This window comes from Chiloscyllium plagiosum, unplaced genomic scaffold, assembly GCF_004010195.1.
Source record: "Chiloscyllium plagiosum isolate BGI_BamShark_2017 unplaced genomic scaffold, ASM401019v2 scaf_4287, whole genome shotgun sequence".
NCBI lineage: Eukaryota > Metazoa > Chordata > Chondrichthyes > Orectolobiformes > Hemiscylliidae > Chiloscyllium > Chiloscyllium plagiosum.
The window spans coordinates 1-56355 of NW_025214961.1; the positions used below are offsets into that span (position 1 = coordinate 1).

At 39.8% G+C, this 56355-nt stretch overlaps 1 protein-coding gene across 2 annotated transcripts; it reads left to right on the forward strand.

Annotated features, from left to right (window-relative positions):
• The first annotated feature begins 7317 nt into the window (after positions 1-7317).
• On the forward strand, positions 7318-49956 carry zc3h14 (zinc finger CCCH-type containing 14). Of its 2 annotated transcripts, XM_043686657.1 has the most exons (12): positions 7337-7499; positions 25977-26019; positions 28619-28733; positions 28917-28957; positions 29130-29331; positions 30453-30918; positions 32769-32920; positions 40643-40743; positions 41658-41813; positions 43282-43432; positions 47855-48048; positions 49817-49956. In XM_043686657.1, the coding sequence occupies exons 1-12, from the start codon at positions 7464-7466 to the stop codon at positions 49939-49941; spliced, it is 1782 nt and encodes a 593-aa protein (XP_043542592.1). In that variant the 5' UTR covers positions 7337-7463; the 3' UTR covers positions 49942-49956. The 2 variants fall into 2 exon arrangements, with proteins under 2 accessions (XP_043542593.1, XP_043542592.1); XM_043686658.1 differs by lacking the exons at positions 47855-48048; positions 49817-49956 and adding an exon at positions 43515-44555 and having other exon boundaries at positions 7318-7499.
• The last annotated feature ends 6399 nt before the right edge of the window (positions 49957-56355 follow it).

Below are 56355 nucleotides of genomic sequence, written 5' to 3' on the forward strand. Positions count from 1 at the left end.
ACGTTGGTGAGAATGAGGTCAAGTAATTTTCTTTTGCTCTTTTTGGTTCTCCTGCAACCATAACAAATTCAGTCTGGCAACTAATTACTTCAGGACCTCACTTGGGGTAGTGTGCTAGAAATCAATTAATCCGAAAAGTTAAAAATTTTATCCACGTGTGCAGAATTCCCCAATTACCTAATTACAACTATTTGTTACAAATAAATAGATTCTAGCTACAGGTAAACAACTGTGAACCATTCCCATATAACTCCGCTAATTAAACCTCTAACACCCTTAAAACATCCCCAACATACACAGACAAAAAAATTTGGGGTGGAGAGAAAAACAGTGAGGGCTGTTGAATAGTCTCTCTCTGCAGTGTTCTTTGATAGGATCATTTTGGCTTGCCAGGACTTGCTCCTCCTCAGTCTCTCTTCTCCAGGTATTTCCATTTGCTTGCAGGAGGTATCCACAATATGATAGATATTGTGGATACAACTGATAAAAGATAAAACTAGCCATGGAAGCATGTATAAATACGTGAAGAGTAAAAGATTAGGAAAGACAAATGTTGTCCCTTATAGTCAGAAGCTGGGGAAATTATAATAGGGAAACAAAGAAATGGCAGGAGAGTTCCAAACTTCCACACAAAAGATGGCACAAATAATTTCGCAGAAATATTATGAAACCAAATGAGAGGGTAGAATTGAAGGAAAGCAGTGTTCATACAAAAATAGTGCTGGAGAAATTAATGGGATTGAAGTCTGACCTGATAATCTACATCCTAGAATTCTACAGGAAATAGCCATAGAAATATTGGATGCCTTGGTGGTTATCTTCCAAAATTCTATCAACTCTGAAGTAGTTCCTACAGAGTGGTGGGTGGCAAAAGTTACCCCAATATTTAAAAAGGGAGGAAGCAAAACAATTAAAATACCTAACATCTGAGGTGGGGAAAAGTTACAGTATTATAAAAGGTGTGATAATAAAACATTTGAAAAGCATTAATAGGATTTGACAAAGCCAGCATGGGTTTATGAAAGGCAAATCACGCTTAACAAATCTACTGTATCTTTTTGAGAATACAACTAGTAGAACAGATAAGGGAGAACCAGTGGATGTGCTGTATTTGGATTTTCAGAAGGCTTTGATAAAGACACATTAGAGGTGGTGGGAAAAGTTAAAACACCTGTGTTAGTGGGTAATATATTGGCATAGATTTAGAATTAGTTGACAGACAGGAACCAGATTGAGAGTAAGTAGGCCATTTTCTGAGTGCAGACAGTAAGCAATAGGAGGGTCAGTGGTTACAGCTCCAGCTATTCACCATATTATACATATAAATAAATGACCTGGTTGATGATACAAAACTGGGTGGGGTTGTAAGGAGCCTTGAAGGTGATTTAGACAAATTCAGGAAACAAACGCTTGACAGATGCAGTATAATGTAGCTGAATGTGGCTACACCTTGGTGTGAAAAACTGAAAAGTAGAGTATTATATAAATGGTAATATGGGGAAAAGTGGATGTACAAAGAGATCAGGATGCCATTAGAGGTCTACAGCACAAAAAAGGCCCAATGAGTCTGCACCATCAAAAACAACTACATATTCCATATTCCAGCACTTGGCTCATGCATTTGTATCACAAGGTGCACATCTAAATATTTCTTAAATTCTGTACGATTTCTGTCTCTACACCCTTACAGGCAGTGAGTCCCAGATTGCATAACTCTCTGGGTGAAAAGAATTCCTTGCATCTCTCCTAAACGTTCTGTCCCTTAAATCTATTGCCCTTGGTGTTTCTTGTCATTTACCCTGTCTTTGGCCCTCATCATTTTATACATCTCAATCGTGTCCCCACTTCAGTGTCCTCTGTTTCATGGAAAACACTGAGTCTAACCAGTCTTTCTCTGGAACTAAAACTGTCCAGCCTAGGCAATTTCCTGGTAAATTTCCTCTGCAGTGCATTCACATCCCTCCTAGAATGTAGATTCCAGTTTTGCACACATTACTCTACCTGAGGCCTAACCAATATTTTATACAGTTCCATCATCACCTCCCTGCTCTTAAACTCTATGCCTTGGCTAATAAAAGCAAGAATCCCATATGCCACTTTAACCACTTTGTCTACCTGTCCCACTATCTTAAGGGACCAGTGGACATGCACATAAAGGTCCCGCTGATCCTCAGTTCTTCTGAGGGTCCTGCTGTTCACCATATATTCCATTGCTTTGTTTGTTCTGCCCAAATACATCCCCGCACACTTATCTATATGGAATTCCATTTGCCATTCAACAGTCTGTCTATATCCTCCTGTAGTCGAAGGATTATTATTTACCACTCCTCCAATGTTTGTATCAGGTTGAACCTGCTGATCAACCCTTCCAAGTCTCATATATACCACAAACAGCAAGGACCCTAACTCTGATCTCTGCAGAACTCCACTGGACACAGACTTCTAGTCACAAAAAAACCCCATTACTCTCTGCTTCCTGCCACTCAGCCAAATCTGTATCCAATATTCCTTGGATCCCATGAGCTCTTATCTTTGCTATCAGTCTCCCATGCAAGACCTTATCAAAAGTCTGGTCAAAGTAGACATTGAAGGCATTGCTCTCATCAACAAACCTGGTTATCCATTTGAAAAATTCAGTTACGTAGGTGAGACATGACCCTTCCTTAACAAAACCATGCTGACTATTCTTAATTAATCCCTACTTCTCCAAGAGCAGATTAATTCTGTTCCTCAGAATTGCTTCTAATAGTTTTCCCAGCACTGAGGTTCGACCAACTGACCTGTAGTTTCCTGGTTATCTTTTGCTCCCTTTTCAAATAATGACATCACACTGCTGTCCTCCAGTCCTCTAGCAATCTCTCCTATGGCCAGGGACAAATTGAGATTTATTGCAAATGCCCCTGTGATTTCCACCTTTGCCTCACTAAACAACATAGGTTAGATTTCATTTGGCTCTGGAGAAGGATGAGAGGAGATCTGATTGAAACGTATAAAATTCTAACAGGAGTGGACAGCCTTGATGCAGGGAAGATGTCCTCCCTTGTTGTGAATTCTAGAACCAGTGGTCACAGTCTCAGGATATGGGGTAGGCATTTTAGGACTGCAATAAGAAAAAATATCTTCACTTGACGGCTCTTGAACCTGTTGAATTTTCTACCACAGAAGACTATGGAGGCCACGTCACTGAATACATTCATGAAAAGACGGAGAAATATTTAAATTTTGGAGGCACTGAGGGTTTTTTTAATTGATTCTGGGATGTGGTATTGCTTGAGCTGCTGCAGCTCACCTACTGTGGGTTGACCCACAATGCTATGAGGGAGGGAATTTCAGGATCTTGATCCAGCGACAGAGAACATAGAACAATACATAGAACATAGAACAATACAGCACAGAACAGGCCCTTCGGCCCACGATGTTGTGCCGAACTTCTAACCTAGATTAAGTACCCATCCATGTACCTACCCAAATTCCAATTGTCCAAATATCTGAATCCCTCCCTCCTACACCAGAAGGAACAGCGATATTATCCAAATCAGGACGGTGAGTGGCTTAGAGGGGAACCTGAAGGTGGTGGTGTTCCCATGTATCTGCTGCACTTGACCTCCTAGATCGAAGTGGTAATGAATTAAAAAGGCACTGATTGAGGATCTTTGGTGAATTTCTGCAGTACATCTTGGAGATAGCAGTACGCTGCTACCCAGTTTGATGCTTGTGCTTGTAGCGTCAATCAGTGGGCTGCTTTGTCCCGGATGGTGCCAGCTTCTTGAGTGTTGTTGCAAATGTGCTCATCTAGGCAAGTGGGTGACTCCTGACTTGTGCCTTGTACATGGTGGGCAGGCTTTAGGGAGTCACAAGGTGAGTTACTCACTGCAGTATTCCTGGCCTTTGACCTGCTTTTCTAGCCACTGTGTTTACGCGATGAGTACAGTTGAGTTTCTGGTCAATGATAACCTCCAGAATGTTGATAGTGGGGGGCACAGTGATGGTAACACAGTTGAATACCAAGGAGTAGTGGTTAGATTGTCTCTTATTGGTGATGGTCATAGCTTGGTACTTGTGTGGTGTGAACATTACTTGCCACTTGTCAGCCCAAGCCTGGATATTGTCCAGATCTTGATGCATTTGAATATAGACTGCTTTAGTATCTGAGGAGTTGCGAATGGTGCTGAATGTTCTGCAGTCATTGGTGAAAATCCCCACTTCTGACCATATGAAGGGGGAGGAAGGGCATTGATGAAGTAGCTGAAGATGATTGGGCCTAGGACAGTATCCTATAGATGACTGACCAACAACCACCATCATCTTCCTATGTGCCAGGTATGATTCCAACCAGTGAATAGTTTGCCTCTGATGTCCATTGATTCCAATTTTGCCAGGGCTCCTTGATGCCACACTCAGTCAAATGCAGCCTTGATGACAAGGGCTGTCACCCTCAACTCACCTTTCAAATTCAGCTGTTTTGTCCATGTTGGAACTAAGATTGTAATGACGCCAGGAGCTCATTGGTCCTGGTGGAACCCAAACTGGGCATTGCTGAGCAGGTGCTACTTGATGACACCTTCCTGATGATCACTTTACTGATGATCAAGATAGACTGTTGAGGTGGTAATTGGCTGGGTTGGATTTGTCCAGCTTTTTATGTACAGGACAAACCTGGGCAATTATCCATATTATTAGGTTGATGACAGTGTTGTAACTGTATTGGAACAGCTTGGCTAGGGTAGCGGTAAATTCTGGACTGTACTATTGCTGGAACTTTGTCAGCATCCTTAGCTTTTGCAGTATCCAGTGTCTGCAACCGTTTCTTGATATCATGGTATGAATCAATTACTGTATCTGTAATGCTGGGGATGACTGGAGGAGGCTGAGATGGATCATCCACTTGGCACTTATGGTTAAAGATTACTGTGAAAGCTTCAGCTTTATCTTTTACAATGAGCTGCTGGGCTCTTTCATCATTGAGGATGGGAATATTTGTGGACCCTCCTTCTCCAGTGAGTTGTTTAATTGTCCACCACCCTTCATGACTGGATATGGCAGGACTGCAGAGCTGAGGTCTGATCCATTGGTCGTGGGATTGCTTAGATCACTATCACTTGCTGCTTATTTTGTTTGGAATTCAAGTAGTCCTGTTTGTGGCCTCACCAGGTTGATACCTTATCTTCAGGTGTGCCTGGTACTGCTGGCATGCCCTCCTACACTCTTCATCGAACCGGAATTGATCCCTTGGCTTGATGGTAATGGTCGAATGGGGGATATGCTGGACCATGAGGTTACAGATTGTGGCTGGTGTATGTTCTACTCTGGCCGACAGTTTCTCATGGATGCCCAGTCTTGAGTTGGTAGATCAGTTTGAAGTCTATCCCATTTAGCATGGTGATAGTGCCACATAACATAATGGAGGTCATTCTTAATGTGAAGGCAGGACTTTATCTCCACAAGGACTGTGCAGTGATCACTCTTACCAATACTGTCATAGATAGATGCATCTGCAACTGGCAGACTGGTAAGGATGAGGTCAAGTATGTTTTTCCTTCTTTTTGGTTCCCTCACCACCTGCCGCAGCCCCAGTCTAGCAACTGTGTCTTTTAGGACCCAGCTAGCTCAATCAGTAGTACTGTTGCCACGCAACTCTTGTTGGTGAACATTGAAATCCTCCATCCAGTGTACATTTTGTGTCCTTGCCTACTTGAGTGCTTCCTCTATGTATTGTTCAACATTGAGAAGTACCAATTCATCAGCTAGAGGATGGTACGTGGTAATCAGCAGGAGGTTTCCTTGTCTATTTTCAACCTGAAGTCACGTGACTTCATGACATCCAGAATAAACGTTGAGGACTCCTACAGCAACTCCTTCCAGATTGAAAACCTCTGTGCTAGCCAGCTCTGCCAGTGGAATAGACATATCCAGGGATGGCGATGGTGGTGTCTGAAATATAGTCATACTCATGGAATCATACCTGACATATAATGTCAGGCTGTTGCTTGACTAGTCTTTAAGACAACTCTCCCAATTTTTGCAATGGCCCCCAGATGTTAGAAAGAAGGATTTTGCAGGGTTGACCAGGAATATTTTTGATGTTATCTTTTTCCAGTGCCTAGGTCCATGCCAGTTTGTCTGGTTTCATTTCTTTGAGACTTTGTAGTGGTTGGTACAACTGAAGGCTTGCTAGGCCATTTCAGGGGGCAATTAAAAGTCAACCGCATTGCCATGGATCTGGACTCTCATGTAGGTCATATCAGGTGAGGATGAAAGATTTCCTTCCCAGAAGGACATTAGTGAACCAGATGGGTTTTTCTGATGATGGACAATGATTTAACGGTCATCCGTAGATTCTTAAATCTAGACTTTTTTTTGGGTATGGGGCGTCGGCCAAAACATGGTATTCAGATAGTGGATCAAGGAGATTCAGTCGGGAGGTGGAATGATGATCAGCTATATAGCAATGCAGGCTTTGAAGTAGGTTCAGTCCTACCATTTCTGAATTTCAAACCAGTTTAGTTGTATCCCTCCAAAAGCTTCTGACTTTTATCTCAAAGTTAGAGACTTTGTCACATGTTTCTGGTTAGCATGGTAACTGCCCATTAGAAGTTTAAGCCAAGTGCCCTGGAAGTTTATACTCAATGTGCCAGGAATTCCAAAAGGACCTGACATAGACCTTTTAGTGCATAACCCACCCCTCCACCTCCTGCCTGTTAAGAGTGGATACCAAAATCCATGACACTGTCCTGAGAAAGCAAAAGTTATCCCTGACCTCTCAATAGACATACCTCTCGTCTACTTTAAGAACCAGCTAATCTGTTGTCATAACACTGCTGTTGGTGGTCTGTCCACAAATTGGGTGCCGTGGTTCCATGTCATGGGCTTCAACTTGGTTGAAACATCCAGTGTGTGAAAATGATGTTATATAATTGGAATTTATGTTGGGGTGGCACAGTGGCTTGAACTGCTGCCTCACAGCGCCAAGGACCATGGTTTAATTCCTGCCTCGGGTGACTGTGTGGAGTTTGCACATTCCCTGTGTCTGTGTGGGTTTGCTCTGGTTTCCTCCCACAATCACAAAGACGTGCAGGTAGGGTGAATTGGCTATGCTAAATTGTACATAGTATCTGGTGCTTTAGTCAGGGGTAAATATACGGTAGGGGAAATGGGTCTGGGTGGGTTACTCTTCGGAGGGTCGGTGTGGACTTAGTGGGCCGAAGGGCCTGTTTCCCTACTGTGGGGAATCTAACCTAATTAACTTTCGTTCAGCATTACTCCACTTACAGTAAGCTGGATCTGTTGGCTGATCAGCCCCGCGTTTCGAAACGCGATGTGAGCGCGGTTTTGGATTGCGCGCGGGGGTGGAGGAGAAGATTGGCGCGACTGACAGCCCGTAGTTTCCCCGGCTGCTGCGCCGTTGCCGAGACACCGACACGGAGAAGGAGGTCGGGTCCGGGCCGAGGAGCCATACTACAGCGATGGAAATAGGAACTGAAATCAGCCGCAAGATCAGAGTGAGTGTTGACCCTGGCCCTGTCCTCGATTCCCCCAAACCGTGAAGCGGAGGGCCCCAGGCCCCGGGCCCTCGCCCCCGGGTCTGGGCTGTTGTCCGGCCTGCGGCCTGGGTGGGAGGGGAGAAGCTCTCATGTTTGTTTTTGGTTTCCAGCTCGGAGCTCAGGCGGGGAAACCGGCGGAGCGGCCTCCATCCGGTCATTGCTTTGGGGGGAAAAAACCCCAAGTGGGTTTGCTGGAGGCGGCCCCGAGTGTCTCACTGTTCATGTCTAACAATAGTTTGGTTCGGTGGGTCTCTGCCAAACTAAAGGATGTACAATCGTTAGCCGCTCGGATTCCCGAGTTTGAAACCGTGGTTTTTGTTTCTCCCATTATCTTTGAATGTTTCCGGTTTATATTTTGAAATCTCCAAACCTGTCGCTTCCTCGGGTCTCTGTGATAAACGGGGACGGTGGGGAAACGTGCGACCAGCAAGTGGTGTACGGCAGAGATGGCCCCCCCTTGGCCCAGGAATTTGGTGTGCGGATGCCTGCGGTACAAATAAAAGTTTTAAAACAAACCTATTTGCTCGCCTCCTGTCCACTGTCAGCAAAGGTCGCGAGGTGTTTCTTCAAAGAAGAAAAAAACTTATAGAGCTTTTATTCATGGAGTAAGGGTGGCGTTGGCGACGAGCGTGAATTGTAAATTGCCCTTTACAATGTGGAGTTGCACTGAAGCTTGAACAACTTAATGGCTTGTTAGATTATTTCAAGGAGCAGTTAAGAGTCAGTCACGTTGCTGACTTAACTCAGTTAAAAATCACACCAGGTTATAGTCCAACAGTTTGATTTAGTGCCTCCAAATACTGTAAACCTATTGGACTATAACCTGGTGTTGTGTGATTTTTAATTCTGTATACCCCAGTCCAACACCACCTCCAAATCTAAGTTAATTATGTAGACCAGACCAGGTAAGGTTGACAGATTCCTTCCTTAAAGGACATTGAACCAGATTTGTTCTTGTGACAATCTGACAGGAGCATAGTCGCTATATAGTTCTTTTAGAATTGTGCATCAAACAATTTTTCTTCACTCAATTCAGATTCCGTGACTGTCATGAGATTTGAGTTCATTCATCCAAATTGTTCATACATGTTATGTGAATAATTATTACTTCAGTCATGTCACTGCTCTAGTACTGTCCTGAATATTGCAATATTTATTTCTGAGCTTGGCTAGATTTCTAATTTGAATGTAGAAATTCTACTGGTAGCTACTAATTATCACATTGTGATGGTTTGGTGAGTTTTAAGATTTGTTGCTCAGGTTGAGGTTCTGGTGTAGGTTTGCTTGCTGAGCTGGAAGGTTTGTTTTCAGATGTTTCGTCACCATACTAGATAACATCTTCAGTGAGCCTTCAGATGAAGCATTGGTAGTGTAGCCTGCTTTCTATTTATATGTTTGGGTTTTTTTCAGTTGGCAATGTCATTTCCTATGGTGATGTCATTTCCTGTTCTTTTTCTGGAGGGGTGGTAAATGAGATCCAAGTCAGTGTTTGTTGATAGAGTTCCAGAGTGACTTGGATCCCGTTTACCACCCTGTGCAAAAAAGAAAAGGAAATGACATCACCAACCCAAGGAAACTCAAACATATAATTAGAAAGCGCTTCATCCGAAGGCTCACTGAAGATGTTACCTAGTATAGTGATGAAACATCTGAAAATGAACCTTCCAGCTCAGCAAACAAACCTACATCCAGATGCTGATGCTTTCTTTCTGAGTTCAGAACATGACTATTCTAACTTGAAACATATTGTGACTTTAAATGTAAAACATTTTGAGCTGTTTGAGTTTGCAACAAAGTTTGAGTGTACAACATTCTGACAAGGCAAGTCCCAATCTAAGACTTGAACACAAAACTCTGGGCTGATGTTGCAGTGCAGTACTGAGGAAGAACAACATTGGTGATGCCATCCTTCAGATCATATGCTAAATTTGGGTCCTACTTATGTTACTACTTTATAAGCTGCATGTGGTAATCAGTCCAGGGCCAGGATGACATCACATGGTCAGCCATGAAGACTCGGCAAGCAGCAGCATGCAAGACCATGGGTGTTTACATAAGTTGTTCTGTAACTGCAGGTTCTCACTTTGTCTAACAAGTCTGTTTTGAGATTTCAATCCATACTATCTGCTAGTCCAGTTAGAACTGTAATCCTTTGTTAAGGAACAACACACAAAAAAAAGTAATCAGTTGTGATTTTTGTATGAACAAAAAGACAGTGATGCAAACAAATAGAGGCTTGAAGCAGTGCAAAAGTTACATTTACCTTGGAACACAGAAAAATACATCAGTATCCAAATAATACTGGCTAAACAGTAAATACTTGATGTGTGAGATGATCAGATGAGTGGTATCTGTGAACAGCAAGTTGTTTCCAAACAGCTGTAGAAGCTACAGGGTCACCAAGACAACCTCAGGTGTAATTCCCATCCAAAAAGATCAAGCGCACAAAACATTTGAGCTGAAGACCAAACTAGCACAGGGATGAATTAAGAAAAACAGCAGTTGCATTGTGGAATCTCTGCACATGTCAGGGTCATTTACTATAAATCCTCTACATGTTGATAATTTTTGTAAAACAGGGAAACATCAGGAAGCTGACTACTAAATTTCCTAGCATGAATTGACAAGCCATAGATATTGTATCTGAGTGTAGGTTTTACAAAGAAATTATGGAGCAGTGCTTTTTTGAAAATCAACATAAGCAAGTGGTGAAAACAAAAGAGCCATTCAAAACAAGGAGCTACATAGGCTAATCGGAAAAGGATCAATGAGATCCTATTAAACATTGGGAAGTGATGGAAGATAATTTTTTGTAAAAGTGAATTTCAGAATTCATCATTTAGGGCTGATGTTTTAGAGGCAATGCCACAAGAATTGGTTGATTGGTATGTCAGTAGATACGGAGATAAGTGCAAGGACAGTAATTGCTCAGAAGCTGAGCTATATGAGTGGATAATAGAGCTGCTTAGAGAAATTTAGCTGTAGGCTGTGCCATTATGATAGATCTCCTATCCCAATACCATATTCACACTTTCTCCCCACGCCCCCTGATACCTTTAAAATCTAAACATTCATCTATCTATCTCTTGAATATATTCAGTGACTTGGTCTCCACAGCCTTCTGTGGCAGAGAATTCAACAGGTATGTTAGCTTTTCATTGCAGAAATCTTTCCTAATCTCAATCCTAAATTACCTACCCTGTACCCTGAAATTGTGTCCCCTGCTAAGGAAAAGATCCTCCCTGCATCTAATTAGTCCAACTCTGCACAGATTCTGTATGTTTCAATCAAGTGCCCTCTTATCTGTCCAAACTCTCTATTGAATATAAGCCCAGTTAAATCAATCTCTCCTCAGAACACAGTCCCACCATCCCCAGTATCCGCCTAGCGACTTGCTGCATTCACTCTTGGCAATTGTATCATTTCTTAGGTAGGGAGACCAAAACTCCTCCAGTTACTCAGCTGTGGTCTTACCAAGGCCTTAAATAACTACAGTAAGACATAGTTATTTCTGAATTCAAATAGTTTTCAAATATTTCCAAAAAGACCTGTTGAAGAAAAAGAGGTCATGACAGTGACACTGCTAATTAAGATGGCAGAAAATATGAAGCCATTGTAACCGGACAGCAACGTCTTGGTAAGTATTAGGCAGGCACATTTAACAGAATTGGACCAACACTCAGACGTTTACAACACAGAATGGTGCCAATCAACTTGTTGTCTACATTTAGTTAACAGATTTAACTACATTAATCTCATTTTCCAACTCTTGGCCTATTGCCTTAGAGATCATGACAACATGAGTGAATATCTAAATAATGCGTAAATGAGAGTTTTTTACTCTGCCACCCTTTTAGGGAGTGAGTTCCAGACTCCCACTTTTCTCTGGATGAAAACATTTCTTCTTGACTCTGCTCTTGGCCTTCTACCTCTTAATTTAAACCTGAGTCCCCTGATTATTGACCTCTACTAGTAGGAACAACTGTCTAACCATCTTATCTATACTCCTCAATCATTAGATACCTCTATTAGGTCTCCTCTCAATCTTCACTACCCCAAGGAAAAGAACTCCAGCCTGTCCAATCTTGCTTCATAGCTCTGACCCTCCAATCAAGGCAGCATTCTGATAAATCACATCTGCACCTTTTCTTGTGCCATCACATTGTTCCTATAATCTAATGACCATAATCTCTCACATTAGTCTAGTTGTGACGTTTTTATACAGATCCAGTATAACCTCACTCCTCCTGTATTCTATTGTTCAGTTGATAATGACAATTAATCCATCTTCTTAACTATCTATTTACCTGCTCTGCTATGTTCAGGAATCAGTGGATATGCATAACAAGGTCATGCTGATCTTCAGTACTTCACAGGGTTCTAACTTTTTAATGTGGTCCATTGCCTGTTAGCTGTGTCATGTGCATTACCACGTACCTTTCCACCTTGAATTCCATTTGCTAATGCTCTACCTCCTGATTAATCTGTTGATATCCTCCTGCAGTTTACAGCTATCTTCCTCACTAGTTACCATTCTACCAATTTTCATGGCATTCATAAATGTCCTGATTGTGCCCCTACATTTAAGCCCATATCATTAATGTACACCATATATGGCAAGGTGCCCAGCAGTGAACTCTGCAGCATCACACTAGAAACAGACTTCCAGTCATAGAAACATTGACTTATAATCACTGATTGCTTCCTGCCTGTCAGCCATTTTGTCCTTTTTACATCATTCGTGGGACTTAGGCCATTCTCACTGGCCAGCATTTAATTGCCTATCTCTAGTTGTACTTGCAGTGGTGGTAAGCTGCCGTCTTGAACTGCTACAAGTCCAAATGCTGTAGGTAGACCTACAGTGGTGTCGAGGTGGAACTCTTGGATCCTATGGGCTTTAACTTTGTTGACAGTCTGTTTTGAGGGATCGTATCAAAAGCCTTCTTAGGGTGCATGTAAATCACATTAAATTTTGTTAAATGCAACATTTTCTTAACAAATCTATGCTGATTATGCCTGATTAATCTGTGTCTCTCTAAGTGAACATATATTCTGTCCCTCAGCATTCCATGCTAAATTGCCAGTAGTGTTAGGTGAAGGGGTAAATGTAGGGGAATGGGTATGGGTGGGTTGCTCTTCGGAGGGTCGGTGTGAAGTTGTTGGGCCAAAGGGCTTCCACACTGTAAGTAATCTAAAACTTCCCACTGCAGAGATTACACCACAGGATACTGAAAACAAGTAATTTCCATGGGAAGTGCAGATTGTTGTATCTGACACAAGCCTGTTCTGCACTCCAGAATCTTCGCAAGTCATGCAGCTGCAAAAGACCCACTAGAGCTCACTTATGCGAGAAGCCTTGTTATAAAGGTGCAACCACTGAATATAATAAGACACAAACAAAAGATTGTAGCAGCGACAAGGCCCAGCATCTGCATAAGCGCAAAAACAGACATTAGGTTTACAACAAGACAGACCGGGGTGAAGACTAGAGTTGAAGAACATTCAGTCTAAAGCTAAACAAGCTTTCCATAATATGGATGTGACACATCGTGTGAACAAAATCACTTAGAACCTTTTATCACTATTGACATAATTACCTGAAGAAAATTTGTCAAACGCATGTTCAAGACTGGTATCAATATTAGAGCTAGTGCAAACATCCAGTCAAAATTCCAAATACTAACTCCCTGGATTGTGAGAAAGTTAAAGATACAACCTCCACAAGTAAAACTGATGGCATGTGATGAGTTGCATATCCTTCGTGTTGGAGTATTCACCATGCAATGCAGTTATAGCAGTTCTACGTGGAAACTACAGTATTTTACCTGGTGGACATGAAAGGACCAACAATAATAAGACTGCCAGCCTGTATAGATCTCAACATTATAACCTTTCATAAAATTACCAGTCACAGCAGAAGATGGAAGGACTGCTCACATTGAATTGGTCCAGGATTTGCAACAGTAATACTTGCGTGGACTCGACACCACAGGAAACTTTAAAGATCATGTTATATTACATCTCCAAAAGTTCTGTCAGCCTGGAAGTTGGTCGACTCTCCCAGAAAGTCCAACATTCACACAGGAGAAAAGCTTATGAGTAAGCCTGACCAAATGGAGCGTAATGGTATAATCCATAATACACACCAGCTCAGACTGGAATGGTTCTATGTTGTGCATTCTAAAAAAAGATGGCATCAAGGTATGTTTGAATCTGAGATCTCTAGACTTTTAAAAATATGCTCATGAAAATTTTCAACATTAGGAAAATTGAATGACAAATTCATAGGAACTAAATTCTTTACAAGTCTGGATGCCAAGAATGCATGTTCCTTTACTTGGCAAAGGAAGCTCAACAAATCACTACTTTCAGAACACCATTTGAAATATATTGCTTCCAGAGACCAAGTTACAATCTGTCAGGCAGGATCTGTTCCAACAGCATATGGGCAGAATTAAAGAATTTGTGGACGAATATGAATTGCTGATGATTTTTACTATCACTATGTCAAGGAGGAGCACAACATTACACTCACTGACAATAGTGCGCCATGAAGTATTTGTCTTCAACAGCAAGAAGTGAATGCATGTCAGATCATTTTGTTTTTGGCTCTATTCAGATTATAGGATCAGCTTGATCTAGGCAAACTTAAAGACATGCTTACATTCCAAGTCAAAGAACACCTCCAGCGATATTGCTGATATATTTTAACTTCTCAGCACATACCTACAAACTGTTCTAATCAACATTAGAAAGCTGTTAAGGATAGAAGTCCTGTGGTGTTGTCGATAGAAACATGTATCCTACAAATCTGACCGATGGAAGAAGACACTCCTGAAAGTCATTACATCATGCCAGATTGCAAACAAGTCATGTCAAGAGCAGTTTTTTTATTCCAACGTAGAGCATGAAATACATGTTTAGTTGTTACGTATCCCAAGATGTTGTACATATCTGTTCCATAAGGAATTCATTGGAAACCGATCATGAACCATTGAAAAGAATTTGGGGAAAGTCAGAGTGAACCAGTTAAACTACAGCTACTCCAGACTAATGCAAATTTTGATGTCTGCTTTAGTTTTGGTAGCAAAATGGCTACCTCAGATATATTAAGCAAATTACCAAATCTAATAAGGATGCAGAAACTGCAGTAGATTTACAAGTAGATCTTGTAGCCTACTAAGTGGAAAATGTGCTTAAGGTCAATATTTGGTGCATTTTGATCAGTGCGAATGCAACCAACTTCAAGAAGGAACAGCTATTGTTTCATGACTGACAACACAGGGAAAGTTATCATAGAAGGATGGCCTGACATTTAGTCATTTCAAGGTGAACTTAATATCTCAAGAAGTGTTATTTTATTTAACAGAAAGCAAGTGTTTGTGCCCAAAGCACTGTAATAGTTACTCTGAGGCATATGGGCATAGAGCAAATAAAAGCCATAGCAATGGATACTGTATTGATCCCTGGCAAATACAATAACACCAAGAAGGTAATAAGGATTTGTGAGGTATGCTGGAGTCACCAGTGAAAAAGCTGGATCATCTTATTTGTGCGCTATACCACCAGGTATAGGCTTATAAGTACCAACTGTTTGGAAGACAAGCTAAGCTATCGCAAGTCCAAGTTGGAAAAGTAAAAAATCATGAAGATAGCACATGATCAACATGCAGGTGTGGTAGTACCTAGAGTCAAGATTAGAGTGGTGCTGCAAAAGCACAGCAGGTCAGGCAGCATCTGAGGAGCAGGAAAATCGATGTTTCCTGATGAAGGGCTTTTGCCCGAAACATCGATTTTCCTGCTTCTCGGATGCTGCCTGACCTGCAGTGCTTTTCCAGCACCATTCTAATCTTGACTCTAATCTCCAGCATCTGCAGTACCCACTTTCGCCCTGTAGTAGTACCTAATCTACGTGTAGATCAGAATCATATGTCCTACCCAAGAAACCTGGTAGTGAGATATTCAAAGTGTACAGTGAGCCTAGATTCTTCAAAGTGACGGACCAACATTTGAGGAGAAATTGAAACCAACTCTGGAAACTGTACAGTTCTGCAAGTGTGTACAGAGCACACACACAACTATGTTCAGATGATCAGTCAAGAACATGCAAGTATGAAGTCTGATCTCCCAAAGCCACTCCCTGATGGCAGGAGAGGAGATGCTATGCTACTGTTTTCAGAGTTGACAATGCTAACGAGCCATGGCCCAGCCACTCAAGGATATCCGTTTGCTAGTCTAAAGAATGTATATATAACTTTCAGTTCCAGCGCAACTCATCAAATTGTCTTTGAAGTAAACCTGTTGGGGATTTTCAAGTAAATTGATCCTCCGCTTCAAACCAAACTAGATTTAGTGCGAAATGTTTAAGATTATCAATACAGTACCATCTGCATAGGATTATAGGATCCCTTGACATTATTTCAAGGGTGCTATCCTTGATATCCTGGCCATTTTAGACCCTCAATTATCTTTCAAGAATTAATTTGTTTGTTTTCTCATTGTTGTTTATAAGAGCATGCTATATGTAAAATAGCTGTTCCATTTTCAATGTTATAACACTGATTACATTTCTCAAGTGCTTAATTGGCTGTCAAGTGTTTTGGACTGTTCAGTAATCATCAAAGGCACCTATAAATGCAGTTCAGTTGCCTGTAATGGGCTTTGCATGTAAATTTCTAATTGGCTATATGGGTGATTTACTGGTAGCAGGTGATGGTTTAAATAAAAGTCTGTGATTCGGTAGTGGGGGATAAAAATGCTTGTTTTTTTTGTTAGAGCACTTCTGAATATAAGAGAAAAAATTGCAAATCAGAGGTCTTGTGATGCAGTGGAAGTGTTCTACCCACTGGGCCAGTCAGCTTGGATTTAAGTCCCACCTTCCTTCCAAGTGGGTTGTGATGGGACCAAACAAATTGATCAAAAAGTTCTGTTCGGAGAATTTGAGGCATAGGTAGAGTCCCAACCTCTCGACCAGGAGGCCGGCTTCAAATATCACTTACCTAGTGACCTCTGAACAGGTTGGTTAGAAAATGTCTAGAAATGGAAGTCAGGGCTTTTGTACAGTTGGTAGTGTCCCTGCCTCTGAGCCAGGAAGCCTTGGTTCAAGTCCCACCCACTCCAGAAGTGTGGAGTAGCACCTCTAAACAGGTTAATTAGAAGGCATCTGTAAGTCAAGAGGCTGTAAGAAGTTATTAAGACAGATAACCTTTTCTAAAGCGCTAGGTTTTGAGGATAAGAGAGAGATTAAAGAGCTCAGTCCTGAGCAGCAGTACAATGAAATTTAGGTATATCTGAGTAATCAAAAATAGAGTGCAGAAATCTCAAAGGAATAAAAGGGGTCACTGACAAGGAAGGGTGAGGTTATGGAAGAATTTCAAAATGTGGATAAGAATTTAAAAATACAGTTGTTGGGAAATGCAGGTCAGCAAGCACTAGAGTAATAGTTGTTTGGGACTTCTGTAAGTTGAGCACAGCAAAGTTTTAGGTGAGGTAAGTTAACAGAAGATGAGATCCATTGACATTCAAATTCAGAAGAAACAGAAATGGATGAGGACTTTAGCAAGTGATGAATGATGGGGAAAGCATGTAAGGCTATTAGAAGTGGAGGGAGTAGATTATTTAATGATAGAACAGTCATGTACTTGGAAGCTCATCATGGGGTCAGGATTGGCACCAAGGTCGTGAACTGTTGTTTTCAACCTCAAATGGTTTCTAGGGAGAGTTGGAGTCACTGGAATTTGAGACCGGGTCAACGGCATTAACCATTCAATATCATTTAATTTAGATCATTTACATTGTGACTCCACTCATCCCACTTTGTTCCATAATCTTAAAACTCTTACCTCTTAAAAATATCAGTCTCTGCTTTATGATTTTCAGTGGACTTAATTCCAAACGTTTTGGGGAGTGAGAATTCCCAGTTATCTCAACTGAACTCTCCTCCTGACATGTTCAAGTATGACTTTATGTGGAATTTGAAGATTTTGAGTTCCAGTACACACCACAAGAAAACAAAAGCAATACAGAATTAGTTTAAAGCATTCATGTATTCTCGGCACTCTGTTTTAAAACCAATATTTAGTGATGAACAGAAAGAGGTAATATTTCAGGTCAAAGGTCATGTTGCAGCTTTACAGTACATTGGTTAGGCCACTTTTGGAATGTTGCGTGCAATTCTGGTCTCGTTCCTAATGGAAAGATGTTGTGAAACTCAAAAGGGTTCAGAAAAGATTTACAAGGATTTTACCATGGTTGAAGGAATTGAACTATGAGAGGCTGAATAGACTGGGGCTGTTTTTCCTTGAGCATCAGAGGCTGTTGCCTTATAGAGGTTTGTAAAATCATGAGGTGCATGGATAGAGTATATAGACAAAGTTTTTTCCCTGGGGTGAGGGAGTCCAGAACTAGAGGGCATAGGTTTTAAGGTGAGAGGGAGAAGATTTAAAAGGGACCTAAGGGGCAACATTTTCATGCAGAGGGTGGTGTGTGTATATGGAATAAGCTGCCAGAGGAAGTGCTGGAGGCCAGTACAATTGCAACATTTAAAAGGCATCTGAATGGGTATATGAATAGGGAGGGTTTAGAGGGGTATGGGCCAAGTGCTGGCAAATGGGACTGGATTAGGTTAGGATATCTGGTCGGCGTGGACAAGCTGTTTCCATGCTGTACATCTCTATGACTCTATAATTGGCCCTTCTTCAGAATTGAAGATAAAATATAACCGTTTTTAAACTTGTGAAAGGAGGTATACGCAGGAACAACAAAAAAAAAGCTGTGGAAGGGCGGGGTGCATGAAAGATTAAATTACAAAGATTTTCACGATGGAGCAGAGAGTGATAATGGGTTTGGTGACAAAGTAAGGTTATCCAAATGAGGCCTGAGTAGCTGCATGAAAACTGAATGCAACATGATGTGATAAAGAAATAAGACACTACCAACCCAGCAGGATTTTTAAAAAATCAAAATTAAGCCAGAGGTTATTGTCTAAAGTATTGAATTCAAAAGTAAAGTTTCCATCCTCCTTGAATTCAGATGAAAGGTCGCTGAACCTGAAAATCTAACTCTATCTCCCTACTGTGCAACCTGCTGAATTTTTCCACGTTTTTTTTGATCTTCGTTTATGACATCCACCATCTGCAATATCTTGATTTTGTATTTTGTAAGTTGCTCTGTTTTGAATTGCAATAATCAGTGAAATATTGTTGATATATTTTAATGTTCTGAAGTAAATTGATATTTTGTTCTGTAAAGTATCTGATGTATCACACAGTTTCAATAATAAATAGTTGAGCCATATTCATCGGCAATTCCTCTTCAGTTGCAATATCCAGCTAAATTTTGGATTTAAGTAACGCTGCTGTGCAAAGGGACCTGGGTATCCTCATGTACGAATCACAAAAGGTTAGTTTGCAAGTGCAGCAGGTAACTAAGAAGGGAAATATAACATTGTCTTTAATTGCTCGTGCGATGGAGTTTAAAAATAGGGAGGTTACACTGCAGCTACATAAAGTGCTGGTGAGATCATAACTGGAATCGAAAAGTGCGGCGCTGGAGAAGCACAAGAGGTCAGGCAGCATCCAAGGAGCAGGAGAGTCGATATTTCAGGGACGGTCTACATGCTATAGAAAAGCGATCCCTTATTCCCAATGCCTCCGCCGTATCTGTTCCCAGGAGGGACAATTCTACTCCAGGCCATGCTATTTCAAGGACCTCAATTTCCCCTTCCATGTGTCCTCCAGCACATCTCCACTTCCCACACCTCCGCTCTTGAATATCATCACTCCAACTGCAACAAAAATACCGCACTCCCCAGCCCTCACCTTCCACCCCACTAATCTCCAGATACAGCACATTATCCTCCGCCATTTCCATCACCTACAATCAGATCCCTTGCCACTACATGAGGTATAAAACCTGTGCCCACACCTTCCTCCTCATCTCCGTCCAAGGCTCCAAAGGATCTTTTCACATCCGGCAGAGATTTTTCTGCACATCCAACCACCTCAACTTCTGTGACCGTTGCACTTGATATGGTCTCCTCTATATTGGGAAGACAGGCCACCAACTCGCAGAGCGTTTCAGGAAACATCTCTGGGATGTTTGCGTCAAACAACCCCTTCGCTTTGTGGCCAACTACTTCAACTTCCCATTCCACTCCCCCAAGGACATGCAAATGCTGGGCCGCTTCCACCACCAAATCAAAGCCACCCAACATCTGGAGGAAGAACATCTCCTCTTCCTTCTTGGGACTCTTCAATCTCATGGCATCAGCATCAAATTCACTAGTTTCCAAATCTCCCCTCCCCCCATCTCATCCCAGATTCAACCCTTCAATGTGGAACTGCCGTCTTGACCTGTCATACCTGTCCATCTTTCCCACCTATCCGCTTCACCCTCCTCACTGACCTATCCCCTCCTGTATCCACCAGTCGCCTTCTCCACAACCTTCCCCCCACACCCCTATTTATTTTTCAGCCCCTTATCCCTCTACGTTCCTAATGAATGTCTTATGCCCAAAATGTAGACTGTCCTGCTCCTCGAATACTGCCTGACCTGCTGTGCCTTTCCAGCACATCACTTTGTGACTCTGATTCTCCATCATCTGCAGTCCTCACTTTCTCCCAGGCCACACCTGGAGTACATTGTACAGTTTTGGTCTTCTTACTTGAGTAGGGATGTACTGACACTGGAAGGGGTACAGAGGAGGTTCACTGGGCTGATTCTAGAGATCAAAGTGCTACCTTATGAAGAGTGATTGAGTAGACTGGGACTACTCATTGGAATTTAGACAAATGAGGGAGGTTCTCATAGAAACATATAAAATTTGAAGGGAATGGATAAGTTAGAAGCAGGGAGGTTGTTTCCACTGGCAGGTGAAGCTAGACCCAGGGGCATAGCCTTAAGATAAGGGGGAGTAGATTTAGGACTGAGTCAAGGAGGAACTTATTCACCCAAAGAGTTGTGAATCTGAAATTTCCTGCCCATTGAAGCAGTTGAGGCTACCTTGTTGAATGTTTTTAAAGTAGTGTTTTTTGAACAGCAAAGGAATTAAGGGTTATGTGAGTGGGTGGCTAAGTGGAGCTGAATCCATGAAATGATCAGCCATGATCTTATTGAATGGTGGAGCAGACTCGACAGGCTAGATGGCCGACTCTGCTCATATTCCTTATGTTTATATATCTTCTTATTATTCATTCATAGCTACATTTTGTGGCTTGAGCTGTTCTTCAGCGTATTATTGATTTTTTTTTCCTCTTGTCTTTTTGCTTGTTTGTTTGTCTTCCTTGCTTTTTGGTTTATTTTGCTTCTCTTCCTTTGCCGTTACATGATTTCTGCAGGTATAAGCTTCTAGCTATTGCATTCAGATTTTCGTTCCCTGCATAGGTCTGTTCTATTACCGATATATTCGACTAGTTTTTTTTCCTGAAGTAACAGAGTATAAAATAAAAATCATTCATGAGCTTTGCTGGGAGGGCCAACATTTATTGCCAATTCTTAGGCAGTGTAGCAGGTAAATACTGTGGTCTTCCAAAAGGCATTTGCTACAACACCATAAAGTGGACTTATTTGGAAAATAGAAATGCATATTTCAAGGGCTGCTGAGAATTTGTGTATGAAATTGAACGAGGAAAAGGAGTCAGAAGCCATGGTGAATTGATGGTTTGATATTGAAGTATTTAGTGGATTGCCCAAATGTGGTATTCGGACAGTTGTTGTTCTTGTGTAGAAATGACCTGGATATAAGTGTTTCAAAGTTTGCAGATGACCCAAAACTATCCGACTTCTGGAGCACATAGACTGGTGAAATGGGCAGACGCTGTTTAAAACAGGCAAGTCTGACGTGTATTGTGAAAGATTTAACGTGGAGAGGCAGGAAAACAAAATGGTACTATTTCAAAGGAGTTGTCAGGGTTCATGACTGAAGAGTTCCTTGAATCCATTTTCTCTTACATAATATGTCTGTAGTGATTACAGATCTCTACTACTATCAGTAAAGAAAATACCTGCCTACTCCTTAGTCCAATATACAAGTATTGGTATTTTTGTGCACCTTTAGATTGTAGTTGACGAGCAGTGTAAAAGATGAGCTAAGATCCTGAGATGTAAGAGCAGTGTAAGGCCTTTTGGCCCATTTGTGTCTGCTCCATTATTAGATTGTGGCTAATATGTTTTTTCAACTCATTTCCTAACTCTTCCTGCAACCCTTGCTAATCGAGAACCTACCTATCTTTGTCTTAAAGACACTCAATGACTTGACCCTCACAGACTTCTGTGGCAATGAGTTCTACAGATTCACCACCCTCCGTATGAAGAAATTGCTCATCATCTCAGTTCTAAAGGGTTGTCCTTTCACTCTGAGGATGTGCCCTTGGTTCCGTGTCTCCTGCTAATGAAAACCTTCTTCCTGACCCATTCTTCCAAATACACTTGAGAATAGACCCAGAGGCCTCAACCACTCATCATGTGATGAGTCCTTCATTCCTGGGATTAATCTTGTGAACCACCTCCTGATACCCTCCAAGGGCAGCACATCCTTCCGTAGATACGGGGCTATAAGCTACTTTCAACATTCCAAATGCTGTCTGACCACTGCCTTAAACAGCCTCAGCCGTTCATCCTTGCTCTTGTATTCTAGCCCCCTTGAAATGAATGCTAACATTGCATTTGCCTTCATATCACCCAACTGAACCTGCATGGTAATCTTAAGAGAATCCTTAAGCAAGACTTCTAACTCCCTTTGTGCTTGATATAAGAAGCCTTTCCATATTGAAAAAAATAGTCTATGCCTTTATTCCTATCAGACTATGTAACCTCACACTTAGCCACATTTGTATTCCATCTGTCACTTCACTGCTCACTCCCCTGGCCTATACAAGACCTTCTCAGCCTTCCCACTTCTTCAACAATACCTCTCCCTCCACCTACTTTTGTGTCATCTTCAATCTTATCAACAAAACCCTCTGTTCCATTGTGCAGCTAATGTGTTTAAAATGATAGATTTTCTTTTGTGTGTTTTACATACTGGACAAGATCATCTTCTTTACAACTTATATTTTGGAAATGATTTGAATACTTTACAAATCTGCTATTTGAGACATATCTGCCGACTAACTAGGGATTGCAACCCTGTTTCTATTTGAGAGTTTTTGCTGCAAACTGGAAAGGATGACAAATGATTTTTCTGTAGACATTGCGCAGGTTAAATTCCAGCCAGGAATTTACTTTTGAACAAGGGTGTGCTGTATCAATCTGTGATATTAGTTGACCCTTGTAGATAGCGAAAGAAACATAAAATGTAATGCGTAAGTAGAAATTTACATGGCAGTTTGCTCTTTTTTGGTGTATTTTTTAAGGAAGATGTTTCAAAATATTATGCATTTAAGTGGGGGGAAAATTCAATTGAGCACTGAATGAATAGGTTTGGAGAATCTACAGGTGAGGGATGCCTTTCACTTTGTCCTCGTTAATTCACAGAGAAATGCCCTTTTATTTATATTCTACCTATTATTTAATCCAATTGTTTATAAATGATTCCTTTTAGATCTTTTGCCTTTACTATTGTTTTTCTAAAGGTCCATTCCATATATAAGGCATTTTCGTAACAATCATTTTCTTATCAGTCCTAAGTTTGCTTTTCACGCATTTGAGCCAGTTTTCCCTCTCCCTAGTTAATGCGCAATAATGAAAACAAAATAATGCTTGATAAACTCAGCAGGCCTGGTAGCATCTCTCTCTGTGGAGAGAGAAAAAACAGTGTTAACACTGTCCAGTAATACTCATTGGACTTAATGCATTATGTTACCTGTATATTTACAGTCACGTGGTAGAATTTGAAGCCTGTTTCCCAGGCTTCATCTTGCATTTATTAGACAAATGATAGCATGACAATTTTTAAACAATCACAGTAATTTGTAGCACAAGCTTATTTATTGGTTATCGAAGTGATAGTCATTCTCAAACCAGTTTTATGCAAACAGAATGAATATTTCTTGTACACTTTTTCTAAAATGCTGCCAACATAACTGCATGAAAAGGTAATATTGTTGATTGAAAGAAACACTTTAGATGCTCTGATTATGGTTGGAATAATTGGGACAAGATATAAAATTATTTACTCACAGGTATTGCAGTCAAAATGCATGAATTTGCCATTGTAGGGTGAAGGAAGATAAAGGGAGCAGACAACGAAAAAAGGCTTCCTATTCCAGTGCTTTGGCAAGAGATGTACTATTTTTGAATTATTTAGAAGTATTTGGAATCTGTAGTTGCTTGTTTTTTCCATGGCAATACCTCAGATATGGAAATGTGTTGCTGGAAAAGCGCAGCAGGTCAGGCAGCATCTAGGGAACAGGAGAATCGACGTTTCGGGCATTAGCCCTTCTTCAGGAATCTTCATGGCAATACCTCAGTCAATTAGAGTCTACTTGTGAGCTAATCATCTCTTATTCTTTGGTATAAATTGTTATGATGCATTTAAATTTTATATTCTTACATTTGCCCAGATGAGTGCAAGACAATGCAGCATGCCTGTTTTCAGCAGTACTTTTATATTCATTTTAAGTTTTGGTTCCAACTCATTTAATTATTGAACTGACTCCTTCAGCTCTAATACTTGTTTCAGTTTGGTACTGCCTAAAAAAATTAATCAGTTTGCACCTTTTCTGAATTCAAATTATTAAATTATAGGAACATACATTTTATGTTGAGAACATACTGGTGGATAAAACTGAGAAAAATCTAAAGATGTTTTATATGTATGTTAGGTAAAAGTGGGAAGAATGGGGTCTTTTAGACGTCAAAAGGCTAACCTACTTATGAAGGCGAAAGATCTTGCTGAATATTTCAAGTCTCTTCACAAAAGAGAAGAATAAGCAGACATTGTTAACGGGAAGAAGCATGAAATATTAGGTGGAATAAACATAGCGAAGAAATGTTGACATTTTTAAATGTAGATAATTCATCAAGTCTATTTGAACTATATCCTACCTTGTTAAAAGAAGCAAGGGAGAAATTTATTTTTCATTCTTCCCTGGCTACCGGAGCGTTACAAGAGAAGTAGAGACTTAGAACACAATACTGTTGCTTAAAAAGGCTGGAATGGAAAATTCAATTTAGATAAAATTTAAGTCAGTTAGCTTAATTTTGGTTGTGGGAAAATTATTGGAATCAATTCTGAGGGAAGATCTACATCTTGATGTAGAAATGAATAGATTAAGTTAAAAATCACACAACAGCAGGTTATAGTCCAACAGGTTTAATTGGAAGCACACTAGCTTTCGGAGCGACGCTCCTTCATCAGGTGATTGTCACCTGATGAAGGAGTGAAGTGCTTCCAATTAAACCTGTTGGACTATAACCTGCTGTTGTGTGATTTTTAACTTTGTACACCCCAGTCCAACACCAGCATCTCCGAATCATGAATAGATTAAAGTTAGCATGGACCTCTTAAGGGAATGCCATAATCTGATTAATTTAATTAAATGTTTTGAGAAGGTGACCAGTAAAAGTGATTAGGGCTGTATGTAGTGGCTGTTTACATGGATTTTAGCAAGACAATTGTCAAAGTCCCACATGGCAGTGTGGTCAAAAACTTGGGATCTGATCAACCCCTTGGGAGTCCAAAGGGAAATGACAAATTGGATTCAGAATTGGTTTTGTGTCAGGAATCAAAGAATACTGGTGGAAGGGTATTTTTAAAATATGCTGAAAATGTGTTGCTGGAAAAGCGCAGCAGGTCAGGCAGCATCCAAGGAACAGGAGAATCGACGTTTCGGGCATAAGCCCTTCTTCAGGAATCAGCCTGTTCCTTGGATGCTGCCTGACCTGCGCTTTTCCAGCAACACATTTTCAGCTCTGATCTGCAGCCCTCACTTTCTCCTCCTATTTTTAAAATATGTTTGGTTTTCAAGCTGGCTCCTCTAATTCCGCTGCAGGTTAAAGTTTGGCATTATCTGCAAATCTAATGTGATTTACAGTTTTGTTTTTATAATAACTGGTGTCAGATTCACTTTTGTTGTTTATTTTAATAATTTCTTCTGAAATGCAGGGGTCTTAATAATTTTGCTTGCTGATGATACAGAAATTAACTGAAAAAAAAATATATAGGTGGTCAAATCAACTGGGCAGAAAGGTGCAAAAATGAAATTCAATACAGAGAACTGAGAGGCTGTTGGGAGTTGCTGCAAAGCGAGGGAATGCACATTACATGGGAAGATAGTGACCAAAGTTTTGGCAATTAGTTCTAATTTCTCCTTGCACAGCTCAGTGCTGAGTTTTACTTCATAATACTCCTGTGAAGCTCAGAGATATTTTAACTGTTGTAAACTTTTCATAAATACAAATCAAACACTTTTAACCTGAATATTATTTGTTAGAATTTATAAGTTTCTAGTTTAGTATTTGATCGACTCAAATTAATCTGCTTTTACATTTCAGACTGCCATTAAGGGAAAACTACAGGAACTTGGGGCTTATGCAGGTATGTTGTTGAAACTTTCTATTAAATCTGTTAATTACAGTGCATATTCTCTAAAACAGTACAATTCTGCAGTTACATAATTTTGGAGGAAAATCCCAGCAGAATATGTTTTGTTTTCTTGTGTTAAAATTTAGATCACTGGTCATAAATACTATATACACTTCTCCTGCAAATTTGTACCATACAAAGTTTGGTATATTTTCTTATTGTTTGTGCAATACTTTGCAGTTATGCATAAGATACAGGAACAGAAGTAGGCCTTTCAGCGCTTCAAACTTGCACTGCCATTCAATAGGATCACGGCTAAGCCAGTATTTCTCATGTCTACTCCTGGGTTTTCCCTGAAACCCTTGATTTCCTTTCCTGATCAAAAATCTATCTGTTCCTTAAATATACACTGGCTCTGCCCCACATCACTCTGTTGCGAAATGTTCCAAAGACACTCCATCCTCTGAGACAAGAAATTTGTCCTCCTCTTGATCTTAAATTGGTTCCCATTTACTGTAGTAATGTCCCTGTAGTTCCAGAGTCCCCCATGAGGGGAAATGTCTTATGCTATCAAGCCCGTTAAGAATCCTATGTGATCACCTCTCAATCTTCTAAACGCCAGTAAGTAGAGCCTAAACAGTTTAGCTTTTGCTCATAAGGCAATCCCTCTATACTATCTTTGTGAATGCATTGTGAACTGCCATTTTAGTAGACCCATAATGCCCTTAGGGAGGGAATTCCAGGATTTTGACCCAGTGACAGTGAAGAAACTATGGTATATTTCCAAGTTAGGATGGTGAGTGGTTTGGAGGGGAGTTTGAAGGTGTTGCTGTTCCCATGTATCTGCTCCCCCCTAGTTTTTCTAGTTGGAAGGTACTGTCTGAGGATCTTTGGTGGATTTCTGCAATGCATTTTGTAGATACTACACACCGCTGAGAGTCAGTGGTGGAGCAGTGGGTGCTTGTGGATGTGTTGTCAATCAAGCAGATTACTTTGTCCTGGATGATGTTCCTCTTCAGTATTGTTGAGCTGTGCCCATCCAGGCAAGTGGGGAATTTTGAATCACACTCCTGACCTATATCTTGTCGATGATAGGCAGGCTTTACAAAGAGAGGAGGTGAATTACTTGCTGAGCTGCTGTGTAGCCACTGTATTTATATGACATGACCAGTTGAGTTCCTGGTGAATGGTAATCCCCAGGATGTTGACAGTGGGGAATTCAATGATAGTAACACCATTGAATCTCAAGGAGCAGTGGTTCGATTGTCTCTTATTGGCAATGGTCATTGCGAGGCATTTTTGTGGTGCAAATGTTACATAGCACTTGTCAGCCCAGGTCTGGATATTGTCCAGATCTTGTATTAGAACATGGACTGCTTCAGTATCTGAGGAATTGCAAATAATGCTGAACATTTCAAAATTGCTGATAATTGTACACTTCTGATGGGAGGAAGGTCATTTTTAGGAGCAACTGAAGATAGTTGGACACAAACCTGAGGAACTCCTGCAGAGATGTCCTGGAGCTGAGATGACTGACCTGCAACATCCACAACCATTTTTCCATGTGCCTTTGGAAGGCTTGCTCCCTAAATCCCATTGATTCCAGTATTGCTAGTGCTTCATGATGCCACACTCAAATGTATTCTCGATGTCAAGAACTGTCATTCTCACCTCACTTGTCGAAATCAGTGCCTTTGTCCATGTTTTAACGAGATCAGGAGCTGTATTGCCCGGGACAGAACCTAAACTGGGCATCACTGCTCTATAATTCTGTTGATGACAACTCCCATCGCTTTACTCATGATTGAGAGTAGGCTGATGGGACAGTAATTGGCTGGGTTAAATTTGTCTTGCTTTTTGTGTATAGGACATAACTGGCCAATTTTCCACATTGCTTGGTAGATTTGAATGTTTTAATTGTAATGGAGCAGCTTGGCTAGGGGAGTGACAAGTTCTTGAGCACAATCTTCAGTACTATTCCTGGAATGTTGTCAGGGCCTTTGACCTTTGCAATATCCAGTGCCTCCATCCGTTTCTTAATATAACATTGAGTGAATTGAATTAGCTGAAGATTGGTATTTGCGATGCTGGGAACCACTGGAGGAGGCTGAGATGCATCGTAAACATGACAGTTCTGGCTGAAGATTGCTGCGAATGCTTCAGTCTTTTTTGTTTTGCACTGATGTGCCAGGTTCCTCCATCATGGAGATTAAGGATATTTGTGGAGATGCCACCTCCAGTTAGATTGCCCATCATAATTCACATAACTTGATGTGGCAGGAGTGCAGATCTTTAATAAAGAACTTTTAAAATTGGTTTTCAAAGCTGGTATCTTTCCCTATGCTTTCTGAAATTGTTTATTCTGAAGGTGGAGTTTATGGCTTTTAGATGAACCTCTAAACCTCTTCTAATATTACTGTGACAAGTAGAACTGAACTTGATCCCAATGGATATTACAAACACCACAGAATTTATTGCAATTGTCAGTAGGATTTAGAAGCATATGAGGTGACGTTTCTTCCAGTGGATACAAACATTTCCCTCTTGTGCTGAATTCTTTCTGTTTACATTAGGAGCAAGAATAATTAATTTTTATCATTCCTCTTTACAGACGAAGAGCTACCCGATTATATCATGGTTATGGTAGCCAACAAAAAGACCCAAGATCAGATGGCAGAAGATCTTGCTCTCTTTCTGGGAAATAACACTGTCAAATTTACTGCATGGTAAGTTTATTTTACATGTAGCAGTTAAGATTTAGGTAATTCTTCTCTTCTATGTAAGGCACTTCTCTCTTTTAATTCTTATTAATAGATGGAAGTTTTTTAAAGAGAAGTGTGTAGTAGTAAAATACATATTGCAAGTCTAAATTAATGTATGTAGGAGTTTAACATACTGTTTTTATTTAGGCTGCATGGTGTCCTTGATAAACTACGTTCTGTAACAGTTGGTAAGTATAGTCGTGTCACTTTTAATTTTAACTTGAATAATAGCATTCATGTTCATTTCTGAACTTGAGCAAACACAGATGTAAATTTTGAATTGATCAGAAAATGCAAATACTAGAAATATGTACTACATTTTTAAAGATTGAAAATCGACTTTTTATCTTTGAATTCCAGAGCCCACCACTTTAAAACAGCAATCAAATTACTCAGATTGTAATCTGTTGTTACCTACGGAAAAGACTCAAGCAGCAATTAGTGGAAGCATTGATCAAAACAATGATGTTCGTATTCTTGCTGCTTCTAGCACGCTTTCTGAGAGAAATGATTCTCGTGTTTCTACCAGCTCATTACAAGAGCAGGCAATGCCCACTACCAGGTCAGTGAAAGTATAAGTTGTTTTTTGAGTAGCTATTGTAGATTGCATGGGCAAATGCACTGATTGTCAAACAAATGACCAAGTATTCGCAAAACTTGGATGTGTGTATTTCAGTTGTAAATGTGTTTATAAGTTCTCTGAAACATTCAGAAACAGCACATTCAAAATAGAGCATGGGAGATGCATTCCCAACTCTGAAGTGCAGTAGCTCTATAATCACATTGTGATTTGTTTCCCCAGTTCCTGTATGTTGGCTGATCCACATCTGTTGATGGACATTATAGGGAAATAAAAAAGTTTGTCAAGAATTAAAGCCTGGTATTAATTGCAACTGAACTGATAGTTCCTGAAAACCTCTGTGTATTTGTTTTTGTTGGCATAATGAGTGTTTGACGGTGTTTGATAGATTGTTGGAAATCTTGATGCAAGTTGTATTTTGAAATGAAAGATCTACAATATTGGCCTCAAACTATATTTCAAAGTTCTTCTCAGAAAGTCTAACTTAATTTGGTTAATTAGTGTATTTGCAGCAGCTGGAATCTTCCCTTCAGTCCACCCAAACAATAAACAAGATTCCATTGTTTTTAATTTTAAAAAAATATGGATAGCTTGGAGAAGTATTGTTGTTATCCTTATCTGTTTAGTTGAATTTTACAGTTAACCGCTTTTTAGTTACCCCTTACTCCTCCACCCCACACTGAAGACCTAATGTACCTTGAAAACAAAAACAATGTACTTATACAACTGAGATACTTTAAAAATAATACTGAATTTGCTGGAGAAGCTCAGAGGATCTGGCAACATCTGTAAAGAGAAAAGAACATTAACACTACGAGTCCAGTGACCCCTCTGTTTTCTCTTTGCAGATGCTGCCAGACCTGCAGAGTTTCTGTAGCAATTTCTGTTTTTGTTTCTGATCTCCATCATCCACAGTTTGGGGTTTTACTTTAAAACTAATGTCAGGTGATTCTTTTAAAAGAAAATTGTTGAATTGACCTTATTCCAAGTGAATTAACATTCTTTGTTTACTCTGGCCTGTAAGGCAATTGTTTTTAAGAAGTTTGTGAATTGGATTATGTAAGGCTGCCTCTGATGCTTTAACTATTTCATTTTGTGTACAGAACACCTGTGGAGAGGAGCACACCTCAATTAACATCTGCAGTGAAGCCTTTGATGGAGCTGGTCTCCTCTGAAGCAGTTATTGATATCAAACCTGAACCAGATGATCTTATAGATGAGGATCTTAACATTTTGCAAGAATTTCCATCATCATCTAAGAAGAAACCTGTGGTGACAGTTAGTTATAATGTATCTCGTCCTTCACTTGAGGCCTTTAGGCCAGAAGAAAATGTTTCACATCCATGCAGGCCAACTGAGAATAGCATTCAATCTTTCCGGGTTCCTCAGAACAATGTGCAGCCGTGTAAATTAGGAGAAGGGAACTTCCATGACTATAGGCCATTAGAAAATCCTGGCCATGCTTACAGATCATATGAAAGCAGCTTGGAAGCTTTCAACAGATTATCAGAAAGTGATGTACAGGTTTGCAGGGCATCAAAGTCTCATTCCGATCGACCAAGTAGAGATGTGAGTACGAGTTAATAATTACAAATGTTTTGATAGATTTAGTCTATTTATTGTTGTAGCCTTGGTTTCCAAGGTACTATTGCCTGGATTGTGGATGCTTTCTGTTTAGATTTAGATTAGATTAGATTACAGTGTGGAAACAGGCCCTTCGGCCCAACAAGTCCACACCGACCCGCCGAAGCGAAACCCACCCATACCCCTACATTTACCCCTTATCTAACACTACGGGCAATTTAGTATGGCCAATTCACCTGACCCTGCACATCTTTTGGACTGTGGGAGGAAACCGGAGCACCCGGAGGAAACCCACGCAGACACGGGGAGAACGTGCAAACTCCACACAGTCAGTCGCCTGAGTCGGGAATTGAACCCGGGTCTCTGGCGCTGCGAGGCAGCAGTGCTAACCACTGTGCCACCGTGCCGCCCACATTTTATCTCTAGAAATCTGTGACTTCACAAGTGCTTCCAGACCCAGATAACTCTTCACTGTCATAGTGTCCTGGCCCATTCAGGTTTCATTGCCTCAAAAGTTGTTTCCTCCCTAAAGCCTTACAACTCACTTCCCACTCACAATTCCATTTTCTCCTCAATTTCCCCATGATATTGATTCTTTCCAGATCTATTATCTTCCCCTACTCTAGCCAAATTACAAATGAGTTTCCCCATCTCCCCCCTCATTTATCAACCCTCAGCCCACGACAAAATTAATACTGAAGCACTGCAGTTCTCCAGCTTAATACTGGGAAAATTGCACCTTTTAATATGTGCTTTAGAATACTTCAAGTAGAATAAATTGCAACATTAATGCTTAAAAAAAGTCTAGCAAAGGAGGATTTTACTGGGCGTTAGCAAAAGTATCACGTGGAATAGACAGAGAACGTGAGACCCAATGTACCAATGAACTACTGGTGGCATTGCTGTGGGGCTGGAGACCATACTGGTATCTCATTCCTTAGATCCCAAATATGGAAGTTTGCATTTTTGGACCTCCATGCTACTTGTTACTACTTGTTTATCCCTTCAATTCCTATTGTATTCTACTTGATGCTTTCCTTAATGTTACTGTGTAGCTCCAATGTTCAGTGCCAAGTATTTTCAATCCCAATCTCCTGATCAATTCTCTATGACCTTCCATTCTTTTCTTTCAAAACTACTTGCTCTTTCAGTTCACAAAATGTTAATTTTCTCATCCTTTAATTTTTTTGCACCTTCCTCCCAAATCTTTAAACACCCAGCATTTACTAAACCATATAGTCTGTATCAGCATAAGTAATATCATAAAAGATCTATCTCCTTATCAAATGTCATGTCCTTCAACTTAGCATGAACACTGATTTTTAAAATGATGTATTTCCTGTTTCAAGTTGATTTAGTAATACTGTATAGGATATACAACATATACACAGACCATTGGCCCCAATCAGTCTATGAGGAGAAAGTGAGGTCTGCAGATGCTGGAGATCAGAGCTGAAAATGTGTTGCTGGAAAAGTGCAGCAGGTCAGGCAGCATCCAGGGAACAGGAGAATCGACGTTTCGGGCATAAGCCCTGAAGAAGGGCTTATGCCCGAAACGTCGATTCTCCTGTTCCCTGGATGCTGCCTGACCTGCTGCGCTTTTCCAGCAACACATTTTCAGCCCCAATCAGTCTGTGTTTGTATGATGCACCTTTATATGAAATTCCATTTCTAACTAGAAGACTGATGTTTAGAAAGTTGTCAAATGTAGTTTCCATGCTACAAGTATTCTATCGCCCTTTGAGTGGAAATGTTTTCAAAAGTGCTAACCAAAAACTTAGTTTGTTCGTAAATTGAATATTAACATTGTGTACTTGTCATGTTTATGTGTACAGAATGAGAATTCGAGGAAGAGAAAGGCAGCAATCATCAGTTCTGTGGTTAGAGTAAGTAAAACTAGTGATGGTGAGGAGGAGGATGATGATTACGGCGCAAGGACAGGAAGTCTTCCCAGCAGTATTTCTGTGCCAGCAAAGCCTGAAAGAAGGTACTAAAGACTTACAATTTCTCACATTAGGGCATATTTTTGTCATATGCAGTCAGTTTTTTTTTAGATTTATTGACATGCGCAGCAATGTACATCGCAAAGCAGAAAATTATTGACGCACAATGACCACTTCCTCCTATTAATAATGTTGACTTTCTATAAACCTTTGAAGATTAAAATTTACTCTCTATATTTAACTGGTAAGCCATTATGATTGAGTAGCTCTTCTTTTACTTAAAAAAGAAAACCTAAATAATTCTTTATGCCTTGCCAAAATTCTACCGAGTATTTTGAAGGCTGGGATTTGTTCTATTGTAGGGCAGTGTTATTTTGCTGCCTTGATTTTTGACGCTTTGAAACCATTCAGCTTCATTCTGCAGTGCATTCTGAATAGTTTATCCTTGAATTTTGGTATTCCATATTGCAAAGCTGTACACTATTTTACCATTCTAATTACTAAGTTCAGAGAACAAAAAGCAAAATATTGCACTTGCTGGAAATCTAAAACAAAAGAACATTCTGAACTAATATTCAGTAGGCCAGACATCATCTGTAGAGGGGAAAAAGAAATAAATTCCTCCAAATTTCTATGGATGCAGTTGAGATGAAACGTTCTCCTGGTTTCTTTGCTGATCAAGCTGATGATAACATTAAATGGGCCACTACTACTACCATGCTGCTTCACTGTGTCTCCACTTCTCCTTTAGAGGAAGTGTATGTTCATTGGTAAATATTTCTCCAGATCCTTAGTTCTTCTGAGTGCACCGCATTCCACCAAGTGTAGCATCAATGAGCACGAGCAAAACTGGAATCATTGGATATCCGGGGGCAAACTCTCTGGTGTGTAGAGTTATACCTGACACACAAGTGGTTGTTGGAGGTCAGTCATCTCACCTCTAGGACATCTCTGCAGGAGTTCCTCAGGGTAGTGTCCTAGGCCCAAACACGTTCAGCTGCTTTGTCAATGACCTTCACGCCATCATAAGTTTAAAAGTGAGGATTGTGCAATCATCAGCAACTATGTTCAGCACTGTTTGTGACTCCTAAGATACTGAAGCAGTCTATGTTCAAATGCAGCGAGATCTGGACAGTATCCAGGCTTGAGCTGAAAGTGGCAAGTAACATTTGTGCAATACAAATTCCAGGCTATAACTATCACCAATAAGAGACAATCGAACCACTGCCCCTTGGCAGCCAATGGTATTCACTGAATCCCATACTGTCAACATCCTGGGGGTTAGCATTGACTAGAAATACAACTGTACTCACTACATAAACACGGTGGCTAGAAGAGCAGATCAGAGGTTCGGAATACTGCAGTAAGTAACTCGCCTCATGACTCCCCAAAGCCTGTCCACCATCTACAAGGCACAATCAGGAGTGTGATGTTCCAACGACACTCAAGAAGCTTGACACCATCCAGGACAAAGCAGCCTGCTTAATTGGCACTGCATCCACAAGCATCCACCACCTTTAAGTTCTCCAAGCCGCTCACCATCCTGACTTGGAAATATATTTTTGTTCCTTCACTGCTGCAGAGTCAAAATCCTGGAATTGTAGGTCAACCCACAGCAGGTAGACTGCAGTGGTTCAAGAGGCAGCTAACACCACCTTCTTAAGGGCAACTAGGGTCAGACAATAATTGCTGGACATCTAATGATGTCCACATCCCACAAATGAATAAATTTTAAAAAAGTGTCAAGATTCCAAAATAATACTGGGTGCACCAAAACTAACTGACCTTATGTATAGTGCAGGTCCCAGTAAGAAAAATCTCCAAAGAAAGATCCAGAAGTTTCAAATATACTAATATCAGGTGACATTGAGCAGTCCTGCACCTAAGCCTTTCAAAGGATATGGTGGAAAGGCAGGGACAGACTACTGAGTTGGATGATCAGCCATGATCATAAGCCTTTGGTTGGAGAAAAAATGAGCAAAGGTGAGAGGTGTCTTTGCTGCTAAGTCACTGAAGATTAACATGCAGCAAGCTATTTTAAAGGCTAATAGAATGTTAACCTTTATTACAAGAGGTTTTAAGTACAAGGATAGTGAAGTCTTGTCACAATTGTATAGGAGCTTGTTTAGAATGCACATGTGTGCTGTGAGCAGTTTTGGTCTACTTATCTCAAGAAAGATGTTACTGCCATAGAGGTTATATTCACCAGATTTTGGGATGGCAAGACTGTCCTATGAGGAAAGAGATGGCAAACTGGGCCTGTTTTCTCGAGAGATTTGAAGAAAGTGATACGTACATAGAAAGAAGAAGGAGTAGGGCATTCAGCCGTTTGAGCCTGCTCAGGCATTCATTATGATCATGGCTGATCATCCAACTCAGTAATCTGTCCCTGCCTTTCCACCATATTCTTTGAACCTTGTGGCCCAAATGCTATATCCAACAGCTTCTTGAAATTGTGCAATGTTTGACCTAGACTGCTCTGTAATGATGAATTCCACAGACTTACCATTCTCCAGGTGAAGAGGTTTCTGCTCCATCTCCACCCTAAATGGTTTACCGTGTTTCCGTAGACCATTACCCATGGTTCTGAGCTCCCATGTCATCTTTCCTGCAACTATCTGTCTAATTGTGTTAGAATTTTTTAATAGGTTTCCATGACATTTCCCCCTTATTTTTCTGAGCCCAATGTGTATAGTCCTAACTGATTCAATCTTTTCTATTAATTTAGTGCTGTCATCCTAGGAATCTGTCTAGTAAAACTTTGCTGCACTTCCCGTTTAGTGAGAACATCATCCCTCAGATAAGGAGACTAAAACAGCATGCATTTTTCCCCAAGTGTTGTCCCCACTGGCTTAGTTTCATCTGTTTTGTCCTTTTTTTAAAAAAAATTCTATCTCTTCTGTCCTACTTTGCTGAATTCTAAACTGCTCCCACTCCTTAGGCCAATTTGTATGCATCTTCCCTGAACCTAATACTATCTCAGATTTCTCTATGCCATTTTACTTTTTGCACCAGACAGGAATGAGCAATTTTTGCCATTCATCCATGTGCTCTTTGAATGTTTGCCATTGCCTTTCCACTGCACTTCATATGATCATAGTTTCCTCTAATTAGATTCAGGCCTCTAGTCTCACAATCAGCTACATCTTGATAAAGAATTCTATCATATTGTGGTTGTTTATCCCCAAGGGGCCTCATAATTATATTGCTGATTATTCCTTTCTCATTACACAAAATAGCCAGTCTAGAATGGCCTGTTATGATTCCTCAATGTATTGGACCAGCAAGCCATCATACATGCACACCAGGAATTTCTCCTCTACAGAAATGTTAATAATTTTGAATTGCTCAATCTGTAGAATAAAGTCACCAATAATTACAGATGTTCCTCTATTGCATGGTCTTTAGTTTCCTGGTTAATCCCATTCCTAATATCACTGCACAGTTTGGAAGTCAATGTGCAACCCCCACTAATGTTTTTTTGCCCTTTTGTGGTTCTCGGATCTGCTCATACAGATCCCATGAAGCTAATATCATTTATCACTATTTTGTTAATTTCCTTGTTAAACCAGCAATGTAATTGCTTTTTGTCTATCCTTCCTAAATAGTGGATACCCTAGCTAATTCAGTTCCCATCCCTGGTCACCCTGCAGCCATGTCTTTATATTCCTGACTATATTGTACTGTTTTAATCGATATGCACAATTAATTTATCTACTTTATTACAAAGTGCTATAAGCATTAAGGCACAAAGCCTTAAGGCTTATCTTTTTAAGATTACATAGAGTCATAGAGATATACAGCATGAAGAAACAGACCTTTCAGCCCAACTCGTCCATGTCGACCAGATATCCTGTATAAATCTAATCCTATTTGCCAGCATTTGGCCCATATCATTCTAAGCCTGTCCTATACATATGCCCATTTTGAATGTTGAATCATACCAATCTCCACCATTTCTTCTGGCTGTTCATTAAATACATGCACCAACCTCTGCGTGAAAAAGTTGCCCCTTAGGTCCCTTTTTATATCTTTCCCCTCTCGACTTAATCCTATGCCCTCTAGTTTTGGTCTCCCCCCCCCCCCCCCCCAGTCCAGGGAAAATACCTTGCCTATTTACCCTTTCCATCTATAAGGTCACCCCTCAGTCTCCAACACTCCAGGGAAAATAACCCCAGCACATCCAGCCTCTCCCTACAACTCAAACCTTCTAACCCTGGCAACATCCTATTAAATCTTTTCTGAACCTTTTCAAGTTTCACAGCATCCTTCCTATATCAGGGAGACCAGAATTGCGTGCAATACTCCAAAAGTGACTGAACCAATGTCCTGCACAACCACAACATGATCTCCCACCTCCTATACTCAATGCACTGACTAATAAAGGCAAGCATACCAAACACTGCCTTCACTATCCTATCCACCTACTACTCCACTTTCAAGGAATTATGAACTCACACTCCAAGATCTCTTTGTTCAGCAACATTCCCCATTAAGTATATAAGTCCTGCCCTGATTTGCTTTTCCAAAATGCAGCATCTCACATTTATCTAAATTAAACTCAGTCTGCCGCTCCTTGGCCCATTGGTCCATCTGATCTGAGTTAGCTCTGTATCCAAATGGCTAGTTCTCCCTGTATTCTGTGAAATCAAATCTTGCTAACCAGTCTACCATGAGGAATCTTGTTGAACGCCTTACTGACATCCTTATAGATTACATCCACCACTCTGCCCTCATCAATCCTCTTCATTACTTCTTCGAAAAAACTCAAACAAGTTAGTGACACAGTTTCCCATGCACAAAGCCATATTGACTACCCCTAATCAGTCCTTGCCTTTCCAAATATGTGTAAAACCTGTCCCTTAGGCTTCCCTTCAACAACTTGCCCACTTCCAATGTCAGGCTCACCGGTCTATAGTTCCCTGGCTTTTCCTTACCACCTTTCTTAAATAGTGGCAAAACGTTAGCCAACCTCCAGTCTTCTGGCACCACGCCTGCGGCTGTTGATTATACAAATATCTCATCAAGGGGCCCAGCAATGTCTTCCTGTCCCTTTTCCATTATTTTTCACCGTGTCTCTATTCATCCTGTCCCTTCATTTCTCTGCCTATCACTTTTCCAATTTCCTTTTCTGTCTTTTGTTTTTATCCTTAATTCCACTGCCTGTTCACTCCAGGTGGTTTCAGTGCTCAGTGCCAGCATGTATAGGATGTAGATAAGGTGAATGTCACTTAGGTCTGAGACTAGGAGCATCTTTTTTTAACTTGGAAAGTTGTGAATGTTTTGAATTGGGTGGCATGGTGGCTCAGTGGTTAGCACTGGTGCCTCACAGCATCAGGAACCTGGCTTCGATTCAAGCCTCAGGTGACTGAGTTTGCACATTCTCCCTGTTTGCATTGGTTGTCTCCGGGTCCTCCAGTTTCCTCCTACAATCCAAAGATGTGCAGGTCAAGTGAATTGGCCATGCTAACATACCCATAGTGTTAGGTATATTAGTCTGAGGGAAATGAGTCTGGGTGGGTTATTCTTCGGAGGGTCGGTGTGGACTTGTTGGGCTGAAGGGCCTGTTTCCACACTGTCGGAATCTAATCTAATTATTTACATACCACGGAGTACTGCGGAAGCTCACTGTTTGAGAATGTTTGAAGTAAGATTGGCAAACAAAAATGTATCGGTGACATGCAAGGTTATGGGGTTGGGGTGGGTAGAAGCTACTGAAATGTTCGATTAATCATAGTTATATTGAATGGCAGAGCAAGCTCAATGGGCTGAATGCCCTGTTCCAGTGTTCCTCAGCCCATGTTTCAGGATTGCATACTTTATCAGACTGGAAAAGAATACAAATGAGCAGCATTTATAAAGAAAATAGAACAAGGGATAATCATAAGGTCACGTTATTTCTCAATTTTGGAATGTGAGTATCCTTGACAAGGTTGTTATGTATTACCCATCATGAAGTATCCTTGAATAAATGCACATGCAGGAATACTGTGTAGTCTTTTAATTAATTTTTTTTTGTAGTGAGCTCAGTGAAGTAATACCAGAAAATTATCATTAGCCTGTCAGGTAGTTTTTCTTAATAGTCGTAGAGTCATAGAGATGTACAGCACGGAAACACACTCTTTGGTCTAACTCGTCCATACCGACCAGATATCCCAACCCAATCTACTCCCACCTGCCTCTGCATGAAAGAAATTGCCCCTTAGGTCTCTTTTATATTTTTCCTCTCTCACCCTAAACCTATGCCCTCTAGTTCTGGAATCCCCCATCCCAGGGAAAAGACCTTGTCTATTTACCCCTCATGATTTTATAAACCTCTATAAGGTCACCCTCAGCCTGTGACCCTCTAGGGAGAACAGCCCTAGTGTATGCAACCTCTCCCTATAGTTCTGATACCATGTTTAGAAAATACATCTACAGTTATTTGTAACATTGTGACAAAAATATGTGGTAACTCTTTTCCAGTTTTTAAGAAACAGAACACCAGAAGCTAGCTCTCATGGCTCGATGTAGGAAGCAGAGAGTGATGGTTGAAGTTTGTTTCTCGGACTGGGAGGCCTGTGACTAGCGGTGTGCCACAGGGGTCGGTGCTGGGACTTTTGTTATTTGTTACTTGCATAAATGATGTGGATGTGAATGTACAAGGCATGATTGGAAAGTTTGCAGATGATACAAAATTAAGAGGTATCATTGGTAGCAAAGAGGGTTATCAAAAATTATAGAGGGAACTTGATCAGCTGGGAGAGTGGACTGAGGAGTGACAAATGCAATTCAATCACAGATAAGTCGACCTTTGGAAAGTCAAACAGAGGTAGGACTTAAGCAGTAAATGCTAAGGTCTTGAGGAGTGTTGTGGAACAGAGGAATCTAGGAGTACAAGTGCATGGTTTTAAAAAATGGCGTCACAGGTAGACAGAGTGGTGAAGAAGGCATTTAGCATGCTGGCCTTCATTGATTAAGGTATTGAGTATAGGAGTTGGGATGTTATGTTAGAGTTGTGTAGATTATTGATGAGGCCGCACTTGGAGTATTATGTACAGTTTTGGTCACCCTGTTAAAGGAAAGACATAATTAAACTGGAAAGTGCAAAGAAGAGTTACGAAGATATGGCTAGGACTAGTAGGCCTGAATTATAGGGAAAAGTTGGGCAGGATAGGACTTCGTTCCTTGGAATGTAGGAGAAAGAGGGGTGACCTTATTGAGGGAATAGATAGGATGAATGCATATCACCTTTTTTCCAGGGATGGGGAATTAAAAATTGTAGGGCATGGGTTTAAGGTGAGAGGGGAAAGATTTAGGAAGGACCTGACTGGCAACAACATCACACAGAGAGTGGTGCATATATGGAATATGCTGCCAGAGAAAGTGATTGATGCAGTTACAGTAGCAACATTTAAAAAAAAAACATTTAGATAGGTACATTGATGGGAAGGGTTTAGAGGGATATGGACCAAATGTGGGCATTGGAACTCGCTGAGTGGGTACCATGGTCAGCATGGACCTGTTTGGATTGAAGGGCTTGATCTATGCTGTATTACTCTATGATTCGACTTAATCTGTCGACATTTTTCTCACTTTTACAATAAACAACTCATTTTGACACTTTAAGAAGCTAATAACTTACCTACCACCCCATGGACTTCTTCCTATGTCTATGTATCCTCAGAAAAGACTAATTAATCATAATAAGCAGAGTTTTTTGGTGTTTGTAAATAACATAAGGTTTGAAAAAAAATGAATTTGAGGTTAATATTTTTGCTTTTCAGGCCCACTTTACCACCTTCTAAGCAGGCCAATAAGAATCTAATACTAAAAGCTATCACAGAGGCCCAGAAATCTGTAAGCAAGACAACAAACTATCCACCAGGTAATACTTGTCAAAGTTTCTTTTCATGTGCCCTCTGAATGTGTATAATTGTTTATAAGAAATAAGGCCTCCGGATTGTTATTGGCTCTAATTTGGTTGCTTGAATATCAGTCTTACTGAAGCTCCTTTACATTCAAGCTTAAATCCTTCAATTGTCTTTTGAAACCATCATTGGTTTCAGTTTTACTGAAACTCGAGACCTTTTCTACTCCGTTAAAAAAAATCCTTGATCTTTTACAAGCCAGGTTTGGCAACTTCAAATCGCTGTTTCCTGACCCTTTATCTTCACCAGTACCTCGCAGTACAAAATCTGGCACCAGATTACTGATTTACAAATGGAAAGCAAACAATCTTATTCTCTGTTTCCAGGTGCAAATGGTAAGCAGCAAACTAAGCGGTGCACAAACATGCATTTCCCACATAATATCTATTTTGTGAAATTAAATTACTCTCCTGTTGTCAAGTGCTAAGGATAGTTTGAACAAACTGTATTTATGAAAGAAGTATATTTTATCAAAACCTTTTTAATATTCTTAATCTGGACTTCAGTTTTGGAGTTAGTTATAATACACAATATAATCAAGTAACACTGTATCCAAATTCTATCAAAAATTGTCTTTGGTTTTATAATGCTGATTTTATGAATGTAACTGTTTCTTCAAGTGTGAATATTTTGCGTTACTGTGCAAATGTTGTATCAAAATATTTCTTTCTGATGCTACTTCCTCTTAAGCCCCTCCCAAAGCTGATCAACAGATTTGATTAATGTGTTTTTTTTTAATCAGTGAGGATTTAACAGTATAAGCTAAATTATTAATTCAGTTTTTTCACCCAATGTGTCCAATGATTAAATTGAAATAAGATGAAGGTGTTTTAAAGAAACTACTTTTGTGATCTGTTTTCCTTTTGTGCAGTAGTTTCTCAGAGACAGACTGTCCCTGTGGCACCTAGAACTCGGGCTGTATGTGAAAGCAATGAAATTGAAGTGATTCATGTAGAAGACAAACCAGATCAACATAGCGTGCAACTGCAGATTGATAAAGCTGAACAGCCTGTACAAAAGCTTTACTGTAAGAACCAAAATTACTTTTTAGTCAAGATGATTCATATAAAAATATCAGAAATTGGGATCAGAACAATGATTATTATTCTCCTAAAGGAGTAACTCTATTTCAAAATAACGTTTTCAGTGTTTCCATTCTTTAATGTATTTGTAACCTTTTCAATCTTAGATTTTTTTTTAGTTAATTCTTTCCCACTCTCAAACTTTAAATGTTGAAGCTATTTTGGGATATATCTCGTTTATTGAATGCCAGCACCCCTCTCAACATAGTGAATGTCAACTTAGTGGCCCCTGTCAGATGTCATTTTTCTGAGACTGGGATACATTTGTTCCCCATTTCCTTTGGTGACTCCACATTCAGCTAGCTTGCTGTTGTCTTCTGTAACTATATCCCAAATTAACATTCATTCTTGCTATCCTCCTCTATGCTTTTTTTTAGATTAGATTAGATTAGATTACTTACAGTGTGGAAACAGGCCCTTCGGCCCAACAAGTCCACACCGACCCGCCGAAGCGCAACCTACCCATACCCCTACATTTACCCCTTTAACCTAACACTACGGGCAATTTAGCATGGCCAATTCACCTGACCCGCACATCTTTGGACTGTGGGAGGAAACCGGAGCACCCGGAGGAAACCCACGCAGACACGGGGAGAACGTGCAAACTCCACACAGTCAGTCGCCTGAGTCGGGAATTGAACCCGGGTCACTGGCGCTGTGAGGCAGCAGTGCTAACCACTGTGCCACCGTGCCACCCTTTTTTCTAAAAAAACAAAATACAAAATGCTTTTCTTAAGCATTTTCTTTTATTGTTCTCAAATTTAATCGAGGCTTGTGCCTATAATTTTTTTTCTCCATATAGAATGCTTTATACTGTGTGTTATAGCAGTATACATTGTTGAAGACTACAGAATGTATTATTTGAAAATCTTCCATTCCTTGAAGTTGCAGAACAATTTACCTACATTTCCTCAGGTTAAAAAAATGCAAATTGTTCTTTACACATGGGATTGTTGTTCAGCAGTAGCATGTGCCATACAGCTGTGCTATACATTTGTTTGGCAGTCAGTTATGGATTGTGAGATTGAACTATTTCTGTAGTCAAGACATATATATATGTGACTACCTCTTCGCTTTTTGATCTTGTAAAAATAAACTTGATAACTGTTTTGCTGTAGGCCAGCAGTTCTGATTTGTTATACATAGCCCTCACCTCACAGTTCATTCATGGACATATTTGTAGGAGCACATTCTTAAATCTGTCCTAAAGTGGTTAAGAGATACAAGTGTAAATTACATGCATTGCATTTACCCAACATAGCATATAGCATAATGGAGACTGGAGATTTAGTAAGTGAAAATAAAGCCCGAATTCCCTATTTTTTAATTACATCGCTATTTGTGCTATGGAGTCTTATCTTGCCAGATTTGTTCTGAAGTCTCCATCAAATATTTTATTTATTGATTTGACAGTGAAATCAGTAGAAGCAAGACCAGGTGGTGACACTAGATCATTCATCTTGAAGAAACCTGTATTGGAAGGAGTGGAACCCAAACTCCAGGGAAAAGTTGCAGTTTACATTGAAGGTGTATCAGCAGAACAAGATCGTGTGGTACAAGCCAAGTGAGTACCTTTTTGCCTACTACAAGGCTCAATGGTATCTGGACATAATAGCATTATTCATAGTGTTTTATCGTCTCTTTAGAATGATGCAAATACCATCACAAATAGCCATAAATCAAGGAATGGAAGGAAGAGAGGAACTCAGGAAAATTACAGTCAGCAGGGAAGTGGTACTGAGTAAATTGTTGGATCTGTGAGCTAACAAATTGTTAGAAACGAAATCCAAGATCTTTAAAAGAAGTAATTTGTGAAACATTTGATGCGTTGGTATTAAATTTAAATATGCAATAGCCAGGCATTTGGATACTGTCAAGAAAATTGGGCAAAGTCAATGTTTTTCAGCAATTTTATGGAAGAGAAACCAAGTTTTTTGTAATTCTTTGAAGATGTAATGTATTGGGGAAAAGGGAAACAGGTACTCGGATTTCCAGAAGGTATTTGTTAAAGTTTCACATAAAATATTATTGTGCTTAATAAAAGCTTATTGTGTAGGGGTCAGCACATTAGTCTGGAGAGAAGATGTATGATGAGTTGAGTCCCACAGGGGGTCTGTACTGGGACCTCAACTTCCTAAAATTTACATCAATGACTTGGATGAGAAGAGTGAAGGCTACATTTGCAGAAGACAACAAGGTAAGGTAGGCATTATGCAGTAAAGATGACAAGGAAGTTACAGATGGATATGGATAATTTGAATAAATGGGCAAAAACTTCACACATGGAGTACAAAGTTAAGCAGATGTGAAGTTGTTCACTTTTATCAGGAAGAATAAAAAGAACGAGCATTACTTAAACAGAATGACTGCGAGGTTTAGAGGGATTTGGGTATTTTCTGGTGAATAAGGCACAAGAAGTTAGCATGCAGATACAGCAGAGTAATCAAGAAGATTTAATAGGACACTTTCCTTTTATAACAAGGAAGTTTTCAACAGAAATGTAAGGATGTTATGCTTCAGTTATACAGACCGTTGATGGGGCCCCATCTAGAGTACTCTACTGCATTGGTATCTTTATTTATAGAAGGATGTAAATGTGTTGGAAGCAGAGAAGATTTGATGGACTCATACTTGGTATTAACTGGTTGTCTTATGAGGAAAGGTTGGACTGGCTATCTGCTGAATTTAGAAGAGTAGGAGTTGACTTGGTTTAAATATATAAGATCCTGGAGTCTTGGTAGATTGCATGTGGAAAGGCTGTTTCATTTATGACAGATTCTAGAAGTAGGGTCACTGCTTTATTAACAAAAAATGCTTTTCCATTTAAGACAGTTGAGACTTTTTTTTGGGTCATGAGTCTTTCAAACTGTCTTCTCAAAAAATGGTGGAAGCACAGTCTTTGAATATTTTCAAAGCAAAAGTAGATCAATTCACTATAAGTGAAGGGGTGAAATATTGTCAAGGTTAGGAGAGATTGAATATTCAGTTCAGACATGATCTTATTTGAGCAGGGCCTGCCACTCCTGATTTTTATGTTTATATGAAGCTATAGTGACCACAAAGATGGGAGTGCAGCCAACCTTTTCTAAAGGACTAATACTTTGATTAAAATTTCATGCATGCTTTGACCATTCATACAATTTAGACTATAAGGTCCCAAGCACAAGTCAAATGGGCTTTGTGTTTGTAATAGCAGCAGTGCTCCGTTCCCCTCAAGCTGATTCCTTGTGATACTTCAGAAACTCAACTGCCATTATATTATGCTGAAACTTCATTCACTGGGTGTTGGTGTCACTGGCTAGGCCAGTACGTGTTGACCATCTCTAAGTGCTTTTGAGAAGCTGGTAAAGGCTGGTATCCCGTGACCAAGTCACCCTTTATTTACACGTGCCTAGTACAAGACACTGACCCAGCTAGCACAGAGCCAAATTCTTGAATGAACAGAACCACTGGTACTCTTATTTTATTTTCTACTCCTTAACACTGATCACTCTTGTTTATTTTTTTTACCTTTTATTTTATTAAACCATTCACAGTTTACAAAATAATTTACATTAACAGTTGTATACAGATAAACAGCAATTTTACAAGGGAGAGGAATGGCAAAGCCAGACTCCAAACCCTACCATTCAACCAGTTTTCAGGGAAATAAGGAACCTCAAATCCCAGTTTCAATCATTACAAAACAGTAACAATGACATTTGATCACTCCTGTTTACATCTGTCAGCTAGGTGTCCCTGATTGGACTAGGTTAACAGCCCCCATCATGGAACTCATAGTCTATGAGATCCACCTGGCTGACCTTGTTCCAATCACTACAGTCGTGGTGCCTTGGTCAAGTGGAGTCCATGGCAGTAGGTAAATCCATGTGCTTAGAATAGAATCCCTACAATGTGGACACAGGCCCTTCAGCCCAATAAGTCCATACCGACCCTTCGAAGAGTAACCCACCTCACCAATTCTCATACTCTATTATCCTATATCTACCCCTGAACGCTATGGGCAATTTAGCATGGCTGATTCATCTAACCTGCACAACTTGGCGGACAGATCTGCTTCCAAATAATTCAAAAAGGGCTGCCATGTATTATAAAAATTGTCCGTTTTCTGGTGTACCATGTTTGTAAGAAAGTCCAAAGGGATGTGTTCCATAATTATGCCACCCTGACAGACCCAGTGGATTCTCAGACACCCAGTATATGGGAGTGTTGTCCCTCGCACAATAAGTGAGGATGTTAAAAAGCGTTTTCCCATGTACATCTAAGGGAGATAAATTCAGTGAACTCAGGAAAAGAGAAATTGGATCCACCTTCATTTTGGTCCCCAAGACCCCCTTTATTATTCCTGCCACAGCACTCTAGTACGCACGGGGTCTGTGGCAGGACCACAAACAATGAGTGAGGGTACCTGTATTTATTTTACACTTGGGACACAATGAAGACGCACCCTGCTTAAATTTCGCAAGACGATCTGGGGCCAGATGAGCTCGATGAAGAATTGACTTGCAAATGGACTGAGGTCCTATGTCCTCTCAAGTTTTTGGAGTGGTCTCCACCCCTAATTCTATCCTATATCTCCCAAAATTGCTTGATGTCTCCTGAGAAACCTCCTACCCGCAACAATTAAAGTCTCCCTCTATAATAATATGCTGCGATGCCAAGGCCATCAGATTAGTGCATCAGTCAGAAATTTAAGAGGGTGGGCCGGAGGACAATAGACATTCAAAATACCATATTCCTCAACATGTATAAGGGCCTTTAACACAATCTATTCAATCAAAAATACATTATTAAATGAGATGCTGATGTTTCCAAATGGAAGGTTTTGCACTTTTACACTCAATTAAGCTCCTTGTTGAGTACATTGTAAGTTCTTTTAGCATAATAAGATCCTACTCCATCAGTCTTATCCTCTCATAGCTAATGCTTAGTGAAAAACATACACCAGTTAATAGCTTATTTCATCTATTGTTCCATTTTAAAATCATTGTAAGTAATGTTCTCAGCTGTCTGTAAATATTAAAAACTAACTTTTGGGACCAATATATAGAAAGTCCAAAAATGTTGCAAGAATCATGTTCCCATTACCCAGAAATACTTTTGTTTACAATGAACTACATCTGCCCCTCATTCTTACCTGGGTTTTCAACTGGCTAAGTTATCTGACAACAAGAGAAACATAACAGCTATGATCGAATGGCGGAGCAGACTCGATGGGCTGAATGGCCTAATTCTACTCCTATATCTTTTGAGCTTATGTTCTTATGAGCAAGAATCCCTTACATTCTTCATTTTAAAAAGAACATATTTGATTACATGTAATCTCATTCCATTGTTTTATGTCCATACCCTTGCATTTTCCTCAGTTTTTATATTAGTAAAGATATTCCAGGCCAGATTTCTGGGCGCACAGCTTGCCAAACTAAGCATTCTTTTAACTGACATTCTGCTTGCTGTCACCTAATCATCAATATACAAGGTTATATTTCTTTTAATATCTTGACTTTTACAGCTAGTTCTTTACGTGATACCTTTGCCTCTTTTTCAAAATACAAGCTGTTCCTAGGTTAGAAGCAGGTTCCGTTCCTCAGTCCATTCGCAAGTCGATTTGTATGCAAGTAAGTACTAGTGTTATAAGTCGGGCATTTATAAATTGGGGACTCCCGCACTTACTTGCAGTAATTCTAGTATTCTGTTCCATGATCTGACTTCCTTGAAAAATTCACTTCATTCAACCTTGCCTTATCTCAACAGATTATTACTAACTGTCCTCAATTAATCTTTTAAGCATCTACAAGAAAAATAGTGGCTGAAATGGTGTTTCATCTAATTATTAAAGCAGCAGCTTTAAATGAATTCCTCAGCTACTATGCAGAAACAGTTTTTTGTTATATCTGTATTGAATCATATGTCTTGTGAAATATATAATTTAAAAAGTTCAGTTAGCTTTGTTATTAATTAATATATTTTTAAAATTCTTTGATAGAGATCAACGTGACTCTGAGGAATCAAGTCCTAAATTTATTGTGACATTGGATGGCATTCCCAGTCCTCCTGGATATAGTTCAGAACAAGAAGAGGAGACAGAAATAATGGAACAAGGGGGTCTTCTGCAAGAGGCTGGAAGGAAATACAGATTGTCAGCACAGAATGTTGCTGAGCCATTGAAGGAATCTGATGGTAATTTTTAAAAACTAAGGAAATGTCAATTGGCCCATCAAACTTGATTTATTCGTAGTCCAGAAAATTTGTTAATTCATTATTTATATTAATTTATTTTCTTTCCTTTACCATCAAGATGTCTGTTGTTTTTATTGTTAGAACATTGGAAGGGTATGGGCGGGGAGAAAGAAGTAATGCATTGAAACTGTAATGTCCTCAGTGTTCCATGATTAATATTAATCTTACTTCATTCTAAAAGGTTATTTGATCCCGGATTGATTTTCTTTCTTGGATATTTGTACAAAAAGGACAGTGTGGAGGAAAGATGTGAACAGCAGACTTTGGGATGACATTTAATTTACAGAAGATAAAGCAAAGATGAGCCAAGAGTCTTGAAGTGGCAGAAACAAGGATGAGGATTTCAACAGCAATTAGTTGGGGGCAAACAATGCTTTCATGATGGAAAGTGACATTTGTGATTAAAGAAGTCAGAAACTCAATTGTGGTCAAATTAGATGCCTAGGTTGTACTAGTCTGCTTCAGCCTGAGATGATGGCTGGACAAGTGGTTGGATTTGGCAGGAACTGAAAGTTATGCATGCAGTCTTCCCAGTGTTTAGGTGGAGGTAGTTGTGACTTATCCAGGACTGGATTTCTGATAAACAGTCAGACAATGCAAAGGCATTAGGGAAGGAAAGGTAAATAATAGAATGGAAACATTGGTTGTCATCAGCTCATGAAGAGTCCTATTCCATGTCTGCAGGTGATATTAAAATGTAACATATAGGTAAGGAGGTCCTAGGATAGTTCTTTGGAGGATTTAGTGGGAATCTGTGAGGAGGTGCTAGAAGCCATGTCAGGATAATATTTACCTTTGATTAGTTAGGTAATGGTAAAGTCAAACAATAGCAGTCCCACTGTTCCAGATAATGGAAGAAAAGCATTTGTACGATGGTTAACTGTGCTGAGTGTTGCAGAGGAGATCATTCATTATGGAACGGAGTTGTATTTATGATTTCAGCTGTTACACTCCTGTGGCAGGATTGAAATTTAATTGGACAGATTCAAACATGAAGTTGCATGGAAAGTAGAGATGGATATTTGCGGTGACAGTGGGTGAGAAAAGGTAGAAGGAGAAAGGGGATGGTTTACAGGGACACTGGACTTGTGTACAATTTATTGAACTGTCAGGGTAAGGGTCTGGAAAGGAGGTTGCTTAGGAAAAGGTTTCGAGGGAATCTTCTCTGTGTAAATGTTTTCTGCAAACTGAAGTTTAGAAAGCACATCAGGATCAATTGTCATGGTGCTAGGGAAGAGATTTGGAGATTGGATTGGATTTACTATATATTGGAAAACAGCTGAATGAATTGTCTTGGGGTCTCACAAGCTTGGTCTACTTATTCAAGATTAGGTGGTGATGCAGTTATATTGTTCTTCAGGTTGCATGGGTGATTTTAGCAAAGAAGGTGAAGCCGGATTCCAGATTTGCTGAATCACTGAGTGGTTTCCTCTGTTGGACTTGAAGAAGTGGTGACTGAGGCTGGGGGATTCAAGGAAATAGAAAATGTTAAAGATGTTTTAAAAAATATTTTAAAAACTGAATTCAATTTGAAACAGTAAAAAGAATTATGCAGAGCTGTTTTTGGAAAGTCATTTTGTAAAACCTTTAAGTAATAAATCATTATAATTCATAATCCTTGTTTAAAAAGAAGAATGTAATGCTAAAACATGTTGATTCAGTGTGAGCTTAATATGTTGAATAAAGTTCTGTTTATTTTCTACTTTAGAAGAGATTGATGACCACAACTTTCAAGTAAAACGGCAAAAAGTTCTAGAGCGATGCAAGTACTGGCCTGCATGTAAAAATGGTGATGAATGTATGTATCATCATCCTGTAGCTTCATGCAAGTGAGTACCTTTTAAGAAAAAGCACAAAATACTCCTGTTTTATGACATCCAGGATTCTCGATTTAACTTCCATTGAATGTTTGTTTCTGTCTTTGCTTTTGAGTATTAATTAACTGTAGGCTAAAACAATGCTTCAGTGGTGGCCTGCATTTGTTTTTATTAACTTGGGATTCTTAATTGAAGAGGACTAAAAGATTTTCAAGAAAATGAAAGGATGCAATGGTGCTTCACTTTGCTCGATTTTGGCTTTGATTTTGTTAGTGTGTTAATTTGGCTAACAGAACAGTTTTAAAACCAATTTAACAATGATTTCAGAGAAATTCGATACATTTGACATAACTATCTTTGAATATGGAGCTGTTCATAGTTATGATTTGAAAGCTAATCTACAAAATAAAACATTAGTCGGCAACAATTTCTTTGGGGACCATTTTGATGCTGACGCAAATTCACCTCTCATAAATTCCACAAATGTGAAAGAAATTGACATCTTGACTGTGAAAATTCTGTTCAAATATGCAGGGAATTTGTTTATTTGGACTTTGGTGATTAATGTACCATATTATCATATACCACAACCATAGCAATCTTTAAAGTTCTTTCCACCATAGTACAACACTCAAGTCATTTCACGGGTCCATTATAGAACAGATGATGATAAAGAGCTACATAAAGTGATGTTAGATAAGATCGTTAAAAAGTTTATCTGATGGAATAGGTTGTACAGAACTGTTAAGATTGAGGTTTTTGAAGTTTCCTTTAAGTTATTTTTTTCTCTCCCTTTATTTTTGGTTCTTCTGAAGTGGACCTTTGGGCTGTTGAACTGCTAAGGACTGTGTAAAGCCAGCTGGAATATGATTAGGGTTGAATAGCTTGCAGAGTGAGGCTTCACTATGGATAGAGATGGGAATGGGAGGACATTAGTGAAGCTTAACCTAGGGCCGTGGGAGCAAGATTACATCAGGGCTGCCTTGGATCCAGTATAGAATAGAATATCCCTTATTGTGTTGAATTGTAGTGGAAGAGGAAGGATGCTGGATCAGACAAGGCTGAGGGGGACCACAGGGAAGCGAGGCTTGATGAGGATGAGAATGAATGAAACTATCTATTATTATATCATGTATGAATATCAGGCTCTGAATTTACAGGAACTGCAATGTGTGAGTCACATGCATAATCCTGCCTGTGTCAATATCAACAAGAGATGGCCTGTAATCGGAGGTGAAAGGACCTCCATGCAGTTTGGGAAGGAATCTTAAAAAGTGTGAGAAAAGGAGAGAGAAATATTTGTCAGTAAGAGAAAACCAGAACTTGGCTTAGACAACTTCTGGTCTGAGGACATTGTTACTGAGTTGATGGGGTGGTTACTTCCATGTTTTTCATCCCTCCCTCATTCTCTTTACGCTGTCCCTAGATAGCAGCTTGAACCTGGAAATTGTAACTCAAATATTAGTTGTGTGGAATCACTGTGAAATTTGAAGGAGGAGTTCAGTGAGGAACTTGCCCATCAGGTTGTTGATTTTCCACCAAATTCCCTTTGCAAGTTTGTATTGTGTTTGCAGAGAAATTATGTAATTTTTTTAAGTTGTGTTTATATTTTGCCTTTAAATAACTACCATGTTCAAGATCAATTCACTGAAATGTAAGGGTAAACACAGACATTGACTCCATCCAAAACTGGAATCAGTGAGGATTGGGTGAAAACTCTGCCGGTTAGAATCATATCTTGGCCATAGGAAGATGGTTGTAGTTGCTGGAAGTCAGTTATTTCAGCTTCAGGGTATCTCTGCAGGAGTTCCTCAGCACAGTGTCTTAGACCCACTCATCTTCACTGTTTCATCAATGATCTTCCCTCCATCATGAGGTCAGTGTGCAGTCATCAGTGATTATCCCCACTAATGTTCAGCATTTACGACGCCTCAGATGAAGAAATTAGACTGGGGGCAGTTGTTTGAGGGTAAATCCACATGTGACATGTAAGGAGTCTTTTAAAGGCCAGTTGATCAGGGCCATCATGATCCTGTGAAGTTGAAGGCAATAACCAAAATGGGAAAAGGGTACTGAATTGGATGATCAGCTGTGATGGTTTTGAATGGTGAATCAAGCTTAATGAACTGGGTAAGACTGGTCCTCGTGTGAAAGTGCTTAATTAGGGGAAGGCTAATTACAACAGTATTAAACAGAAACTGAAGAAAGTAGACTGGGGGCAGTTGTTTGAAGGTAAATCCACATGTGACATGTAGGAGTCTTTTAAAGGCCAGTTGATCAGGGCCATCATGATCCTGTGAAGTTGAAAGATAAGGATGGTAAAATTCAGGAACCCAGGATGACAAAAGTTATTCAAAAAGGAAGCATATGCAAGATTTAGGAAATTAAAATTAAACAAGGCTCAAGTCTCAAGCAAACAGGAAAGAACTGAAACAAGAAATTAGGAGAGCTAAAAAGGTGCTATGAAATGTCCTTGGCGGGTAGGATTGAAGAGAATCCGAAGGCATTTTACATATATATAAGGAGCAAGAGGGTAGCTAGGGACAGGATAGATTTACGCAAGGACAGAGGAAGGAATTAGTGTGGAGCCAGAGAAGTGGGCAAGGTCCTTCATGAATGCTTTGCATCAGTATTCATCAAGGAGAAAGTCATGGATGGTGGTAACATTAGGCAGAGGTACGTTGATATTCTTGGGCATGTAGACATTAAGGAGGTGGTCTTGGGTGTCTTGAAAAACATTAATGTAGGTAAGTGCCCAGGTCCTGATAGGATCTATCCCAGGATACTGAGGGAGGCAAGAAAGGAGATTGCTAAGACCTTGTCAGAGAACTTTGCATCCTCTTTAATCACAGACAAGGTACCAGAAGATTGGAGAATAGCCAATATGGTTCTTTTGTTTAAAAAGGGCAACTCGTAATCAGGAAATTATAGGCTGTTAAGTCTTACATCAGTGGTAGGGAAATTATTGGAGAAGGTTCTTAGGGACAGGAATTTACTTGGCATTTGGAAAAGAATGGGCTTATTAGGGATAATTAACATGGCTTTGTGTGGGGGAGATCTTGTGTATCAAATTTGTTTTTAGTTTATTTGAAGAAGTGACGAAGATGATTGTGGTAGGGTAGTGGATGTTGTCTAAATGGACTTTATTAAAGCATTTGACAAGGTCTTAATGGCAGGCTGGTCCGGAAGGTCAAGCCACTATGAGTTGGTAGGTTGGGCAAAAATTGGCTTGGTCAAGTAAGAGAGATGGTAGTTGTGGAGGGGTGTTTTTCTGACTGGAGGTCTATGACCAGTGGTGTCTGTAAGGATCAGTGCTGGGGCCTGTGTTATTTGTAATATAAGTAAATGATTTGGGTGAAAGTGTAGGTGATCTGATTTATTAAGTTTGCAAAATCAGTGGAGTTGTGGATAGTGAGGAAGGTTGTCAAAGAATACAGCAAGATATAGATCAGTTGGAAAGTTGGGCAGAAAATGGAAGATGGAGTTTAATCTGGACGAGTGTGTGATGTATTTTGGGAGGTCAAATGTAAAAGGAAAATTTACAGTAAATGGCAGGATCCTTAGGAGCATTGATATACAGAGATCTTGGGACACAAGTTCACAGCTCTCTGAAAGTAGCAACACAAGTAGATAAGATGATAAACGAGCCATGCGACATGCTTGCCTTCATCAGTCAGGGCTGTGAATATAAAAGTTGGCAAGTTATGTTGCAACTGTATAAAACTTCAGGCCACATTTAGAGTATTGTATGAAATGCTGGTTACCATGCTCTAGGAAGGATGTGGAAGCTGTGGAGAGGTTAGAAAAGGGGTTTATCAGGGTATTGGAAACAAAAATAGAAATTGCTGGAAAAGTTCATGTCTGGCAGCATCTGTAAAGAGAAATCAGAGTTAATGTTTCGCGTCTGGTGACCCTCAGATCTGCAGTTCTGATTTCTCTTCACAGATGCTGCCAGACCTGCTGAGCATTTCCAGCAACATCTGTTTTCTCTTTCTGATTTACAACGCCTACAGTTCTTTCGGTTTTTATCAGAATATTGTGTGGACTGGATTGATTACTTATAAGGAGAGGTTGGATAAAGTTGGATTGTTTTTGCTAGAGTGTCAGAGGCTGAGGCATGACCTGATAGAATTGTATAAAATTATGAGAGACATGGATAGGATGGATAGTCAAAAGTCTTTTTCTTAGGATGGATATGTCATACTAGGGGTATAAGTTTAAGGTTGGGGGGAAGTTTAAAAGGGGTGTGAGAGCCAAGTTATTTTACACACAGGGCCTAGAATGTGCTAGGGGAGGTTGCTAACATATCTGCTTTTGCTATGTTTGAGGAATTTAGACAGATACATGGATAGGCAGAGAATAGAGGGATATGGACCCTATGCAGGCAGATGAATTAGTTTTGAACGATGTCATGGTCAACGCAGAAGTGGTGGGCCAAGGGCCTCTTCCCTGTGCCTTACTGTTCTACGTTTTAATGGTGAAGCCATTAAAATTGGGGATGCTAGAGGGTAAATATGTTAGAGTGTTATGGAATTGAAGGTAATTACAAAGATAGGGAGGGATGGACCATAGGATGACTTGGAAATAAGAATAAGGGTTTTAAAATCAAGAGACTACTTGACTGGGAGTAGATTTAGATCTGTTTGAATGGCCTTAAGTTTATGAGAATAGAATTTGGAAACCAGCTAGTTAAGCTTTGGAACGGTTGTGTCTAGAGACAGCAAGACTGTAAATGAGGCTATCAGCAACAGTTAAGTTGGACAAAGATACTGAAGTGGTGATGGGTGGTCATAATGATGGTTTGATCATGATATTGGAAGCTCATCTCAGGATCTTATTATGGTACCATGGTTGCAAACAATAACTTAATCGCAAACCGTTGCCAGGAGAAGCAAGGAATGCATTTGAGACAAATAGTGACAATTCAGTGCAGGAATTTAAGTAATAGCTTCACGTTTATGAATTTGTCTGAATTTCTCCTGATCCAAGATTGGATATCTGATAATTGGTCTGATAATCCATCAACAAGTGAACATCAAGAGGTAAGCAAGGTAGAGCTAGGTGTCATCAACATATACATTAAAAAAATTAAAGCTGTGCTTTTGGGTGAACTTGAGTGCCAAGTGTAGGTTAAATTATACAATAAACCACTGTGTGTTGTGTCTCTAAATCTAGGGTGTTTCTTAATGTTAGTCCCTTCTAAACTCGTGGACCATCCCAGTCTCTCCCTCACGAACACTTTACCAGATTTAAATATGCAATTAAATGGGGTTCTTCACTCTCTTAACTCTGCACGACTTTCAGACTGGTTTGAGGAAGAGAAGCAAGAGCTATTGTGTATTGTTATCTGCGCATCAAAACCAAAATAAAATTTCCTAAAGTTGTGCATATCTGGATTTTATTTCCGTTCTAGATTTTTTTTTTAGAACATTTTTGGTACACATCATATGGTAAAGAGGTTTACTCAGTAGTTTGATTATATTGACATGCTGGTATAATTCTACCACATTATTGAAAGTACTGTTACAATCCAATGAGGAAGGGTAGAATGCCTTCCCTCTCTTCTTGCTCCTTGTTTGACTGCAATAGGTTTTCTTTTATATTTGCCAATTCAGGTGAGTGTTTTAAGTGTATGTGTTGTGACTATAAAAGACACAGACTCCTTGTTTTTAAAGAGAATAGAAAATTGTACTTGATAAAAACGCAGCAACTTTCACATTCACTTTTAAATTCATGCACTCATTGATAGATTACAGAGTGGGAAGATAAACATTTTAAAATTTGGTAGAATGCATATCGTTCTTGAAAATTTGTGTAACTCATAGCTTCAGACTTTAGTCAGGTATTCTGACTTTGGCTGAGAGTCAGTTTAAAAGTGTGAACATTGATTTCTTACATTTTTGGGACTAGACACTGCTTTGGAGTTTTTTTAATAAAGATTTTCGCATCTTCAATATTTCTTTGCTTGTGCTTGTGCTTGTCTTCAGAGAAAATGGTTTCTTAAACACATAGCTTACTTCTTCCAAGACTGTTTCCAATGGACCATTTAACCTCAGTGTTATAACTGGATACCAGGTGTATGGCTTACATAACTAGATGTTATTTGAACAAACGCCTTTCAGAGCCAGAGACCTATTGCCACTTGATTATGTATAAAGGTGCGTCTCGACTCAGTTAAGTCTGCAGGTGATTGTCTGGATGTTTTGCTAATAGAATAGGAGATGGCCTACATTGATACTCATCAGCAGGAACAATTTCTCGAAGGCTCTGTAGACAGGTTGTCTCCATTTCGGCGGCTATGGAATGTTTAAGATACAGAGGTGCAAATACTTGACCACCTTTAAGATTTCAAGCCAATGTTTTTAATTCAACGAGATGGAATTTAATTTAGATAAATGTGAGGTACTGCATTTTGGGAAAGCAAATCTTA

Bases quoted from the DNA above. Each gene is read 5' to 3' on its own strand.
- zc3h14 (XM_043686657.1), top strand. From the start codon at position 7,464: ATGGAAATAGGAACTGAAATCAGCCGCAAGATCAGA. The intron at 29,332-30,452 runs GTCAGTGAAAGT...TTTTGTGTACAG, and splicing joins CAGGCAATGCCCACTACCAG to AACACCTGTGGAGAGGAGCA. The intron at 30,919-32,768 runs GTGAGTACGAGT...TTATGTGTACAG, and splicing joins CCGATCGACCAAGTAGAGAT to AATGAGAATTCGAGGAAGAG.